This window comes from Lolium rigidum, chromosome 2, assembly GCF_022539505.1.
Source record: "Lolium rigidum isolate FL_2022 chromosome 2, APGP_CSIRO_Lrig_0.1, whole genome shotgun sequence".
In the NCBI taxonomy this organism is placed as follows: Eukaryota; Viridiplantae; Streptophyta; class Magnoliopsida; order Poales; family Poaceae; genus Lolium; species Lolium rigidum.
In genome coordinates this window covers 264,869,517-264,940,998 of record NC_061509.1, presented here as the reverse complement: position 1 = coordinate 264,940,998, position 71,482 = coordinate 264,869,517, and the positions used below count along the sequence as shown (strand labels likewise).

Sequence of the window (71,482 nt, the reverse complement as noted above, 5' to 3'; positions counted from 1 at the left end):
CTTGTATATGAACTGTTAAATATCTTAATTCGAACTGTCTCGCTCTATGCAGGCAGTGACACGGGAAGAGGCACTGGAGCTGTACGAGGACATGGTTCTCGGCCGTAACTTTGAGGACATGTGCGCGCAAATGTATTACCGCGGCAAGATGTTCGGTTTCGTCCATCTCTACAACGGGCAGGAAGCTGTTTCCACCGGATTCATCAAGCTGCTCAACCAGCCTGACTGTGTTGTCAGCACGTACCGTGATCATGTCCATGCGCTGTCCAAGGGTGTCCCCGCCCGTTCCGTCATGGCCGAGCTCTTTGGCAAGGCCACTGGCTGTTGCCGTGGACAGGGCGGGTCCATGCACATGTTCTCTGAACCCCACAACGTCCTCGGAGGTTTCGCCTTCATTGGAGAGGGCATCCCAGTCGCCACTGGTGCTGCCTTCGCTGCCAAGTACCGCCATGAGGTGCTCAAGCAGTCTAGCCCTGATGGACTTGATGTCACGCTTGCGTTCTTTGGAGATGGTACTGCTAACAATGGCCAGTTCTTTGAGTGCCTGAACATGGCTCAGCTGTGGAAGCTTCCTATTGTGTTTGTTGTGGAGAACAACCTGTGGGCGATCGGGATGTCGCACATTAGGGCTACTTCGGATCCTGAGATCTGGAAGAAGGGCCCAGCTTTTGGAATGCCTGGGGTACATGTTGATGGGATGGATGTCCTCAAGGTCAGGGAGGTGGCAAAGGAGGCAATTGACAGGGCAAGGAGAGGTGAAGGACCAACTTTAGTAGAATGTGAAACTTACCGGTTCAGAGGCCATTCTCTTGCTGATCCAGATGAGCTCAGGAGGCCTGGTAAGATTACCTTCCTATTTATAGTTTTGTTTCACTTTTACTTTTGAAAGTAGTAGCACTGCTTGCTAGTTCCTCTGGGAGAACTGTAGAAATTTAAAATGCAAGAAAAATATTTTTACCATGATGCTTGTGTCATTATTTTTAAACTAGCCTGGTATCTAAGTTGACATAATGTGCACTAGATTATGAGTAATATATCACATACACTGATGCAAGTTGTCTTTAGTGTTCAGTGGCATCATAAACTAAGAGCTGCACAGGGCCTATATTATCATGAGCTGGATCTATGATCTATCTAACACGTCTCAACGAGTAACACTAAGATGTCAACAGCACCTACTAGGATAATGCCACGTATAGGATTTACTTAGCAATTTTACCTTATCGTGTGAATATAGGCTTTTTCACTTGGCTGATGAGATGGTCATTAACGATGATTTTATTTGATAAAAAATGTTGTAGTTAGATAATGCCGTAGACCAATCTGGTTTGAGAGTACAGTTTTGTCGTGCCAATTAAAATACTGAGCGAAATACTTCTTTTGTTCTATGCATCATCACAGTCATCTTATCTGACATGCCAACATCCTAAATGTTTATTAGTCCCTCCAGCCCAAATTAATTGTATATATGGCTGCGTCAATTAATTTGGGCCGGAGGGAGTAATAAGTCTGAAGGAAAATAGCAGGCATATGGAAAAGCATGTCCTGCTGTCCTGGACTTCTATCTTTCTGCACTGCGCTGCGACTTGATCACAAGTTTGCCCCTGTGATAATGTACCACTTGATGAGCTGTAACATAGTTTTTGGAGTATCTTCTTGTCATAGGATGTCATGACTTTGAAATGGACCCACCAGGTGTTTCCACAACTAGTTGATAAATCGTACGAACTTTACATAAGCCAGTCATAATCTTTTGCCTGATGTTATATTGCCTTCTTAAGGACTGTGTCATTTTTGCTCTACTAGTGACTGTATCAGAGGGATTATAGGTCATAATGGTGGAACCCAAATAGTTATCTAAGCTTGGTTGTTCTTACATGACCTAGACCCTGAACTTACTTTGATTTTCAACCAGACACCAGACTATAATATTTTTCATGATCTGCGTATCTATTATGAAAAATATCACTCTCTACAAATCTTGACATCTGACTATTGTATTCAGTGCATATCTGCCTCCATGTTTTGTTTTTTATTGCACTGTATTGTTTCCTGAATTATAAGGCATCCTCTTTCTTTGCTAATTTGCTGACTCCACCTTGTGCTGGTCTCGTCCGCAGATGAGAAATCCCATTACGCCGCAAGGGACCCCATCATGTCCTTGAAGAAGTACATCATCGAGCAGAGCCTCGCCTCCGAGGCGGAGCTGAAGAGCATTGAGAAGAGGATTGATGACGTTGTGGAGGAGGCTGTGGATTTCGCCGACGCGAGCCCTCTCCCCCCACGGAGCCAGCTGCTTGAGAACGTGTTTGCTGACCCCAAGGGCTTTGGCATCGGCCCTGATGGCAAGTACCGGTGCGAGGACCCCAAGTTCACCCAGGGCACGGCCCAGGTCTAGGCTGATCCCCCCTGTACATCCGACACTACTAGGGAAATGCCCATTGCCGGCGCACCTAAAACCCCCATTGCCGGCGCACCGCGAGCCCGCCGGTGCGAACGCGCCGGTGATAAACGGACACTGCCGGCGCACCAGGTAGTGCGCCGGCGATATCTCAGCTACTGCCGGCGCACCACCCTGCTTCGCCGGCAAAGATCTATTCCACCGGCGCACTACCAGGTGCGCCGGCAGTAGTGCTTCCAGCACTGGCGCATGCTACGTGCGCCGGCAATGTTTCATTTAGGTGCGCCGGCAATTAATTCGAAAATTCTTTTTTCCACTTTTTTCCAGCATATTACAATACAATTTTGACAGCAGTATATATTTACAACGCAGTTCATATTTATACAGTATTACATGCAATATGAGAAGCACATAGAGAGCCAAGTTTCATTTCGGTATCAGTACACAAATACGCAAGTCTCGTTTCGGAATGTGTTGATTCATACAACACATGTGCATATGCAACACCGAACGACGAAGTTTCACAAAGTTAGAAGTCTTGGTACATAGTCGTCACAAGTATCGTCATACACCTCACAATGTAGGTCCTAACCTAAACTAGAATCACATAGAACATGACCAACATGGTCATGACCATCATCACGAAGGCCATGGTCTTCATCCGGTTCCTCCTCATGTCCCTCATCTCTCCCGCTAGATAACGGGCGTATCTTCCTTCCGCCTCCACCCTAGTGGGGTATCCCTTGTAGCTGTTGCCGCTGAAACGGTGCACTTGTCTCCGACGAGTCCTCCCGGTCGTCGTAGACTCCGGGAACCCTCCCCTTGTACACGACATATGTCGTCGGCATCTCCATTCACAAGACAAGTAAAACGTTAGTACCAATGCAATGAACAAGTGCCAACTCAAATAAGAGACAAGTAGTATGAACTAAATAGCATGTGCCTCATACTTTGTTGGTCGAAATAAATAATAACATACGGGGATGGGGTCGGTGAGGCTAGGTAGGATGCACAATAGATTGATATTTGTGGCCTTCACACCAAGCCTCACCGGCCCCACCCCGGAGTGTACAAGTGACCGAACATTTTAATCATCGGCCAATGCAATTAAGAAGTGCGAACTCAAATAGAAGATAAGTAGTACGAATTAAATAGCGTGCCTCATACTTTGTCGGTCGAAACAAATATTAACATCCGGGGATGGAGTCGGTGAGGCTAGGTAGGATGCACAATAGATTGATACTTGTGGCCGTCGCACCAAGGCTCACCGGCTCCACCCCGAGTGTACGATTGACCGAACATTCTAATCATCGGCGAACTCCAAATACGAGGCAAGTAGTGGTCGAGTAAATGCAAATAATTATTAAGCTATGTACGCCATAATCTTGAAATATATAGCAAAGTAAATGAAACTACGGACACATGTTCACATGCACATTCATACAACTAAATAGAAGCAACTAGTCGATTCTATGGGAATATATAACAATTATTACGAGTACGGAAGTTCAAGGACATATCGTTCAAGCTTTAGCAAGTGTTCCCGTCGTAGGATCGGGTTGTACGCCTAGGGGGAATGGACGGCAGCCCTCAAGCGAGTTGAACGGCCTCTCATCACGCGACATCTCCAAGCGGAGGTCTATCTCGTCATTAGGTGGTAGACCATAGCCGTAGAAGAACTCGCCGGACCTATTGTTGACATCCTGCGGGATTATCGTGCAAATGAACTGCTGGATGCGACCCCGATTCTTTCTAATCTCTCTATCGGGGACATCCGCCATGTTTGCAAACCTGTTTCGAGATTATCCGGCGGCAACATGTCATCCGCGTACTTTATGTACTCCTGCATCCGAAGGATGGCGTACCACGCGTCCATCCCATTGTCGGGCGTCGGCTCGCTCCGAGGCAGGGGAAGTTGGTTGTGTGGGTTAAGACGAAGCCTCCTCGGGATTTCCTCTCTACTTTGAGGGGCCTGCCTTGTTGGCGAAGCCGGTGAGAGCATCATTGAGAAGGGCCCCGATGTGGGAGTAGTCTTTCTTGCGGTCCCTACCCGAGTCGAGATAGGCCGCATGCGAGTGTTGCGGGTGCACGACGATGAGGGTGCGAGAACTTGTCTCTGCGGAAAACACACGGATTAACCTTTGGAAATGCAAATGGAGATATAGGATAGAATGGTGATGGGGGACTAGCGAGTGATTACTTACTCGGGGAAGTAAGGGATGAGAATGGCGCCCTTCTTAATGTTCGCCGAGCATGAAATCCTCGACTCTGCTGGGTGGCAATCGCGCGATCCCCGGGGTTGCGAGATGATGCTCTCCCGCATATAGAAGGGGTCCATGATCGCGATGGTCGGCGTCCCCTCCTTAACAATGCGGGAAGACATGCTAAGAGCAACTAGGCGAACCACACTAAAGTGGAGCGCTTGCATGCGATAGATGCTGAAGATGTCGTTGAACCGGATGAAGCACAAGTCCGCGGGGTACTTCTCGACGAAGTTCATGCCGAGTTGGCACCTTCGCCACGAAGAGAGGGTAACCGAGGATCTTTTGATTTGAGAAGAAGGTTCTCCACATGCAAGACAGGTCTCATGCAAGCTCCTCATATCCGGGGTGAGTTTCTTCACGACATGCTCCGGCAGCATCGGTTGACCCAAGTGATGCGAGAGGTCGCCAATTGTTTGGCAACTTGTCAAGGAGTGGGACCTTGTCCTTGGATTTGGCCGCCGCCGCCTTGTCTTGGGCGTCCTTCTTATTTGCCCTCTTCCTCTTCTTGGGTTGTAGTGCTTGGACCATCCATCGCCGTAGTGGCCGTAGCACGGAGTGTGTTTGGGCTCAACATATTTTTGACGGCGGCGGTGGCGACCTCCTCGGGATTTTCCTCCTCATCGGCCGTTTCTTGAGAATCGAACAGCTTCTTGGAGCACACATATTTGAAGCCCGGCGCATCCTCATGGACAACTTGTGAAGACGTAGGAATATCCCATTGGAAGTTGTCACGTTCATATTCCTCGGCCTGCGGCGCGGCTCGGCTGTTGTGGTGGGGCGCCGACCTGCGGCGCGGTGGCCGATTCTGGTGGGGCGATGACCACGGGCGCCGCTGGCTGTCGTGGAGGGACGCTGACATGTGGCGCCGCAAGGTGCTTGTCTTTGCTTGCCGTCGACCCCGAGTAGGTGTTGATCCGAATTAGGGTCTTCGGCCATAGCAGTACCCAACCCTTCAGTGAGGCCAGATTCAACGGGCTATCGTCATCGGCACCATGCGGTTGATTAGGAGGAAACAAATCCTCATAGCCCGGTAACGCCCGATCCACTTCAACCCGGTAAACGTCATCCGCCATATCTCGTGTGTGCCACTTCTTATCCGAGGGCCGAATGATGGACCCCCTCGCGACGTCTTTGATTTCGTCGTTTACTCTCATCAAAAAGGTGCATGGCGTCGAGAGCGCCTGCGAGAACATGTGTATGGCGTTAGAGAGAGGGCAAGGATGACGAAACTAATATATTAACTTGATGTACACATTAGTTAATTACCGTGAGGGCGTTGAGCTCGGCTAATGTCGACGGGCCGGCACATGCGGCGGCGGGCGTGCAAGTGACGGAGGGGCTGCTACCGAGCATGGACGGTGAATCCCTAGCACCAACGACATTGCCGGCGGCCGGAGGAGTCTCCATTATAACATTGTCATTGCCGGCGGACGGCGGCACCATCGAGTTGCTTTGCCGTTGAAGCTAACCACTTGCATTTTCGGGGGGGGCCTTGTTTGCCACCCTCATACCACGCTTGCATAGCGTTGAAATCTGCTTGGACTCCGGCGGCGACTTCAGCTTTCACTTCGGGTACGAGTGTAGCTTTGAGTTGCGGTACCGGTTGCGGTACCAAACCAGCTTGGACTTGGGCTAGGATTGACTCCCTCATTTCCTCCGCCTCCCGCTGCTTCCTCTCATTACGCGCATTTTTATCGGCCGCAGACGACAAGCCATAGTGACCATGCTTGTAGCACTGTGCCGGCGCCAGCCACACGGCCTCTATGCGGCCTTCTCGTCGGTGAATGCTCATTAACGATGTTTAGCGCCCGTACGAGAGGCTTGTCCCGAGCTACCCTGCCCGTCGACGCCTGGGACGAGGAGCCTTCGTCACCTTGGGAGGCTTGAGAAAGTCTTTGTCTTTCTTCTTCTGCGGAAGAAACGCGAACCATTTAGAAATGTTGCTACTATTATATGAACGATACTTGATCTAATAAAACCGGTAAATTGCTTACCAGTTTTTCTCCAACGCCGGGACCTTCCGGTCGTTCGTGAACCAAATTATGTCGGTTACGACCTTCGGGTCCGTGACAAGTTCCCCGGTTAGTTTCTTCTTATGGTACGGGACTCGATGAATCTTCTTTCAAGCGGGTCCTTGTACTTGAGCCGGGGGTTCTCAATGCCGGCATTTACATACGCCTCGTCCTCCTTCGCCCAATAGGGCTCCTTTCCCTCGTACCCACGGCTCCCAAGGTTGTGGTTGCCGATGTTAAGCTCCCGCATTTCCTTCCCCCACAACTTGCGATTCTTGGTTGCTTGTAGCTCTTCATTGGCCACAAAAGCATCAAAGTCCGCACGGGTGACATGCGGAAAGGCGGAGTGGACCTCTTCGAAACCTTTGCCCTCGGCAATCAGCCTCCGCACCATGTACTTATAGCTGCTGAGGTGTTTGGTGAACTTCGGGAGGGCTTGTGAGTTCACAATGTTGTTGGTTTGATGACTGGAGGCGTAGTCGCCTAGGAACTTGTATCGTGCGTGCAACCTCGCAATGAGCTGGGCTCGCAAAGGCGCTTTGCTCTCAGCTCGGAGGTCCGTCTCGTTGAGATTGACGACCTCTCGGAGGATACATGCCAGTTGGTTGCCGTACCCCTTGGCAACATCCTTAGGCAACACCGGCAAACCACTCGGCGGGGTCCACCTCGTGATCGTGTCTCTGCCGGTGCCGGCCGTGTTTTGGCGCCTTGCCTTCCGCGGCCTCTTGGCTCCACTTGTCCCGGTGCCACTACTCCCGGCGGCGGCGCTAGGATCGTCGCCGCTTGTCTCGCCGCCACCCCGGCGGCGCCGGTTGCCTCATCGCCGCTAGGCTCGTAGGTACTACCCCCGGCGGCGGCGCTTGCCTCGTTGCCGCTCGGCTCGTCGGCACTACCCCCGGCGGCATCCTCCATCTCATGGTCCTCGTCGCCGCCAACACCGGCGGCCTCGGCATCCTCCTCCGTCCTAAAGAAGTGCCTATTGTAGTGCTCCTCTAACTCTTCTTGAGACGACATGGTGGCTTGCACTAATAGAAGACGAAAAAGAGTTAGAATTCACGGAAAAATTCGGCATGACCTTTGCTAAAAATTGGTCATGCCGAGTGCTAGAATTGCCGGAACGGAAATGAATCGACATTCCGGCACTCAATAGCAACTCAATCCCTGTAACGAAATGCAAACATAGAAATGCCATAACCATAACCATAACCATCTCCATAACCATGCCATCACCATAACCATCACCACATAAATTACGGTAGCTAGCTTTTTAGCATATACATTACGGTGGCATTTTACATCGGCATAAAAATAACACTTGACAACCTCCATTTAAAACCGAGAGAATGAACATAGTGAATAACACTTGACAACCTCCATCAAACTCGCTTAGTGCTCGGTGCAACATAAGATATGAATGATACGAGGAATAAGCGGCGGCATCGGCTACTATCATAAGACAGATTTCCCAAACACTAAAATAAAAATGGAAATGTTGACATACAAAATTTCATACAACATATAAATGGCAGAGTACATGCTAGTACTGGCTGGTAGTACTTGCTCTGATCCAAGGACTAACTAGTCACATCCTAGTTTGCATATCTAACTAGTGTGCATTTGCCAAATCCTATATGGACGAGTTACATGTACTAGATCAAAAAAGCTATTACATGCTAGTACGGCTATTAGTTCTTGCTACTGATCAAAGGTTTTACTAGTCACATCCTAGTTTGCGAGCTAACTAGTGTGCATTTTCAACCTACATGGACGAGTTATATGTACTAGATAAATAAAGCTATACCATGCTAATACGGCTATTAGTACTTGCTACGATAAAAGGGCTAACTAGTAACATCCTGGTTTACAGGCCTTACTAGTGACTCGAAAATTCAGATATGACAGTGCATAGTAGAATCAAAGCAAGCCTTACATGCTAGTACTAGTTTTTGATCAGCAAAAAGAATATTTTTTTAAGCCTAAAAATTAGTCATATTTGACAATGTAAATAGTAGTAGTAGTAGTAGTAGTAACATTGTCAAGTTATTCCATTCAGCAAACAAGAAGACAAGCACAGTGTAACATTCTGCAAACTATGAGACTAACAACCGAGTTTACAACTTTTACGCACCTCATCATTTGGTAGCATAGTGATAGCAGCAATGTACCGGGAAAATAAGCACAAGAAACAGCACAAACATTTGCATCAAATTGGTAGAATAGCTACGTGCTCAATTCAACTTGTCATCCATCCCACTGCAACCTACTTTTTGAGACAACGTGTAACAATGCGGACGAGAGGAGGTATCAAAATAGCGAGTATCTTAACATTGAGAGTAAAATGATTTGTTTTCCATTGTAACCCTAACCCTAACACTTGCTACTGCTAGCATTCTTGGCATTAAAGTGACATTCCTTCACCTTGTACATGCATCGGCCAATTAACTAAACAAAATCAATTTGAAGCATCCGAGCATCAATTTCACTGGGCATTTTTTAACCGAGAGAACTAACATTTAATCAAGAACTAACATACTTCCACAGAAATAGCATTTTAGGATTTTTCAACTAACAAATTCAAACCGAGAGAACACATTTTTAGCATTCCGTAACAATTTCCAACCGAGAGAACAAATTTTATCAACTAAACCAACTAGCTATTTACATTTTTTTCATTTAGTTATTTCTATATCACAATTTCCAACCGAGAGAACAATTTCCAACCGAGAGAACAATTTTTAGCATTTAACTAAATCAATTAAATGAAACCTACTGCTAGCATTCAAAATTTTATGTATAACTTATAATGAAAAATTGAAACCCTACTGCTAGAATTTGAAACCAATTTTTAGCATTCAGCTTTAGGCTATCCAATCCCTCAATATACTAATGCAAGAATCAGAGGGAAGAACCCTAGCAACCTACGAGGAAGAACCCTAACAGAAGGAGAGAGGGAAGGGGGAGGGAAGGGGGAGGGAAGGGGAGAGGGAAGCTCACCGTGGCGGCCTCCTCCTCCTCGATGTGCGGCGGCGCCCTCCTGCTCCTCGTTGTGCGGCGGCGCCCTCCTGCTCCCTCGGTGTGCGGCGGCGCCCTCCTGCTCCCTCGGTGCGGCGGCGCCCTCGGTGAGTTGCTTTGGCTTTGGCGATGGGCACGGGTGCGGGAAGGTTGTGGGGATGGGCGGCGGCGGAGCGGTTAAGGCGAGGGGACGATGTGCGGTAGAGCTCCGGCCGGCGGTGCTCGATGTGCGCGAGAGAGAGGGGATCGAGATGTGGCGGGGGAGAAGGAAGAAAAACGGTTAAGTCCAGGTTATAGCTGTGCCAGGGTTATTGCCGGCGCACCAGGTCACACGTTCGCCGGGGACAAGTATACCCCCGGCGAAGCAAGGACGTGGTGCGCCGGCAATAACCCTGGCACAGCTATAACCTGGGACATGTTTAATTAGCAGTATACAATTGCATTACAAAATCCTATACTATTTTTATTTATTTATTTCTTTTCTCTTTCTTGTATATCTTGTTTTTTCTTAACTTTTCAAGATAATAACAAAGCAATATGCATGAGTTATGTAAAAAACATGAAGAGTGTTTCACAAAATATATGCATGCATAAAATATTGACCAACACAATATTAATTAGTCATACATAAAATATTGCATTACAAAATCCTATACTATTTTTATTTATTTATTTCTTTTCTCTTTACTGTATACTGTTTTTTCTTAACTTTTCAAGATAATAACAAAGCAATATGCATGAGTTATGTAAAAAACATGAAGAGTGTTTCACAAAATATATGCATGCATAAAATATTGACCAACACAATATTAATTAGTCATACATAAAATATTGGCCATGACAATATGAGTAGTTATGAATTACACAAAATATGAGTTATACATTGCAAATAAAGTTTTACATCATCGATTGAGAAGAGTGTTTCGCTTTCTTCTTGCTTTTCTTGCTCGTCGTTGAATAATTTAGCCCCGTGTCGTGACTTCTTCTTTTGAAGGGTCGACCGACCTCGGTAGCGTGGTCCTGCTTCTTCTTGTGGTGTATGTTGTGTCTTCGTCCTCGGATTCTTCCATCATTGGGTCTCCGACTTGTCCTTCGAAGTCTTCCTCGTTGGCGACTCCATCCATTCCGACGATGGTCCTCTTGCCTCTCCTCACGATAACACGGCTAGGCCTGGATGGGTCGGTTATGAAGAAGCATTGGTGCACGTGTTCGCCGGTACCCATGGCTCATTCTGCGCGGTGGCGTTCGTGGACTTTGATTTGTTGGCTTCGGGTAGAAACATGGTGGTGAAATACCGGTCTTCTTTTCGACGCTCTTAGCCCATCCGATACGGAACATCGGCACTTTCTCCCCGACGTAGCTAAGCTCCCGATTTCCTCGATTCTTCCGTAGTATCTAGTCTTTACGTCACCCGTCCGGGAATCCATCGTTACCCACGAGTTCCGGTAAACACTGTTCTTGTCTTTTTCTTCCGTGTAGAATGTGTACCCGTTGATATCGTACGCTTGGTAAGTCATGATGTTGGGCGCGGGGCCATGTGACAAGGCCAATACTAGTTTATCCTTGTCGAGAATCCATTGGTGGGGGATTAGCAACAATGTGGTCTTTGAACCAGCGCGCGAAAGAGGAGTTGTGCTATCTGTATAATTATGCTTCCGTCATCATCGGCTTGCCACTGTTCTCTATCATGGTTTTGTGCTCTTTCAACCAAGGATCGATCAAGTCAATGTGTTGTAGCGCTACTAAGTTGGCCTGTCAAAGTCGGAACTCCGACCGGACATGTGCACGTGCGGTTCCTTCCTTCCATTTTTGTGGCCTACTCCCTCGAACCTACGGAGGTACTTGTTTTGAGGCAAACCAACGGGTCCTCGATGTCTAGATAATTCGTGCGAAAAGAGATGCACTCTTCGGTGAGCCAGCCTGTACGATGCTTCCATCTGGATGTGACCTGTTACGAACGTATCCTTTAATGACCCCATTCATTCTTTCAAACGGCATCATGTTGTGTAAGAATGCCGGCCCTAGACTCGACGATATCATCCATGATATGGACCAACGAGATGGACCATCACGTCAAAGAATGCGGGCGGGAAGTACATCTCCATCTCACATAGGATCACCACGATCTCTTCCCGGAGCCTTGCGAGTTTCTTCACGCTTATCGACTTCCGAGTTATGACGTCGAAGAAGTTACAGAGCCCGATCAGCGTTGCACGGACATGGTCATCCATTATACCTCGGATTGCAACCGGAAGAATCTGCGTCATCATCACGTGACGGTCATGAGACTTCATGCCGCTGAAGTTTCGTTTCTTGGGGTCCATGTATCGCTTATTACCCGGAGTAACCGAAGGGCACTCGACTCCTAGAAGGCAATTGAAAAATTGATCGACCTCGGCCGGACTAAAAGTGAAGCGAGGAGGGGGACGAGTAATAGTCCGGCTGCTTAATCCTTTTGCGCTTCGACCGCCGTCCGCCTCCTCCTCCGACTCGTCCCTCTTGGGCCGCCGGGATCCGAAGCTCTTCCACGATGCCCAAAACTTTCAGGTCCTGTCTTGCTTTCGGCCCATCTTTGGTCCGGTCCGGCATGTTGAGAAGAGTGCCAAGCAAGCTCTCGCACACGTTCTTTGTAATATGCATGACATCAAGGCGGTGAGGTGTATCGAGAATTTTCCGGTACGGCAAGTCCCAAAACACGGACCTCCTTTTCCATACACCAATGAGCGGCGTCGTTTCCTTTTTCTTCTTCTTCTCTCCGGGCTTTTGACGAATCTTTCCCGGCGCAGGGCACTCCTTCCAACCTTTCGGTAATGTATCGATCTCTTCGCCGCTCTTCTTACGTGGAGGTCCTCGGGGTTCATTTGTACCATCGAACGGATCTCCACGCTTTCTCCACGGGTCGGTCTTCGTAGCCACCTTCGATGCCCCATGTAAGCTGTTTTCGAAGAGCCATCCTTACCAAGCTGCAAAAACATCGTCTCTTCCATGCACCCGACACATGCCTTGTGTCCATGGCACACCGGCACGAAATGTAACCGTATCCGAGGTAGTCCTGCACCGTCGTGATCAACGCGGCTCTCAAAGGGAAATATTCTTCCGCGACGGCGTCCCATGTATCTACCCCTTCCTCCGCCCACAACGTTTCAAGCTCCTCCTTTAATAGTTCGAGATACATGTTGATATCGTTTCCTGGCTGTGTCGGCCCTTGAATTAGCATACTCATCCGTATGTACTTCCTCTTCATGCACAGCCAGGGCGGGAGGTTGTAGATCCATACAAACACGGGCCATGTGCTATGTGTGCTGCTCGGTTTCCGAACGGATTGAATCCGTCCGTGCTCGCACCCAACCCGATGTTTCGGGATCTGCCCCAAAACTTCCGAATTCATTGTCTAATGCTTTCCACCGGCTTGCATCCGAAGGGTGCGTCGGCACTGGGTGCTCAATCCGCTCTTTATCATTCAACACCGCCTCCTTTCTTTCGCGTGCCGGCGCATGAGCTTTGCTTCCTTGCGGTCCGCGTAGAACCGTTGAAGCCGGGGGCGAGCGGGAAGTACCACACAACTTTCCGAGGAGCTTTCTTCTTCCCTTTCTTGTACCGTTCAGCTTCACACACGGGACATTTGGTCTTGTCCATGTGCTCCTTGCGATACATGATACGGTCGTTGATGCGGGCGTGATACTTTTCGTGGGGTAAGTCGAGAGGGCACGTGATTCTCTTGGCCTCGGCTAGACTACCGGGACATGTGTTCCCGGCGGGAAGGAGATCTTTCACGTATTCCGGGATGTCGTCGACGCTTGTGTCCGTCCATCCGTGTTTCGCCTTCATCCGCAGCACATCGAGAGCTACTCTCAAGCGAGACTCCCCCAACCCGCGACCTGAGTCGTACAACGGAGTATTCGAGTCTATCTCGAGTTGCTCAAGCTTTGATTTCCGCTTGGCGCCTTTCGTCTTTTCGAGAAGCAGATCTTGAAGATGAGGGTCCCGCACGGCCGAAGCTAGCGGCACCTCTTCGTCGTCGTCAAGGTTATTGTCGTCGTCAAGGTTATCGTCATGTGCGACAAACTCTTCATCGTCATCGGTATCATGATGCCCTCCTTCTTGCGGGCCATTTTTACCACCTGCCGCCGTCGTCCCATTGACCTCCGCGCCATCATCACTCATCCATTGAGTGTGTCCATGCATGAAACCATTAGTGAGCAGGTGCCCCCGCAACTTGCACGAATACGGGTCAAACCATTTCCCTCGTTTGCATCTCCGGCACGGACACAATACCTCCGTGCGGTTATTTTCATACATGTCGATGATCGCGTGTTTCAGATATCTCATCACGATGCTTTCACTCATCTCGATAACCATTATCGCCTGCATGGTAAGATTACATAATTCATTAGAACCATGCATCCGTCGGTAGTTTTCACGGAAAATTTCGGCATGACCTTCCTACACGGTAGGACATAGGAGCGCCGAAATGTGCCGAAACGGAAACTTGAAGAATCAACATTTCGGCGCAACGTTGGCAACTCATTTTCAACGCCAACACACACACAAGCACAAGCACAACATATATATATGCCACACACGAGAGCTTTTCTTCAAATGTCCAACATACATCGATTTCATTCCTTAATTTGTTCATTAATCACCTATTTGTTTGATATATTCGTCGATAAGATCGAGACGACGCGCCGCGACAATGGCGTATGGAAGCCGACTTTCTAGATCTAGATCTAGATTGAGCGGTCAATGCGGGATAGTAGATCTAGATCTACATAGGGGGATGTGGGAGATGCATGTACGAAGGGAAGATTTGCTCAAAAATTTTGATTTTGTTTGGTCAAATTGGTGAAATTGGGGATAGAAATGGGCAAAAATGAGCTGGGTTGGGAGAAGGCTCGGGTTTGTGTGGAGAAGTGGAGTGTAGTGAGTGTGTGAGTGAGTGGCCGGGCTGGTTTGGTGGCTGAAATAACTGCCGGGTTATTGCCGGCGCACACTGGACCATGGTGCGCCGGCAACATATACCCCTTTCGGCTATATCACAACCGGGCCAGGGCCAAGAATCATTGCCGGCGCACCGGCCCAGGGGTGCGCCGGCAATAGCAAACTTTCCACCGGCGCACCACTGGGCCGGTGCGCCGGCAATGATTCTTGGGCCTGGCCCAAATCTGCCCGGGCCATGCCAGGAAATAGCGCCGGCGAGCCTTTCCCCGAGGTGCGCCGGCAGTATACCTTCATCGCCGGCGCGGCTGAAATGCGGTGCGCCGGCAATCCTTTCCACCGGCGCATGCACAAGGTGGTGCGCCGGCACAACTTGCCTCCACCTATAGGCTTTTCCCTAGTAGTGCGAGTTTTCACTGCATCTCTTTTGTTGGTAACGAGCAGTGAAAGATGCTCTTCATTTACTTCACCGAAGTGGGTGCATCGCCTGTCATGATCCTTAAATATGTTCAGCGTATGAAGTAATTTATTTGTGCACATGTATTCTTCTCTTATCGTTTTGATTGTTTTGAGCCACACATTACAACTTGATTCTCAAGATACTGTTCAGTGCATCTCTAAAGATAATTTAACTTAGTCACTGCCTGAACGCAATCATTGGTGGAATGTCATCGTTGTCAATTTTCTTCATGAATTTCAGTAAACGCTCTATAATTAAGTTATCTTGTTTGTAAAGCGCTTAAAACAGCATATCCTCTCTCTGGGTTCTCACATTATCTTTCAGTTTGTTGACCAACTTTGCATTTGTACCATCTAAGGACAACTTTGCATTTGTACCATTTCTAGTATCCTGAAAACTTTGATATTTTCAACTTAGAATATGATCAGGCCCCCCTTGGACCAATAATTTTGATTCCTCTTTACTTCTATCCAACAAGGGAACGACAGTTCCCAGACAAGTTTGATATAACCAAGCTAAGGCTAGAGTTTAGATAGAAGCTCGATCATGACCCCAAAAGGAGAAACATATATTAGGAAAGCTATTACACATAAGAAAAGAAAATGTAACAAAAGATTACATGATTAAACATCATTTCTTATGAACAAACAGTAAGGAGAAGAGAAAGAAGCAGCAGCTAACGATCCCACCCCTAGAAGACAACCTTCTGAATACTGAATCCTTTGAGAAGTGCCCGGAAAGAATGGACGTCCGATTTCACTGTCTACCACCATTCTTGATGGTCAGGGAGTCATCAGCAGCCGTACCGTTCACCAGATGAGGTGATGCAGGACTACCACCTTCAGGTAGGGGTCTGATAGGGTGGATGCTCGAGCGGAGCGACGATGAGGTCGTGGAGGAGATGACCGAGGCAAGGGAGATTGGCACCAGACAGAGCCCCTTGCCCTGCAGGTACTGCATCGCAATTCCCATGTCCTCCTCCATCAACCTTGCTACTTGCTGCTCCGTCGCTTGCAAGGTGCTGCCACCATTGTCGTCGGTGGCATTGTCGTCTCCACTGCTGCTGGTCCCGTTTCCATTTCCGTTGCCCTGCAAGTTGGACTAATTTTAGTATAGTGGCAATTTAGCAGACGACTCAAGAAAGAAAAGCTGGTGGGTGTTTGTCAAATATGGGTTGACCTGTAGTAGCTGGGGTGTGTTCAAGAGTTGGAATTGTCCTTTGTGATCAAACTACTAGTAGGAGCTACAGCTTAAATGCTTGATTAGTAGTTTGGTACATTGTGTTCACTTTTCAGGCGTGTTTTCCTCCCTCATGTTCTTGAAGTAGCAAGATTCCTTTCAACCTTTTTCTTGTCGTGTTGGAACCCACTAATACTTGATAAGTTCCTTGAGCAATTTCATGGCATCCTTTCGATTTGAAGCATGCAATTTTTATAGGCATACTATTCGTTGTACTAGCGCTTTTCCGTGACTTGCAGTCCTCCAAATGCCAATGTTGGCATTTTTAATAGGATTCTACTACGTGGACTTCAAGAGGGATCGACCTTTAGACAATAATAATCATTTTTTCATATAGTACTAAAAGTTAAATGAGCCAGAATCAACACACCAACTTTGAAGATGACATACTTATGAGTATTTGCGCCGAACCGATGGTCAAAAGGTTAGCACTTTCCGTATACACTTTGTGATCTAATGAAACGTCATTAGCGGAATTCAAGGTTAAAAAAACTTGGCCCACGCACAGGGGCGAAACCAGAAAAAAATCCTATGGATTCACCTCAAGAGAGCTCATTTTCTACAAATGAACAGCTTTTTTAAATCTCCAATTAGTGAAGGAATGCTGATTTTGTTTGGGGTCAGCTGATCCCAGTGCTAACAAGCCAGCTCCGCCCCCCACGCAGGCAAGTGATGGTGTGTGGCTTTAGGTTGTTGGTATCAATGATGTAGTTGTCCCCAGTTTTCTTTTCACAAATAAGTTTGCCAAAATCAGTTTAAAGAAGTGTGCCAAAATCAGTTTAAAGAAATTCGCCAAAATGGAAGATCATGTAATACCTCTGATGACATGCTAGCAACCAGAGGGGCAACTGCAGCAGCTCCGCCTAATCGGCTCATGCTGAGAACCTGCACAGTTGTTAATATCGGATCAGGGATCATGATTTCCATATTTCAAGGAGCCAACTGACTAGTAGCAACATTCAGAAACACATTTACTGTTAGTAACCTAGGCTAGGTGTAGAGAAGCGAAATTACCTTGACTTGGAGCTGGAGGAACTTCACATAATCAATGATCTCGTCGAGCATCGTTGCCTTGTCGGTCTGCAACAAAATTCCATATTGTTATTCCAGTGGAACCGATCATTGTTCGATCTGGTATACATGATGGCATCTGTGTCAGCTAAGAAATGACAACTCATATAAGCTTTTATTCCGAAAGCCAGCACAAGACATTCGCTATCACTCAAGATACTCTAAACAGTGACTAAAAGTTGTGCAAAAAATGATATCACATGTGCCATTGGAAGCTTCAGAAGTATTATCGACGGCACGAGGTGGCAGAAAGAGTACTGCCCATCCGGTTCATGGAGAATCCAAGAAGCTGGACTTGTGCAGTAGACAATGTCCGTGTATGTCCGGCTATAGTGTTTTGCAGCCGTCATGGATTCCAAGCAAGTGGCATGTCTCGAAATTGAAACATGTTTGTGATATATGGAACCCCCATTTATCTCACTCTCCTCATGATGTTCAATATTCTAGGTCCAGGTAATGATCATCAAGTCCCTAATTTCACCCCACCCTTCAATTTGGTGTAGGTGTTTATCTGTAATTGCACTAATCGATACCACCTCTAGCCTTATGGCCCAACTGGTCATGGGCACAACATTTCTCATTCCCGTTAGCACCATGGCAGCTTCTTTTACTATTTGCTTCCTGCTTTGCAGTTACCACCAACCAGTTAGAAGCTACTAAACAACTAAGCCAGATCCATCCTCCAATCTAGGTCCGACAGGTCGCCTTATCCCGGCAATTAGTTAAGATGAATGAACCAACTACCATGCTTTCCCATTCCATCATGCACCGGCTATTTTACAAATTACACAAACGAGATAGCATCCACACGCTATACTATGATAAACCAGCTTTCCTCGAGAGCAATAATGCAGGAAACATGGATGCATTTTCACCACAATTCCAGGGAAGCTTTCTTCTGCTTTGCTCAAAGAGAGTGGAAAGGCGAAAGAAAAAGGCAAAAGTGCGAGGGGGAAAGGCAGGAGGTTTTGTGTCACCTTGTTGGCGTTCGGGACCAGCTCCTGCAACGCCTTCATCCTCTCCGCTATCCTCTCCCTCCGGAGCTGCGAAAGGGCACATGAAATTTGCAGTGAGATCGCGAGAATGTGACAGGTGAAACTGAAGAATTATCGGGCAATGGTGGGAATCAAGAACTGTAGAACATGTAAGAAATAATAATTGGGGGAGAAGGGAAAGGTGGTGGCGGGAGTGGCGTCGTACACGTTCGGCGATGCTGTGAGGGTCCGTGGCCTGCCCCCTCCTCGCCCGCTGGCGTTGCCGCGGTGGCGCGGCCGCTCCGCCCTGCGCCGCCGGCGGTGGTGGCGCCGGCATTGATCCGGCCTTGGAATTCAGGGGAAAAGAAAGCAGAGTTCTATTAGCGCGACTGATCAAACACGAACCTGAACCGAAACTGGACACTGACTGGTACTTTTTTTTTTTTTTTTTTGCGAAGGTCACTGACTGGTACTTGGCGCACCTGCCCGAATGGCTGGTGCGCGGCGGTGGCGCCATGCATTCCGGCGGCTCCGAACCCGTCATACAGCGCATGGCTACCTCCCTGCAAGTCCTCTCGCGACCGGTCCGTGAACAGCGGCAGAGGTAGGAACCCCCCGGCGGCGGCGGCGCCGCCGCTGATCTGGTGGTGGCGGAGGCGGGAGGCGAGGAGCGCGGACTCGTCGAACGCTGGGTCGCCTTCGCTTCCCCCGCCGGCGGCCGGGAGATCCCAGGGGGACTTGCCGGAGCCGAGCTCGGCCCACGCCGTCGGCAGCGCAGACAGCATCTGGTCGAAGAAGTCGTCCTGTCCACCGGCGGCGCCGCCGTGCATTTCGCGACCTGTCGGCTGCATCGGCGAGGTGATTCTTGGCTCGGGTGGAGAAGAGAGAGGAGGAGGAGGAGGGCGTGACGCTAGCTTACTGATGGCCGGCGAAGAAAGGTGGTGGTGGCTGAGAGCATGTCCGGTGGCAGCTCAAAGAACAGAGCTCTTAAACAGGTTATAAGGGCCGGCCCAACTATTAGAGTCATATAAAAAATGCCATCAGCTCCGGTAGCAGCCGATATTTTGCATTTTGCTTTACTGTACATTGACATATGGGACCATTATTTCCTTTTCCTTTTTTTCTTCATTATTTCACTTATTTTCCGTCATATTTGTTTCCCCTCCCCACACAAACTCGTTGAGAACCATGGCTTTCGACATCGGCGGCGTGACACGATCTCCGCCACGGATTTTGCCACACGCAGCTCCTCTACGACACAGGCAACACACGATCACATTGTCGCATAGAGACATGAAGAGATTAGGAGGGGCTCCACCGCTCGGTGAGAATTCGACAGTCACAACAGAGGGGAGGGAGACAGAGATGCAATGACAAGTAGCTCAGTTAACCTGTATCTCACCTAGACTACATCCTCGACCTCAACACCAACACGCTCTCCTTCATCCACCTCTGCCAAGGCAACCACTCGATAGATGTCCTTCTCGGACAAGCCCAAGCAGTGGCGCAAACTTTTTAGCTTCATGATCTTTTTGCTAGCAACACACAAGACCTTGTGCAATGTTCGCTTGCCGAAGACACATAAGACCACATCGATAAAGGATGAGGTGAGGCGTCCAATGCGTATAGGGGGTGGGGACTTTGGGCGGAGGGTTGCGAAAGGGCGATGACAACGTCGAGAGGAGAGGCCGGCACAAGTGAAACATCGGCGCGTTAAAATACATATCTAGGGGCCTACCTAAATCCCCCGAGGAAGCAAGTGTTGAGTGTTACCATTGACGTCATGTTTCATTCTTAGGATAGGAAATCTGTAGGAATAGAAAAAATCTAGGGTTTGCGTTGTCATGCCCACCTCAATTATACAGAAATTCATATTAAGCAAAGTTTGTTTGATTCCACTACAAGAAAAGCAAAAGATTATGAAAAAGGGGTGTGAGCGGATGATTGATTTCCTATGAAATCTAGTGTAAAGAACTCCTTAGGAAAAGTTCATATGGGATTCAATCCTCAAACAACCTTGTAGAAAAAAAATCCCTATAAGATTTAATCCTACAAACTTCTTATGCAATTCCTTTAAATCAAACAAGCTTTGACCTTTTATCGCTTGATAATACTAGTCATCTAACACATTCCGGGCGCAAAACCGGCAAACATAAGGGTATGAGGGCCCGCCTGCGAGATGCTATTCTCTTAGAGCAACCCCCTCAAACCAATTGTGCTACATTGAGTGCAACTATATATCCTTCTATAACTATTTGTAAGAAGAAAAAAGTTATCGTTTCTACAAAAATTAAATGTGTTGCGGGTCCTTTGATATGGTGGTTTGTTGCAACTAGCATACATATACTCTCTCTTTTTTCATAAGAATACACTGCTTCTTAACTTTCTTAATTTGAACTACTTGTACCAAATATTTAGCCCTGCAAAACTCTACTTTTATCTAAGCTTCCCCTCAAAATATGAATTGGGTCGTTACATCCAAAATGCAAATTTTGCAAAAAGCATGTTCCAGCAACCTCACTTGTTTTTAACTGTGCAATTACATGTCTTTTCAACAGATCTATTACATGTTTAGGCAAAGAGCCGAGGTTTTCGTGCGCGCAAGGATGGATTGGGGTCCTTGGGGTGGTAAACCGACTGCTGCACATATTATCTTTGGTCTCCACTTTTTCAGTCCTTCCTGTGAAATGAGAATAGGTTGCTCTTGCAAGTTGCAAAACATGGACAGGGCAAAACAAACATGCAAAATTACTAACATTCAGCTACATATACGGGTGGGTCCATCATCAGTTTTGCAGTCAAATCACACTCTTTTTTCGAGCGTAGCTTGTTTCACCTAGTCAGCTACATACATTTGCTGCCCGAGCTAGAAGCACTGCTCGTTCTGATGGCAAAAATACTTCATGGCCCTTCATCTAGAACCTGGACCCGTTGTTTCGGTTCGGCCTATTCACTGCAGTTGGTTTGGCAATGGTGCTGGTCGAGTTGGGTCTACGGATCGCCGTCGTCCTCATTGGCTGTCCATGACTCGTTGTAGACCTCCTGCAAAAAGGAGCTTCCATCTTTGCCCGAATGTCAACCTCCATCCTCGCCTTCTTCAACATTGGGTTCTTGTAGCCGGAACCGGAGAACATGCCGCTCGGTCCTCCTCCGAAATAGCTTCGTTTGCAACTGCTTGGCTGAACCTTCGTGAATCGCTTGATGGCCCTGCTCTGCCTCTCGGCGTTCCGCGCCCGGCACTTGTTCGTCAGCGCCTCCACCATCTTGTCTTCCACCTCCTTCTGCTGCACCGTCTTCGCCCTGAAGAGATCCTTCCATCGGTACCGCGCCCCGGCGCGCTGCATCCTGTCCACGACGCGGCTCGTGTGCTCCTCGCCGAACTGCCGCCGGTAGAACCCCTTCCAGAGGACGTCCGTGACCGGGGTCAGGTCCGTCGCCGTGCGGCTCTCTATGCGGGTCAGCTGCTCCAGGTCACAGTGGGGCAGGATCCTGCGCAGCAGCGGCGTGTCCACGCCGTCCACGCTCTGGATATGCCGCAGGTTGTCGATCGCCTTTCGGACGCACAGCTCCAGCAGACTGGGAGCTTTCCCTTCTGCTTCCATCCCGAGTAGTTTCTTTGCTGATTGACGGTGATGCCCCGAGATTAGATCGCCGGCGAGATGAAACCAAAGATAGAAGTCGCCAGGTTTCTGTTTTTGCCTTTGTTGTTTTCGTTTCTGTTTTCCCCGGAGTTATTTATCTCCAGTAGAATCGGACCTGAAACTGTGAAGCAGCAGCCGATGCGGAACTGGAGTCAAACTCGAACTCTTTTCCTGTCTCATATCCGATTCGGACGTGAGTCTCCAACACAAAAACACGGCCAATGAGGAGGCCATTGTGTGACCTATCCATCGATCAGTGATCAGCACGGGCTGCAGGTACGGCTGAGCTATTATTGTGTCGAGTGTTAATAAACTTGTACAATCAGCTAACCAAGATAATACTCACTAAGCATTATATATATATTTAGTTTAAAAGATGATGATGCTCGGTAAGCATTTTTCATTTAATTGTCATGCTCCTCAGGTGACAATATCCTCGAATTAGGCTTTCGCCCCGCTTTATAAATAAAGCCACACACGGCCAAACCGATACAAGGTAGAGGGGGAGACCTCTTTACAAAGCAGATCAAAGATAAAAACAGAGAATACAAAGGAGATGTCACACCCTCCAAGGTACAACCGACACTCCTAACTAAAGATGCACCCCGCCTCCTTGTGAAACCACCGGACAACGTCATCTCGTACCCACCAAGTTATTTGCCGGGAAGGGCCGCCTGCCCTCCCGCTCCGGGCCGTGGAGCGCCGATCCTGCCCGCAGACAACAAGTACCAGGAACTAAGACCCCAATGTCACGTGTAAAAGATAGGAAGCCGCCAAGTCCACCCTTCGCCGGGATCGAAGCACCGAGAGAGGATCTAAGCATGCCCGCCGATGACAACGAGAACCGCCCACGGTAATCCAAGCTCCACGACGACGCCCCCAAGAGGGTGACGACACAAGGTGCCGCCGTCGCCGAGACCAAGAACGGTCAAAGGTTTTCACCCGGAGCTCAAGCACAGGGGAGCAACCACAACGGTGCCCCCAAGAGGGACACGACACCCGCGGGCGCCGTCACCGTTGGCGCCAAAGCGCTGGGCTTTCGCCCGAAATCGACTCCCGCCGCACGACGGACCGATGTGCAGCCCGCCGTCATCAAACAGAGCCTCCGAGACCAGATCTGGGAGCCGCCACTGCCGAAGCACCACCGACGCCAGGAATCCCCGCTGCCCACTCCACGCCATCCCCATGTCCCAGGAGAAGCCACCACCACTGCAACGTCGCTCGCCGTAGAGCCAAACGTGCAGCTTCCAGGGCCGCCGCCCCGGCATCCACGCCCAACCCATCAGCCGGCAGCCACCACCATAGGGACCAACGGCAGGGTCAAGGGGCGTGAGAGGTCGAGCTGAAGAATGAGCGGACACCGATCTAGCTCGCTGTGGCTGCCAACCGAAGGCCCGCCTGGCCCCGGACTGGTCGCGGCCAACGTACGCAGAGAGGCCCGCCAGGCCCAGATCGGGCCCAGATCTCGCCCGCCAGGCCCAGATCTCGCCGGCGCCGCCCACCGTGCCGCCAATGGTTGCCGCCGTCGTCCCCCAGCCAGATCCTCGCGCCTCAGCCGCCGCCGTTGTACTGCAGGCCCCCGCTGCCGGAGATGGAGTCGAGCCCGCGCCGCCCGAGACCAGCCTCCGCCGCCGCCACAGCAGCAGCAGCAGCACGCCGCCCCGAGCACGCCGACACCACCACGAGGTCACCACGCCGCCGGAGGACCGACCGCGCCGCCGCACCCCTCGCCAAGTACGAGCCCTCGACGGCCGCCGCGGCCCGCGCCGTTTCTCCGTGCGAGGGGGAAGGAGGGCCCCGCCGCCGCCAGCTCCCAGGCTTTGCCCGGCGACGCCGTCCGGCGGCAGCGAGGAGGGGGAGGAGGAGAGGTAGGGGGCGGAAAGGAGGCGGCTAGGGTTCCCTCCCCGTCGCCCACGGGAGCGACGAGAGAGGGCACGAGAGAGGTCTTTGATCCTCGTCCCCCTCAGGTGACAATATGACAGAAGGATATAGTTGCAGGCTACACGGAAGTGTATTATGAAGTATGCAACTCGACTTCGGTGGCCACTAAACTGCACTAGTTCAAAACAGACCTTTTAAGCCCCCCATCACAACATGGAAAGTCAAAACCTCTCAAGATGTTAGAAATCGCATCCGATATGTGTGGTGTGAATGTGTGATCTATCACACCCAGTTTCCTTTATGTGCGTATGTATCACATGTGGTTTATGTTTATGAAATGGTTTGTGATGTATCCCACATGGCTTTCCTTATAAAACTGCGTGGTATATAGGAGGCAATCGCACACGGCCGGTATTGAAATGGAAATTCTATACGATGCACAAAAAAAGATTTTCATAATAATAGGTCTTCTTTTGCATAGAATATATTTTGCCATGGAAAACAACATTGCCAAAGTGAGTTTTAGAGTCTTACAAAAATTATTTTCTATTTTCTAAGTGCTAAAAAAGATTTTTTTGTGAAGCGAACATAAAAAAATATGGTGAAAAATGGCCCCACAACAACTTTTTTAAAATACTAGACCATATTTGATGGATAGTACCCACACATTATGAATTTTCAAGCTTTCTATCTATCGCTCACCAATTTTAATAACGCTTATGCCGATTTGATTCACACAAATTTTCGCTTAAAAAGGGTATGTGCTGCAGGAGGCAATCACACACGGCTCTATTATTAAAAAGTTTTGTCATGTACCAAAAATAATTTTAATGATAGGTGTATATTGCCATGGCAAACAACATTGCCGAAGTAAGTTTGCAACATTCTAAAAAAAATTATTTTCCATTATCTAAGTGTGAAAAATAGGGGTTTTTTGTGTGTGTGTGAAGCAAGCATAAAGAATATGGTGCAAAGGCAGAGGCAGGAACCCCCCGTCAGCGGCGCCGCCGCTGTTGATCTGGAGGTGGCGGAGGTGGGAGGTGATGTGGGCATTACCCTTCGGGTACTCGACATTTCCGTACCTCCTCTGGCCCAACAAGGGGCCCATCTGAAATGCCGCAGCCCAAGATGGACCATGGCGTCGGGCGCGGGGAGGAAAGATGGAACATGATGGTTTCTTGAAGAACAAGGCAAGGAGACATTCGAATAAGGAAAGAATAGATAGAATGTCTCTGTATTGTAACCGAATCCGGGCAGGACTGTTGGGACCTGACCTCCTATATAAAGGCCATGAGAGGGCCTGCCGGAATCTCATCATACAATCGCACAAGCCCTCACACATACAACAAACCCTAGAAACCTTGCCTGTCGGCGAGAACACCACCACGCAGTCCTTCGGCTGCCCCATTGTAATCAATTTTACTCATAATCAAGATCAGAAAGGCAGAACGTAAGGGTATTACCTCATCGAGGACCCCGAACCTGGGTAAATCTCACTCTCTGGTTGTCTGGTATCCGATGTCTCGTGCTAACCTGCAGGATTCCGCTAACTCTAAACCCTCATGGTGGGCATTGCCGAGGAACAACCTCGTCAGGAGGTGAGGAGCGCAGACTCGTCGAATGCGGGGTCGCCTTCCCCGCCTCCTCCAACGCTCGGGAGATCCCAGGGGGACTTGCCGAAGCCAAGCTCGGTCCACGCTGTCGGCAGCGCGGACAACATCTTTTCGAAGAAGTCGTTCTGTCGCCGCCGGCGCCCGCGTGCATTTCACGGCATGTCGGCTGCATGAGCGAGGTGATTCTTGGCTCGACTGGAGAAGAGAGAGGATGAGGATGAGGAGGAGGAGGAGGGTGTGACACTAGCTTACTGATGGCCGGCGAAGAAAGGTGGTGGTTCCTTTTTTTTAGGGGGAAAAAACTGGTGGTGGATGAGAGCATGTCCAGTGGCTGCCCAAAGGACAAAGCTCTTAAACAGGTTATAAGGCCGGCCCAACTATTAGAGCCAAAAGAAGAAATGAAATGGTATCAGATCGCGCAACATCAAATATTTTACATTTTATTTTACTTTACACCGACACATATGGGACCATATCAGAGTGAGACATTATTTCCTTTTTTTTCTTCATTATTTCACTTATTTTTCATATATTTGTTCCCCCTCTCCACATGAGCTCGCTTAGAACCATGGCTTCTAGCATTGGTTCGCTAGACAGGATCTCCGCCACGGATTTTGCCACAAGCGTCTCCTCTAGCACATGCAACACATGGTCGCAATATCGCATAGAGGCATGAAGAGAGCGATAAGGGCGAATTCAACAACCACAACATAGGGTAGGGAGACGAAGCTGCCATGACAAGTAGCTCTTTTAACATGTATCTCACCCTGAGTGCAGCCTCGATCTCAACACCGACACGCTCTACCTCGTCCACCTCTGTCACGGCGACCACTCCATCAGTGTCCTTCTCGGAAAAGAACCTCGCAGTGATGTAACCTTTTTTTTAGCTCCATGAGCTTTTTGCTAGAAACACATAAGACCTTGTGCACCGTTCCCTTGCCAACAACACATAGGACCCTACCAACAAAGGGCGAACCACCCAATGTGCGTATGGAGGCGGCGGGCGGTGGCAATGTCGGGAGAGTAGGCCGGTGCAGGTGAAACATTGATGCGTCAAAGAATTCACCCAAGGCCTCCCTAAATCCCCCATGAGAGAAGTGTTGAGCCCTTCACTCGCTTGTCAGTGGTAATAGTAGTCATCTCAGATCGATACGTTTTGATCACAAAACTAGCCAACACAGGAGTTTGAGGATCCGTTTGTGAGATCCTATTCTCTACCTACTGGTAACCCTCCCCCCAGCACGCCACACACACACACCCTTCTTCTTCTTCTTTTCGAGAATGAACGCGCCGGGGGGGGCTGTAACCCTCCCCCCTCTAACCAATCGTGCTAGTCCGCTAGATTGAGAGCAATTATAGGTCCTTCTAGAACTATTTGCAAGAAGAAAAAGGGTGGGAATTCTAGAAAAATACAGATGTGGCAATATGTTGCACATCCTTTGATATCGTTGTTTGTTAACTTACAAACATGTCTGATGACCCACAAGTATAGGGGGTGTATCGTAGTACTTTCGATAAATAAGAGTGTCGAACCCAACGAGGAGCAGAAGGTGTTGACAAGCAGTTTCGATGAAGGATTCACTGTAAATGCTCACGAGACAAGTATTCAGGGGGTTTTGATGTAGCAGATAAATAAAGTACAAGTAAATAAAATGCGAGAGAAATAATTGCAGCGAGTGGCCCAATCCTTTTCAGCACAAAGGACAAGCCGGTTTGTTTACTTATAATGACCAAACGTTCTTGAGGACACACGGGGATTTTAGTCTAGTGCTTTCGCTTCATACGGCTGATTAATCTTCATTGTTTTGATTAGTGTTGTGTGGGTGAACCTATGCTAATGCACCGCCCTTCCTAGGACTAATACATACTTGTGATTATACCCCTTGCAAGCATCCGCAAATACAAGGAAGTAATTAAGATAAATCTAACCACAACCTTAAACTCTGAGATCCTGCTATCCCTCCTGCATCGATATACTAACGGGGTTTAGGTTGCTCGTCACTCCGGCAACCCCACAATTAGCAAACGAATACAAGATGCACTCCCCTAGGCCCATAAAGGTGAAGTATCATGTAGTCGACGTTCACATGACACCACTAGAAGAGTAACACCACAACTTAAATATCATAACATTGAATACTACTCAACAATAATTCACTACTAACATCCGGACTTCACCCATGTCCTCAAGAACTAAACGAACTACTCACGAGACATCATATCGAACATAATCAGAGGTGATATAATGATGAATAACAATCTGAACATAAACCTTGGTTCAATGGTTTCACTCAATAGCATCAATAACAAGTAGTAATCAACACCGGGAGAGTTTCCCCTATCAAACAATCAAGATCCAACCCAAATCGTTACAGCGGCGACGAGATGCAGCAGTGGAGATGGCGGTGTAGATGATGGAGATGATGGTGATGATGATGGAGATGATGTCCAGCTCGATGACGATGGCGATGGCGTCGATTTCCCCCTCCGGGAGGGAATTTCCCCGGCGGATTCCTGCCCGCCGGAGAGCTCTTTTCTCTCCGGTGTTTTTCCGCCCCGCGAGGCGGCTCGTCAATTCTCCGTAACTCCCCGGGTCTTAGGTTTTCGGGACGAAGAAGTACGCGAAGGAGAGGCGGCCAGAGGGGGCTGTGGGCCCCCTCCCCACAAGGCGGCGCGGCCAGGCCTGGGCCCGCGCCGGCCTATGGGGGGGCCCATGGTGGCCCCTCTCGGCCCCTCCTTTTGGCTCCCTTCATCTTCTGGAAAAATAGGAATTTTCATATAACTTTCGTCAATTGGTGATCTTCAGAAATATGGTGTCCTGACGGTGCTTTTTCCAGCAGAATCCTGACTCCGGTGAATAATTCTCCAATGATCATGAAACATGCAAAATAGATGAAATAACATAAGTATCATCTCTAAATATGAAATATATCAATGAATAACAGACAAATTATGATATAAAATAGTGATGCAAAATGACGTATCAACTCCCCCCAAGCTTAGACCTCGCTTGTCCCCAAGCGAACCGAGCTCAATAAACAAGACCACATGTTTATGGAGTGAGGAGTCGATAAATAAAATACGGACAAGAAGCATCATATTGATTCACACAAGATATTCTAGTAAACATTCTCTTCATATAACTCGACTCGAAATAAGTAAAGAGAAATCACAAGTAAAGGTGCATAGGAAATCATAAATGGTTATGGCAAACTTCGTTCTTGGTCAGAGAACTACTAACAGATTGCACTTATCTTCTAAGCAAAGCTTTCACATTAGAATTTATATAGCAGGGCTTTCATTCTCAATCATAACAATCTCCTCATAATCATTGATAGCTTTCAAAGTCATATTCATTCAGATAAAATTTGTACTAAACAAGAAAGCATAAAAGACATGATTAACTGAATCATAGCATAAATGGTTGGTTCACAACAACTCAATTGCTTGCTTAAGATAGAGGGAAATAGGTTTAATGACTCAACATAAAAGTAAAAGATAGGCCCTTCGCAGAGGGAAGCAGGGATTAAATCATGTGCTAGAGCTTTTCAAGTTTTGAAATCATATAAAGAGCATAAAAGTAAGATTTTGAACGGTGTTTGTTGTTGTCAACGAATGGTAGTGGGTACTCTAACCCCCTTGCCAAACAGACCTTCCAAGAGCGGCTCCCATGGAGGACGGCATCTCTACCAGCAAGGTAGATCATCCCCCTTCTCTTTTGTTTACACATGTATTTTAGTTTTATTATGGATGACACTCCCCCCAACCTTTGCTTTCACAAGCCATGGCTAACCGAATCCTCGGGTGCCTTCCAACATTCACACACCATGGAGGAGTGTCTATTGCAAAATTAAGTTGCTTACTGATAAATCAGGGCAAAACATGTGAAGAGAATTATTAATGAAGGTTATTAATTGGGGCTGGGAACCCCGTTGCCAGCTCTTATTGCAAAATTATTGGATAAGCGGATGTGCCACTAGTCCATTGGTGAAAGTCCGCCCAACAAGATTGAAAGATAAAACACCACATACTTCCTCATGAGCTATAAAACATTGACACAAATAAGGAGTAATATAGTTTGAATTATTTAAAGGTAGCACATGAAGTATTTACTTGGAGTGGCGCAAAATACCACATAGTAGGTAGTTATGGTGGACACAAATGGCATAGGTTTGGTCTAAGGTTTTGGATGTATGAGAAGAATTCCCTCTCAATACAGGTTTTTGGCTAGCAAGGTTTGATAGCAAGCATAAAGGTTGAGGGAAACAAACAAATATACATGTGATAGAAACAATCATGCATCTTTATCATAAGCACAAGCAATTTTAACTTCAGAATACTAACTCATTAGCATAAAGATAATAGAGTAATATATCTACATGTATTTCCCTTTTCTATTCAAACATCAAGGTGTTGTTGCTATTGACCAATGCTAAGTTTGCCAAAACCAAATAGATTTACTTGATGCTCCCAAAGTGATATCAATACCAATGTCAAGAGTGATCATATAATAGAGATTGCAAACTAAAATAAGGTGTGCAAAAAGTAAATGATAAGACTTCTCATTAATATTCCATAACGATAACTCACACCAACGGATACATAGATAACCAACTAAGAGAGATACTTCCATACTGCAAACTATTCTATATGATAACTTCCCTACTCATGATATGACTCTACTTGATAGTAAAAGATAAAGATAGTGATGATGTGATACCGCAGCACTCCCCCAAGCTTGGAACAAACCAAGGGGATGCCAATACCGATGATGAATTACTCCTTCGGCGGTGATGGTGGATTCTTCTCAACAAGCTTCTTAACAAGTTCCTTTAAATCCTCAATCTCATAGGTGAGGTTGCGAATCAGCTCTGAGTTGTGCTCAACGCGGCTCATAATCATGTCAGGTGGCGAGTCCCAACTCCTAGAGTTGTTTCCCCATCCTTCAGCTTCAGCTTTCATCTCTCCTGCAATGTTAGAACGATCTATATCCCAACCACTTGGCAACACTACCTTGGGGGTCCTTTCAGTTTGACGATTGTAGATTAGATTGCGGAAAGGGTGGTAATTGCCTGGAGAAGATGTTCTTGGAGCTAAGCAGCGGCGTGGAATTGCTCCCCCGGTAGCGATCCGTGCACTTCTCTTGGTGTTGGACGGATTTGATATCACGCCAATGCTTGCAATGGTGGCGTGCGGGTGTACTCGCGGAATTTCCTCCACTTCTTCCTCATCTTCGCTTTCGACTTCTTCCTTCAATTCAGGGTCTTGAATATCTTCCTCCAAAGGTCCCTTGTCTTTGTTGTTGGAGACCATGGTACTTCTAAATCAAAACAGATCCTGGCAGAAAACAGCTCGAAACAAAACACGACGAGAAAACGATATATGGACCTCCAGGGGTCCAGGGGATTATATAGCAAATATTTTTACGACAAAAGGAAGGTTCCAGGCCGAAAACGAGTGGAAACGGGACGTCGAGGGGCTGTCACAATAGGGCGGCGCGGCCAAGGTGGGGCCCGCGCCGGCCTATGGTGACGGGCCCTCGCGCGTCTCCTCCACTCCTTTTCGATCCCGTAATTTTTCATATTTTCCAAAAATAGCAGAAGTATTGTTCGGAAAGTTAAACGCGGACTTTTTATTACTAAAACTGTTACCTATTCAAAGTCGGACTCGCGTAACTCGTCAATTTGATCTTTGATGAAAGCTTCCGGAGTTATCACTTGAATAATATCAATATCTTCATTGTAAGAATCTCCAGAAATATAATGCTTGAGTCTTTGTCCATTCACTACTTGTGTGGCGTTACCTTCCAAAGAGCTAATTTTTATTGCTCCTGAACGATATACCTCCTCAATAACATATGGTCCTTCCCATTTTGAGAGTAATTTCCCTGCAAAAAATCTGAGACGAGACCGATACAATAGGACTTTATCTCCAACATTAAATTCTCTTTTAATAATTCTTCTATCATGCCACTTGTTAACTTTCTCCTTAAAAAGTTTAGCATTTTCATAAGCTTCACTTCTCCATTCATCTAAAGAACTCAATTGTAGCAACCTCTTCTTACCGGCAAGTTTAAAATCTTTATTAAGTTCTCTTACAGCCCAATAAGCTTTGTGCTCTAGTTCTAAAGGTAAATGACAAGTTTTTCCATAAACCATTTTATAAGGAGACATTCCCATAGGGTTTTTATAAGCAGTTCTATAAGCCCATAATGCTTCCTTTAACTTACTAGCCCAATTCTTTCTAGATTTATTAACAGTCTTTCCCAAAATAGCTTTAATTTCTCTATTTGATAATTCTACTTGCCCACTAGTTTGAGGATGGTAAGCTGAAGCAATTCTATGATTAATACCATATTTGGCAAGAGTTTTTCTAAAACCACCATGAATAAAATGAGAACCTCCATCAGTCATAATATATCTAGGTACTCCAAATCTAGGAAATATAACATCTAAAAGCATTTTTAAAGAGGTCTCACCATCAACACTTTTTGTAGGTATAGCTTCTACCCATTTAGTAACATAATCAACAGCGACAAGTATATGAGTATTACCTTCTGAAGAAGGGAAAGGACCCATGAAGTCGAATCCCCAACAATCAAATGGTTCAATAACAAGAGTATAATTCATAGGTATTTCATTGCGTCTAGAAATATTACCAACTCTTTGACATTCATCACAAGATAAGATAAACTTCCTTGCATCCTTGAAAAGTGTTGGCCAATAAAAACCTGATTGTAAAACCTTTTGTGCGGTTCTATCTCCGGCGTGATGTCCTCCATAAACACTACCATGGCATTTACTCAATATCTCTTGTTGTTCATATTCTGGGACACATCTTCGCATAATACCATCCACTCCTTCTTTATATAAGTGTGGGTCATCCCAAAAATAATGCCTCAAATCATAAAAGAATTTCCTCCTTTGCTGAGCCGAAAAGGTTGGAGGCAAATACTTCGAAACAATAAAGTTAGCATAATCAGCATACCAAGGGCTCTCTCGCGAGCTCACCTTTATTACAGCCAATTGTTCATTTGGAAAACTATCATTAACGAGGAACAGGATCATAAGTAATATTTTCCAATCTAGACAAATTATCAAGCAACAGGATTATCAGCACCTTTCCTGTCTACAATATGTAAATCAAATTCTTGCAAAAGAAGAACCCATCTAATAAGCCTTGGCTTAGCATCTTTCTTTTCCATAAGGTACCTAATTGCAGCATGATCAGTATGAATTGTGACTTTTGAATCAACAATATAGGGTCTAAACTTATCACATGCAAAAACTACTGCTAATAACTCTTTCTCAGTTGTAGCATAATTTCTTTGAGCAGCATCTAAGGTTTTACTAGCATAATGAATAACATTCAATTTTTTATCTACTCGCTGTCCAAGAACAGCACCTACAGCAAAATCACTAGCATCACACATAATTTCAAAAGGTAAATTCCAATCAGGCGGTTCGACTATAGGAGCAGTTGTTAAGGCTTTCTTTAGAGTTTCAAAAGCTTCCTTACAATCATCATCAAAAACGAAAGGTACATATTTTTGAAGAAGATTAGTAAGAGGCTTTGAAATTTTAGAGAAATCTTTAATAAACCTCCTATAAAAACTAGCATGACCAAGAATACTACGAATACCTTTAACATCCCTAGGATAGGGCATCTTCTTAATTGCTTCAACTTTAGCTCTATCAACTTCAATACCTCTTTCAGAAATTTTATGTCCCAATACAATTCCTTCATTAACCATAAAGTGGCATTTCTCCCAATTAAGAACAAGGTTAGTTTCTTCACATCTCGGCAAAACTTTATCAAGGTTTCGCAAGCAATTATCAAAAGAATTCCCATAGACAGAAAAATCATCCATGAATACCTCAACAATCTTTTCACAAAAGCCATGAAAAATAGCAGACATGCATCTTTGAAAAGTAGCAGGAGCATTACATAAACCAAAAGGCATACGCCTATAAGCATAAGTTCCATAGGGACAAGTGAAAGTGGTTTTCTCTTGATCTTTAGCTCTAACAGACAATTTGTGAAAACCCAGAATATCCATCAAGAAAACAGAAATGAGTATTTTTAGACAACCTTTCTAACATTTGATCAATAAAAGGTAAATGGTAATGATCTTTCTTAGTAACTTTATTAACTTTTCGAAAATCAATACACATTCTATACCCTACAACCACTCTTTGAGGAATAAGCTCATCATTATCATTAGGCACAACAGTTATACCTCCTTTCTTAGGAACACAATGCACAGGACTAACCCATCTACTATCAGCAATAGGATATATAATACCTGCTTCAAGAAGTTTTAATACCTCATTTCTTACCACATCCTTCATCTTGGGAATTAGACGACGCTGATGTTCAACAACAGGTTTTGCACCATCTTCTATATTAATAGCATGTTGGCAAATAGCGGGAGAAATCCCCTTCAAATCATCAAGAGTATAGCCAATAGCTCCTCTGTGCTTCTTCAATATTTCCAATAATCTTTCTTCCTCAATATCTGAAAGATTAGCACTAATAATAACAGGATATGTTTTTTTCTCATCAATATAAGCATACTTAAGATTATCAGGTAATGGTTTCAAATCAAATACAGGATCTTCCTTTGGTGGTGGTGTCACACCTAAATCTTCAATCGGTAAGTCATGTTTAAGAATAGGTTGACGAAGGAAAATTTCATCAAGCTCATCCCTTTCTTCCCTAAAAACTTCACTCTCACTATTCTCCAAATGTTGCTGCAAAGGATTACTAGGAGCAAGAGCAATAGATGCACACTGTTTAACTCTAAAATCTTCATTAGGCAAATCAGCTGTATAAGGAGTTTTGGCAAATTTAGAGAAGTTAAACTCATAAGATTCACCAGAAAATTTAGTAACAATTTTCTCTTTCTTGCAATCTATAATAGCTCCACATGTATTTAGAAAAGGTCTACCAAAAATAATAGGACAAAACTTATTAGCAGCAGAACCAAGTACCAAAAACTCAGCAGGATATTTAATCTTACCACATAGAACTTCAACATCTCGAACAATACCAATGGGAGAGATAGTTTCTCTATTAGCTAGCCGAATAACCACATCAATATCTTCAAGTTCACAAGAACCAATTTCATGCATAATTTCCATGTAGAGCTCATAAGGAATGGCACTAATACTTGCACCAATGTCGCATAAACCATAATAGCAATGATCACCAATTCGAACAGAGAGCACATGAACACTGGCTTTCATAGACTTATTAGGATGCGAAACAATATTAAAAGCATCTTCACAAAAAATAATATGACCATCTTCCACATTTTCAGTAACAAGATCTTTAACTATTGCAACAGCAGGTTCAACTTTTATTTGTTCTTCAGGTTCTATGGGTTTCTTTGCACTTTTATTAACTACACTAGTTATAACAGAATACTCCTTCATTTTAGCAGGGAAAGGAGTTTTTTCAATATAAGCTTCAGGAAGAACATGATCAACAGTTTTAATTTCAATACATTTACTTTTAGGCGAATCAACTTTATCTTTATATGGTTCATGATACTTATCAAAATTCTTCCTAGGCAATTCAAAATGAGAAGCAAAGGCTTTATAAATATTTGCAACAACTTGAGAGTCAAGAACATAAGTAGCACTCATATTACGATATTCATCAGTATCCATAAAAGTTTCAATGCATTCATAATTATAATTTATACCTGACACTCTACCTTTGTCGTTCTCCCATCCTTCAGTATTTTCTTGGATTCGATCAAGAAGGTCCCATTTAAACTCTTCTTTATTGCGCGTGAATGATCCAGAACAAGAAGTATCCAGCAAGGTTTTATCTTGAAAAGACAGTCTTGCATAGAAATTATCAATAATAATATTACCAGGAAGCTCATGAATGGGGCATTTGAGCATTAAAGACTTCAATCTCCCCCACGCTTGGGAAATACTCTCTCCATCGTGAGGCCAGAAATTATATATACGGTTGCGGTCTTTGTGAATTTCACTTGGAGGATAGAATTTAGAGTAAAATATAGGCACAATATCCTTCCAATCAAGAGAACGCCCATCCTTCAACAGTTTGTACCAATGCGCCGCTTTACCAGATAGCGACATAACAAATAATTTCTTCCTAACTTCATCCATTGAAATACCTGCACATTTGAATAACCCGCATAATTCATGTAAAAACAGTAAATGATCTCCAGGATGAACAGTTCCATCCCCTTCATAGCGGTTATCCACAACACGTTCAATAATTTTCATAGGTATTTTATATGGTATTACTTCCTCACTTGGCGCCTCATCCACTACCGTTGCAGTAGTAGTAGATTTTCCAAATAGAAATTCAAGGGAGGATCTCTCCATAATGACTTATAGCAGCAAGCAGAAACAAAATCAGCACCTACAGTAAAAGTTTCCTTACCAATTCCACTTACCAATAGCGCTTCACTCCCCGGCAACGGCGCCAGAAAATAGTCTTGATGACCCACAAGTATAGGGGATGTATCGTAGTACTTTCGATAAATAAGAGTGTCGAACCCAACGAGGAGCAGAAGGTGTTGACAAGCAGTTTCGATGAAGGATTCACTGTAAATGCTCACAGACAAGTATTCAGGGGGTTTTGATGTAGCAGATAAATAAAGTACAAGTAAATAAAATGCGAGAAAAATAATTGCAGCGAGTGGCCCAATCCTTTTTAGCACAAAGGACAAGCCGGTTTGTTTACTTATAATGACCAAACGTTCTTGAGGACACACGGGGATTTTAGTCTAGTGCTTTCGCTTCATACGGCTGATTAATCTTCATTGTTTTGATAAGTGTTGTGTGGGTGAACCTATGCTAATGCACCCCCCTTCCTAGGACTAATACATACTTGTGATTATACCCCTTGCAAGCATCCGCAAATACAAGAAAGTAATTAAGATAAATCTAACCACAGGCTTAAACTCTGAGATCCTGCTATCCCTCCTGCACCGATATACTAACGGGGGTTTAGGTTGCTGTCACTCCGGCAACCCGACAATTAGAAAACGAATACAAGATGCACTCCCCTAGGCCCATAAAGGTGAAGTATCATGTAGTCGACGTTCACATGACACCACTAGAAGAGTAACACCACAACTTAAATATCATAACATTGAATACTACTCAACAATAATTCACTACTAACATCCAGACTTCACCCATGTCCTCAAGAACTAAACGAACTACTCACGAGACATCATATGGAACATAATCAGAGGTGATATAATGATGAATAACAATCTGAACATAAACCTTGGTTCAATGGTTTCACTCAATAGCATCAATAACAAGTAGTAATCAACACCGGGAGAGTTTCCCCTATCAAACAATCAAGATCCAACCCAAATCGTTACAGCGGTGACGAGATGCAGCGGTGGAGATGGCGGTGTAGATGATGGAGATGATGGTGATGATGATGGAGATGATGTCCAGCTCGATGACGATGGCGATGGCGTCGATTTCCCCCTCCGGGAGGGAATTTCCCCGGCGGATTCCTGCCCGCCGGAGAGCTCTTTTCTCTCTGGTGTTTTTCCGCCCCGCAGAGGCGGCTCTGTCAATTCTCCGTAACTCCCCAGGTCTTAGGTTTTCGGGACGAAGAAGTACGCGAAGGAGAGGCGGCCAGAGGGGGCTGTGGGCCCCCTCCCCACAAGGCGGCGCGGCCAGGCCTGGGCCCGCGCCGGCCTATGGGGGGGGCCCATGGTGGCCCCTCTCGGCCCCTCCTTTTGGCTCCCTTCGTCTTCTGGAAAAATAGGAATTTTCGTATAACTTTCGTCAATTGTTGATCTTCAGAAATATGGTGTCCTGACGGTGCTTTTTCCAGCAGAATCCTGACTCCGGTGAATAATTCTCCAATGATCATGAAACATGCAAAATAGATGAAATAACATAAGTATCATCTCTAAATATGAAATATATCAATGAATAACAGCAAATTATGATATAAAATAGTGATGCAAAATGGACGTATCAATGTCCTATTAGTAAGAATACCCTACTTTCTTAACATTGTAATTGAACTACTTGTAGCAAATATGTAGCTCCCGGAAGCTCTACTTTGTTCTGAAGCTTCCCATAAAAATATGAATTGTCATCATTAGATCCTAAGTAAAAAAGTCGCCAAAAGCATATTTTAGCTACCTTATTGGATGACACTGGGGACTTTGGTTATAAACCGACTGCTGCAAATATTAAGCCTCTACTTATTCAGGCACCCCTGTGAAATGAGAATATGTTACTCTTTAAGTTGTAAAACTAGAAACTGAACAAAACATGCAAAATTGCTAAAATAGAGTAATAGACTGATCACTTACAGTACTAACACTGTTAGCTGTCTATCAACATTGGTATCCCGCCTTGCCCTCGAGTCTAAGTAAGCTTCGAGCTAACCACTGACAAGTGCGGCCAATCATCAGTTTTGCTGTCAAATTACTTTTTTGTAACGAAGCTTGTTACAACTGTCCAGCTACATACATTTGTTGCGCTTACTGCCTTAAGATACAAGCGCTCAGCTGAGCCAGCTACACGCATTACTCGTTCTTGACGTACAATGACTTCATGAGTGGCAAGCAGAACCAACTTGTGCAAAGAAAGAAAAAAATGTTTGCACCATCAAGATGAGCCCCGGCCAGAGTTGAGAGCATGGCTCTTTATCTAGAACCTAAACCTGTTGTTTTGGTTCGGCCTATTCAAAGCAGGTTGTTTGACAATGCTGGTGGTCGAATTGGGTCTACAGACGATCGCCGTCGTCCTCATCGGCTGTCCATGACTCGTCGTTGGCTGAGCTGACCTCCTGCAAAAAGGAGCTTCCATCTTCGCCCGAATGTCAACCTCCATCCTCGCCTTCTTCAACATCGGGTTCTTGTAGCCGGAACCGGAAGACATGCCGCTTCCTCCTCCGAAATAGCGTCGTTTGCAACTGCTTGGCTGCACCTTCGTGAAGCGCTTGATAGCCCTGCTCTCCCTCTCGGCGTTCCGCGCCCGGCACTTGCTCGTGAGCGCCTCCACCATCCTGTTTTCCACCTCCTTCTGCTGCTTTGTCTTCGCCTTGAAGAGATCCTTCCACTTGTACCGCGCCCCGGCCCGCTGCATCCTGTCGACGACGCGGCCCGTGTGCTCCTCGCCGAACTGCCGCCGGTAGAACCCCTGCCAGAGGACGTCGGTGACCGGGGTCAGGTCCGTCGCCGTGCGGCTCTCGATGCGGGTCAGCTGCTCCAGGTCGCAGTGGGGCAGGATCCTGCGCAGCAGCGGCGTGTCCACGCCGTCCACGCTCTGGATATGCCGCAGGTTGTCGATGGCCTTTCGGACGCACAGCTCCAGCAGACTCGGAGCTTTCCCTTCTGCTTCCATCCCTAGTAGTTTCTTTGCTGATTGACGGTGATGCCCCGAGATTAGATCGCCGGCGAGATGAAACCAAATATAGAAGTCGCCGGGTTTCTGTTTTTGCCTTTGCGGTTTTCGTTTCTGTTTTCCCCGGAGCTATTTATCTCCAGTATAATCGGACCTGAAACCGTGAAGCAGCAGCCGATGCAGAACTGGAGTCAAACTGGAACTCTTTGCCTGTCGCATGTACTCCGAGTCGGACGCGAGCTTACAACACAAAACCACGGCCAATGAGGAGGCCATAGTCTGGCTTACCATCGATCAGCACGGGATGCACGTACGGCTCAGCTATTGTGTCGGGTGTTAATAAACTTGTACAATCAGCTAACCAAGATGATATGCACTTAGTTTAAAAAGATGACGCTCGATTTGTAAGTATTTTGCATTTAACTGTCATGTTACTCAGGTGACAATGACAGAACGATATAGTTGCAGGATACACCTATGTGTATCATGAAGTATGCCACTCGAATTCTGTGGTCACTGAACTGCACTAGTACAGAACGAACCTTTTAAGCCCACCATCACACACGGGAAATCAAAACATCCCGATACGTTAGAAATCGCATCCTATATATGTGGTGTGATCTATCACGCACAATATTCTTTATGTGTCCGTGTATCACATATTGTTTTTGTTTATGAAAGGGTACGGGACGTATCACACATGGCTTCCTTATAGTTATAAAACTGCGTGTGGTTGGAGGCTACGGCGAGAGATAATTTTTCCTACATGGGTGGGAGCATAGTCTACGGATTGCAGCACCACCTTCGCCTTAGGCGTAATATGATTCATCCTTCCGATATGTATTACGCCTACTTTTATATACTTTGACTACAGACACTTGAACGGCTGTGTGCATCCTGATTATGCAGAGGCTGGATGTAATTGCTTCCAAAAGTAATAAAGCATCCTTTATCGAAAAAAATAAAACTGCGTGTTATGTAGGAGGCAATCGCACACGGTATTGAAATGAAAATTGTCAGCGATGCACAAAAAACTGATTTTCATTTGCATAGAATCTATATTGCCATGGCAAACAACATTGTCAAAGTGAGTTTTAAAGTTCCTCTTACAAAAAAAACATTTTCCATTTTCTAAGTGCTAAAGACAGATTTTTTGAGAAGCAAACATCAAAATAATATGGTGAAAAATGGCTCCGCTCCAACTTTCAAAAAACAAAACTAGACCATATTTAATGGATAGCACCCACACATTTATGAATTTTGAAGCTTTCTATTTACGCTCACCAATTTTAATAAATTTATGCCGATTTAATTGGCACACCATTTTATTTTAAAAGGGTGTGTGATGCATGAGGTAATCACACATGGTTCTAATATTAAAAAGTTGTGTAATGTACTAAAAATAATTTTCATGATACTGAGTCAATTTTTTTAACATAGTTGTATATTGCCATGGCAAACTACATTGCGGAAGTAAGTTTCCAACATTTTGGAAAGAAATCATTTTTTCATTTTCTAAGTGTCAAAAATAGGGGTTTTATGTGAAGCAAGCATAAAGAATATGGTGCAAAAGGGCTCCACTCCAAAGAAAAATTTAAAAAGAGATCGTATTTTGCATCGGCTCGCTAGACAGGATCTCTGCCATGTATTTTGCCACACGTGTCTCCTGCACGACATGCAACAACATGCAACACATAGTCGCACTGTCGCATAGAAGCTTGAAGAGAGCGGGAAGGGAGCTACCGCTCGGCGAGAATTCAACAATGACGAAGATGCCATGACAAGTAGCTCATTTAACCTGTAGCCTCGATCTCAACACCCTCACGTTCTGCCTCGTCCACCTTTGCCAGGGCGACCACTCCGTCGATGTCCTTCTCGGATAAGCCCTCAGCAGTGGTGCGGCCTTTCTTTTTTGCTTCACGAGTTGTTAGCTAGCAACATGCAATACCTCATGCACTGCTATTAGCAAAACATGAGGAGAGATAAAAAGCAATCAAGTGGGAATTCAAGTCCAATCAATCTTCGAAAAAGTCGATAAAAAAAATACCGGTGGACTCAACATTTAATCTAGTGTTTGCTTTCTATCTTTTACGATTACTACTATTTATAGAAAGGCATCCTCTCTATACTCTAAACCCTTATCGGGGAGAAGTCACTCTTCTAAGTGCTATATACGAGCAAAGGGAGGAGGTCTCTATGGATAGAGTTCTATCAGAACCCAACCCTGAAAGCTATGACATTACGGGCCACAACGGATGGCGACTAGAGTAGAGGAGCCTAATTCCAATCCAAACATTATTTTTTCCGTTCTTGATTATTTCAATTGCACTTTCTTCATTTAAGGGTTCGCTTGCCAACAACACGTAGGACCCCACCGACAAGGGTGAGCCAAGGCACCCAATGCGTATATATGGAGGCAACTGGCGGTGACGGCATCAGGAGAGCAGGCCGGTGCAGGTGAAACATTGATGCGTCAAAGAACATACCCAGGGCCTCCCTAAATCCCCCGCAAGATAAGTGTTGAGCGTTACCACTGATCTTTACTCGCTTGTAAGTGATAACACTAGTCATCTGAGATCAACACGTTTTAGGTGCAAAACTGGCCAACCCACCTCTTCTTCTTGCCTCCAATCCAATCATGCTAGTATGCTAGATTGAGAGCAACTATAGGTACTTTTAGAACTATTTTTTAAGAAAAAATAAGGTTGGGTTTCTAGAAAAAATAGATGTGTAAATATGTCGCGCATCCTTTGATCGTTGTTTGTTACAACTTACAAAAATGTACTCCCTCTTATTCGTAAGAATACGCTACTTTCTTAACATTCTAAATTTGAACTACTTGCAGCTAATATGAGGTCCTGCAAACTCTTGCTCCGAAGCTTCCCATAAAAATATGAATTGCATCATTACATCTTACATAAAAATTCGCCGAAAGCATATTCTGGCTACCTCACTTGTTTTAACTATGCAGTTACATGTGTCTTTCAACTGATCAATTACATGTTTAGACAAAGAGCTAAAGTTTTCCTGCGGCACAGAGATGGGTTATTTGGTGACCATGGGGAATTTGGTGATAAAATGACTGCACATATTACCTTTGGGCCTCTACTTTTTCAGGCACTCTACTCTTGGAAGTTGTAAAACAAGGAACTGAACAAAACATGGAAAATTATTTGCCAACATAGACTGAGCAGTTTGACAACCTCAGTGTACAGTACTAGGACTAGTTAGCTGTCTATCAACATTGGTATCCCGCCTTGCCATCGAGTCTAAATAAGCTTCGAGCTAAGCACTGACAAGTGAGGTCAATCATCAGATTTGCTGTAAAATTACTTCTTTTTAACGAAGCTTGTTATACATTTGTTGCGCTTACATCCTTAAGATACACGCGCTCAACTGAGCCAGCTACAAACACTGCTCGTTCTTGTGGTAAAAGGACTTCAGAACCAACTTGTGCAAAGAAAAAAAATGTTTGCACGATGAAGATGAGAGCCCCGGCCGGAGTTAGGAGCATGGCGCTTCATCTAGAACCTGGACCTGTTGTTTTGGTTCGTCCTATTCAAAGCACTTGGTTTAGCAATGGTGCTGGTCGAGTTGGGTCTACAGACGATGGCCGTCGTCCTCATCGGCTGTCCATGGCTCGTCGTTGGCTGAGCCGACCTCCTGCAAAAAGGAGCTTCCATTCTGGCCCGAATGTCAACCTCCATCCTTGCCTTCTTCAACATCGGGTTCTTGTAGCCGGAACCGGAAGACATGCCGCTTCTTCCTCCGAAATAGCTTCGTTTGCAACTGCTTGGCTGCACCTTCGTGAATCGCTTGATAGCCCTGCTCTGCCTCTCGGCGTTCCGCGCCCGGCACTTGTTCGTCAGCGCCTCCACCATCCTGTCTTCCACCTCCTTCTGCTGCTTTGTCTTCGCCTTGAAGAGATCCTTCCACTTGTACCGCGCCCCGGCCCGCTGCATCCTGTCGACGACGCGGTCCGTGTGCTCCTCGCCGAACTGCCGCCGGTAGAACCCCTGCCAGAGGACGTCGGTGACCGGGGTCAGGTCCGTCGCCGTGCGGCTCTCGATGCGGGTCAGCTGCTCCAGGTCGCAGTGGGGCAGGATCCTGCGCAGCAGCGGCGTGTCCACGCCGTCCACGCTCTGGATATGCCGCAGGTTGTCGATGGCCTTTCGGACGCACAGCTCCAGCAGACTCGGAGCTTTCCCTTCTGCTTCCATCCCGAGTAGTTTCTTTGCTGATTGACGGTGATGCCCTGAGATTAGATCGCCGGCGAGATGAAACCAAAGATAGAAGTCTCACCGGGTTTCTGTTTTTACCTTTGTGGTTTTCGTTTCTGTTTTCCCCGGAGCTATTTATCTCCAGTAGAATCGGACCTGAAACCGTGAAGCAGCAGCGGATGCAGAACTGGAATCAAACTCGAACTCTTTTCCTGTCGCATATCCGAGTCGGACGTGAGTCTGCAACACAAAATCACGGCCAATGAGGAGGGCCATTGCCTGGCTTATCCATCGATCAGTGATCAGCTAGCACGGGCTACAGGTACGCCTCAGCTATTATTGTGTCGGGTGTTAATGAACTTGTACAATCAGCTAACCAAGATGATATATACTCAGTAAGCATTACAAATAATATACTTAGTTTTAAAAGATGACGCTCGATTGGTAATAAGCATTTTGCATTTAGACTACCCACAATGGGAGTATCATAGGTAGTATCATGCATTGCATGCATGCAAAAAGCTGATGTGGCGCTGCAATTAATGATGAAAGAGAGGATAGTAGTATCATAGGTAGATACTGTATCATAGCACGTAAAACAAGAAATTTCATGTCAAATAAATCTTGTACATAATTTTGCATTGAGATTCTACAAATTAATAAATACAATGAGAATATGGTACTACTATATGATACCATGCATTGTAGAGGTAGTATCATACACTAGTATCATATGCATGATACCGGTATATGATACTACCCATTGTGACTAGTCTTAACTGTCATGTTACTCAGGTGACAATGACAGAAGGATATAGTTGCATGATACACCTTTGTGTATTATTAAGTATGCCACTCGAATTCTGTGGTCACTGAACTGCACTAGTACCGAACGAACCGTTTAAGCCCACCATCACACACGGAAAATTAAAACATCCCGAGACGTTAGAAATCGCATCCGATATATGTGGTGTGATCTATCACGCACAATATTGAGTGAAATGCATTAACAACCCCAGAAGTCACCGACGATGTCTGAAACGGTCCTGAAACTCGGGAAAAGCATCAAAATAGTCCTGGAACATATTCTCAATGTCTACATACGGTCCTAGATACGTATATAAGTGACGTGGCAATGCAAATGGAACCAATGGTACGGTCTTGACTGGCCCACGACGGCCGCACGTTGTGCATGAATTCGCAATGCAATGGACTGCCGCGATGGATTTGCACTTTCTACATAAACTTAACATGAATATTCATCCATCAGCTAGCTAGCATCTTCTTCGGTTTAAGGTTTTTTCGCTCAATCTATCTACTCCTCAAGGGGAACGACAAAACTCTATCTACTTCTACGTACATTTTTTTTCTTTTTGAAACAATACACTTCTATGTACTTCAGCAGTTCAGCCTGCCAGCTCCGCAAATTGCCTGAGTTTCTTTTTTCCCTTTCTTTTCTAATTTACTAACAAATACATCATCAGTTATGCACGTACATGTACATGCTGTGTACATGTATATCAAACATAAATCCGTAGGTGGTTAACCAGATTTCATGCATGCTCGCCTCATCCACCACTGCACTTGTCGCCCAACACATTCACGATGTGTTGTAGATAGGTCTAGGTTTGGGTGTTTCGGCGGGATGCCGTGGTCTTGGGGTCGAGCTCCAAATCTTTTGGGCAAGATCTGGTGCGGATGGTGGTGGCGGCGGCGCGGCAAGGAGCTCCGGCGGTCGGAGATGGCGGCGCCTGATCATCCCCCATGGATCTCCATCAATAAGCTTAAGGTCTGCTCTCTTTCTTTGGTCTCCATTTTTGCCCTGTTCGTCCTCCTCCTACCGGCCGGCCGTGGTGGTGAGGGGTGGGGAGGACGAATCTTGGGTGGTGGCGAGCCAGGAAGGAGCAGGGGCTCTCTTTCCCGTCAAGCCCCTAAGGTGGGGGATGAGATCATCTGCTCCTCCTGCCAAGCCCCTCAACAATAAGCACTGGTTGCAAAGCTGCGCCCTCGGCATCCTCGACATCGACCTGGCCGGTCGTGGCGGCGAGGAGAAATATGAAGAGGGCAACGACGGTGTTGTCTTCGGTGGCCATATTGTGATGAGTTCTTGCTGCTCCAACCACCTCTGCTTGCCCTCTCCCACCAGTGGCAGGAGTGTCGTGACGGAGGGCGGGCTAGTTGACATTGAAGGAGCTAGCGAGAGTTCATTTCTATGGGCTTTCCGAAGCTTGGAAGCAATTTCGGTGAGTTTTATCTCGACGGCTGCGTGCCGTTTGTTAACGCCGGTGAGCTCCGGCATCCTATCAACCTACTATGAATTCAACACCATCACAAGTATGATCATGCAAGTCATCAAGAGCACTCAAGAGTTCAACATCTGATGACGTACTTGTACATCACAACTCCCACGAGCCAGATCACAAGTAGTATACTATACTTCTATACAGCAAACTCCATCTACTCATTGATTCGATTCCATCAATGAAAAATGAAACCTAGCTAGCCACGGCAAAACGCAATGGATAAGCTAGCTGCATCACCTCCTTGCCGCAAGTTTCTCTATGGCAGAACGCGCGGCCGTCGTGGGCCATCCAGCACTGCCTGAGTGGGTCCATTTACATTGCCACGTCACTTTTATACGTATATAGAACCGTATGTGAACATTGAGGACAAGTTTTGGGACCGTTTTGATGCATTTTCTGAGTTCCAGGACCTTTTCGGACATCGCCGGTAACTTTTGGGACTGTTGTTGAATTTCACTCCACAATATTCTTTATGTGAAAGGGTATGCGATGTATCACACATGGCTTCCTTATAAAACTGCGTGTTATGTAGGAGGCAATCACACACGGTATTGAAATGAAAATTGCCAGCGATGCAAAAAAAACTGATTTTCATAATAATAGGTTTTCTTTTGCATAGAATCTATATTGCCATGGCAAACAACATTGTCAAAGTGAGTTTTAAAGTTCCTTTTACAAAAAAAAACATTTTCCATTTTCTAAGTGCTAAAGACAGATATTTTGAGAAGCAAACATCAAAATAATATGGTGAAAAATGGCTCATGCATGTGCGGGTCGCACAAAGTAGCTACCCAGTTGAAAACATAAAAAAGGCTCCGCTCCAACTTTCAAAAAACAAAACTAGACCATATTTAATGGTAGCACCCACACATTTATGAATTTGAAGCTTTCTATTTACGCTCACCAATTTTAATAATTTTTTTGCCAATTTAATTCGCACACCGTTTTACTTTAAAAGGGTATGTGATGTAAGAGGCAATCACACATGGTTCTAATATTAAAAACTTGTGTAATGTACTACAAATAATTTTCATGATACTGAGTCCATTTTCACATAGTTGTATATTGCCATGGCAAACTACATTGCGGAAGTAAGTTTCCAACATTTTGGAAAGAAATCGTTTTTCAATTTCTAAGTGTCAAAAATAGGGGTTTTATGTGAAGCAAGCATAAAGAATATGGTGCAAAAGGGCTCCACTCCAAAGGAAAATTTAAAAAGAGATCGTATTTTGCATCGGCTCGCTAGACAAAATCTCTGCCATGGAGTTTGCCACACGTGTCTCCTCCACGACATGCAACGACATGCAGCACATAGTCGCACTATCGCATATAGGCTTGAAGAGAGCACGGAGGGAGCTACCGCTCGGCGAGAATTCAAAAACGACGAAGATGCCATGACAAGTAGCTCATTTAACCTGTAGCTTCGAGCCCTCTACCTCAACACCCTCATGTTCTGCCTCGTCCACCTTTGCCAGGGTGACCACTCGAGCTGCTAGCTAGCAACGCGTAATACCTCATGCACTGCTATTAGCAAAACATGAGGAGAGATAAAAAGCAATCAAGTGGGAATTCAAGTCCAATCAATCTTCGAAAAAGTCGATAAAAAGAAACACCGGCGGACTCAACATTTAACCTAGTGTTTGCTTTCTGTCTTTTACGATTACTGCTATTTATAGAAAGGAATCCTCTCTATACTCTAAACCCTATCGGATAGAAGTCGCTCTTCTAAGTGCTATATACCAGCAAAGGGATTAGGTCTCTATGGATAGAGTTTTATCAGAACCTAACCCTGAAAGCTATGACATTATGGGCCACAACGGATGGACGACTAGAGTAGAGGAGCCTAATTCCAATCCAAACATTATTTTTTCCATTCTTGATTATTTCAATTGCACTTTCTTCATTTAAGGGTTCGCTTGCCAACAACACGTAGGACCCCACCGACCCAAGGCACCCAATTCCTATATATGGAGGCGACTGACGGTGACGGCGTCGGGAGAGCAGGCCGGTGCAGGTGAAACATTGATGCGTCAAAGAACATACCCAGGGCCTCCCTATATCCCCGGCGAGAGAAGTGTTGAGCGTTACCACTGATCTTTACTCGCTTGTCAGTGATAACACTAGTCATCTAAGATCAACACGTTTCGGGCGCAAAACTGGCCAAACCACCTCTTCTTCTTGCCTCCAATCCAATCATGCTAGTATGCTAGGTTGAGAGCAACTATAGGTTCTTCTAGAACTATTTTTAAAAATAAATAAGGTTGGGTTTCTAGAAAAAATAGATGTGGAAATATGTTGAACATCCTTTGATCGGTGTTTGTTATAACTTACAAACATGTACTCCCTCTTATTCATAAGAATGCACTACTTTATTAACATTCTAATTTTGAACTACTTGCAGCTAATATGTAGGTCCTGCAAACTCTTATTCCGAAGCTTCCCATAAAAATATGAATTGCATCATTACATCTCAAATACAAATTCGCCGAAAGCATATTCTAGCTACCTCACTTGTTTTTAACTATGCAGTTACATGTATTTTCAACTGATCAATTGCATGTTCAGACAAAGAGCTGAAGTTTCCATGCAGCGTAGAGATGGGTTATTGGATGACCCTCGGGACTTTGGTGATAAACAGACTGTTGCACATATTAAGCCTCTACTTTTTCCGATAGCCGTGTGAAATGAGAATATGTTACTCTTGGAAGTTGTGAAACAAGGAACTGAACAAAACATGCAAAATTGCTAACATAGACTGATCAGTTTACAGTGCTAACACTAGTTAGCTGTCTATCAACATTGGTATCCCGCCTTGCCCTCGAGAGTCTAAGTAAGCTTCGAGCTAATCACTGGCAAGTGCGGCAAATCATCAGTTTTGCTGTCAATTTTTTTTTTTAACGAATCTTGTTACACCTGTTCAGCTACATACATTTGTACTGCCTTAAGATACAAGCGCTCAGTTGAGCTAGGTACAAGTACTTCGGTACAAGGACTTCATGAATGGTGCTTCATCTAGAACCTGGATCTGTTGTTTTGGTTCGGCCTATTCACAGCAGTTGGTTTGGTAATGATGCTGGTCGAGTTCGTTCTATGGATCGTCGTCGTCCTCATTGGCTGTCCATGACTCGTTGTAGACCTCCTGCAAAAAGGAGCTTCCATTCTCGCCCGAATGTCAACCTCCATCATCGCCTTCTTCATCAGCGGGTTCTTGTAGCCTGAACCGGAGGAGATGCCGCTTCCTCCTCCGAAATAGCTTCGCTTACAGCTGCTGCTTGGCTGCACCTTCGTGAAGCGCTTGATGGCCCTGCTCTGCCTCTCAGCGTTCCGCGCCCGGCACTTGCTCGTGAGCGCCTCCACCATCCTGTCTTCCACCTCCTTCTGCTGCTTTGTCTTCGCCTTGAAGAGATCCTTCCACTTGTACCGCGCCCCGGCCCGCTGCATCCTGTCGACGACGCGGCCCGTGTGCTCCTCGCCGAACTGCCGCCGGTAGAACCCCTGCCAGAGGACGTCGGTGACCGGGGTCAGGTCCGTCGCCGTGCGGCTCTCGATGCGGGTCAGCTGCTCCAGGTCGCAGTGGGGTAGGATCCTGCGCAGCAGCAGCGTGTCCACGCCATCCACGCTCTGGATATGCCGCAGGTTGTCGATGGCCTTTCGGACGCACAGCTCCAGCAGACTCGGAGCTTTCCCTTCTGCTTCCATCCTGAATTCCTGATGGTTCACGGCGATGCGCCGAGAATGGATCGCCGGACGTCGATGCAAAACGAAAGCACAGAAGAGGTCGAGTTTCCCTCTGTGGCTTTCTCTTCTGTTTTCCCCGGAGGTATTTATCTCCCGTAGAATAGGACGTGAAACCGTGAAGACGGATGCGGAACAGGAGTCATACTCGAACTCTTTTCCTTTCGCATATCGGATCAGTCAGACGTGAGTCGCAAACAAGCGGATCATATTCGAAGTCGAATTGGTGCATCTATTAGCTTGTACTCGCCTCATTGTGAACACGACAGTAGCACCGATGGGCCAATTCGGCTGTACGGTGATGGCACACAGGAACTCCAACGGGCACACATCGCGGCTAATAGACGTAAGCCGGATCGAAACATGAAGAAAGGCTCCACCGTACGTCCGTACCGCTAGAGGCATCGGCGCGGCGCAAATAGATATGGAGCGACCTAGATATGGAGCGACCATTCGCAACCGCGTGGTCGATAAATGCCCAGCGGCCAGACGCATAGTGACCACGCGCTTTTCCCACGAATCTGCTGGCAGCGATCTAGAGGCCCGTTTCGAGCGCATCGTTTCCACGCCTATCGCTTCGGCCGTTCGGCGGTTTTCGCTTTTGTGTCTGTGCCGCAGCCTTTGCCATCAACGGCGCCGCTTTCTCTTTTGCACGGGCACCAGACCTGGTGGGCGGCGACTGGACTTCTGCGCTGTCATTAATGGCATCGTGTCCCGCGCGCCCGGCCTTTTAAAAGGCGACCGACATCATTCCTGCCATCGTCCACACACCACCGACACCTCTGCTTCCACCTCACCACCGTGCACCGCCGCATCACCATGGGGAAGAAGAAGCACGACTCCGAGAGCGGCGTGAGCAAACTGGGTGCCGCTCCCCGTCGATATGACGCGGGTGTTGTACCCAAACTGGTTGTCGTGCCGCCGCTGGGGGACATGCACCTGCCTAGCAGCGGTTGGCGTCTCAGCTAACTTCGGGTGCATGTCACGTCCGTTCCTATGCGCGAGCCAGACAGGAGCGCCGATGTCTGGTGCAGGTTGTGGTACCTGCTCCAGACCTCTGCAACGATCCTTCCTTCGCCGTGGATTCCGATCTACAACCTGACGCGAGACTGAGGAGGAAGGCGGGCTTCCTCGGCGGCCGATACTTCCCGTTTGACCAGCCTCCGCCGCCTGCTGATGTCTACGGGTGCTTCTATTCTTGTAGACAGTGTTGGGCCTCCAAGAGCAGAGGTTTGTAGAACAGCAGCAAGTTTTCCCTTAAGTGGATCACCCAAGGTTTATCGAACTCAGGGAGGAAGAGGTCAAAGATATCCCTCTCAAGCAACCCTGCAATCACGATACAAGAAGTCTCTTGTGTCCCCAACACACCTAATACACTTGTCAGATGTATAGGTGCACTAGTTCGGCGAAGAGATAGTGAAATACAAGCAGTATGGATGTATATGAATGGTAATAGCAATCTGAATAAAATATGGCAGCGAGTAAACATGCAACAGTAACAAGAATAAACAGAGATTCGATGTTTGGAAACAAGGCCTAGGGATCATACTTTCACTAGTGGACACTCTCAACATTGATCGCATAATAAATAATAGCTTCTCTCATTTGTGCTACATACACTCTTTTGTTGGATGACAAACACCATTCGTTGTGTAGGGCTACAAGAGCACCTCAATGCCGGAGTTAACAAGCTCCACAACATTCGATGTTCATATTTAAATAACCTTAGAGCATAATAGATCTTTGCAAAATAAACCAAGAACTAACATAGCATACACACTCGTCCACATTACACTATGAAAGGAGGAATAGATCACATCAATACTATCATAATGACAATTAACTCCACAACCTACAAGAGGTCATGATCATAGCCTACGACAAGAACCACACGGTGCACACACTAGCACCTTTACACCATGCAGGAGGAATAGACTACTTTAATAACATCACATGAGTAGCACATAAACTAGTAGCGATACAAAGCTCATCATATGGATCTCAATCATGTAAAGCAGCTCATGAGATCATTGTATTGGAGTACAGAGAGAGAGATTAACCACATAGCTACGGTAGAGCCCTCAGCCCCGGGGGAGAACTACTCCCTCCTCATCATGGGAGACAGCGATGGCGATGGAGATGGCGGTGGTGTCGATGGAGGTGGCTCCGGGGGCAATTCCCCGTCCCAGCAGGGTGTCGGAACAGAGATTTCTGTCCCCAGAATTGGAGTTTCGCGATGGCGGCGGCGCCCCTGGATGTTTTCTGGAGTTTCGTCAATCTCTCCGGTGTTTTTAGGTCACGAGGGGTTAAGTAGGCGAAGAGGCGGCGCGAGGGGGTGCCAGAGGTGGGCTCACCACCCCTGGGCGCCCCCCCCCTTTGGCCGCGCCGCCAAGTGGTGTGGGGCCCCCCTGGCACCTCTCCGGTCCCCCTTCGGTGTCCTGGTCCGTCTCGGTGAATTACGATGCTTGGTCTTCGTTTCGTCGAATTCCGAGAATATTGCCCGAACTGCCTTTCTGGAACCAAAAACAACAGAAAACAGGAACTGGCACTTCGGCATCTCGTTAATAGGTTAGTTCCGGAAAATGCATCAAAACATCATAAAGTGTGATCAAAACATGTAAGTATTGTCATAAAACAAGCATGGAACATCAGAAATTATGGATACGTTTGAGACGTATCACCTGCGCGCCCGCCTTCTCGTCGAACATGGAAGACGCCGGCTTCTCCTTCGCCTCCCCATGACGACGACACGTTTTGCTGCTGGCCTACCACAATGAGGAGGCCACGGATGACTCAGACGACTTTGTCGCATGCATCTTCCATGACTGGTAGACGGCCATGGCCGAAGGTTGGAAGTTCAACTTCCCACCGACGATGATCGACGAGGAGATCAAGAGGCTCGGTGTCCTCATGTCGGAGGTGGACCGACTGATGCAGCCGCCGTTGCCCCGGTACGCTATCGACATCATGCCGCCAGGCCTCACGGAGCAAGAGGGCGCTGCAGAACTCGGTCCCACACCCGTCGCCGCCTCCACCTCCATCATTCAACCTGTGGGCTGCTCCACCTCGACCTCCACCTCCACCACCGGTGTCTGTTCCGTAGGATGCTAACTGGCCGTGGCAGATTTCGGATTTCGTCGTGCTCGACGACGAGGAGGAGGAGCAGGCTAGGGTAGCAGGCGGTACATACGCCTTTTAATATTTTTTTATTATCTTTTATTCACTATGTAAATTATTTTATGTTGGAAGAACGCAAAATTTTTTTTGCATCGCAATGCAAATGGGCGTGGTCAATTTCGACCATTCCAGTTGACGCAAAGGAACGCGTGTGGCTACTGTTGGAGATGCCTGAGACAAAAGTTTACGCCGAGTCTGATGGGTCCATTAGCAGTGGCATGCCCCGTGCGCCCATAGCATAATATGAAATCACCATTTTCTTAGGTAAAAAATGACTTACTGGTGTGCCCATTGACGGACGCAGCCGGGGGGGGGGGGGGGCGTGGCCCACCCAGAAATTCGCTGGCCCAAACTTGTACCCATGGAAAAAAAGCCCGATTGAGCAAGCCCATCCGGGAGGAGTCGAGCCCCACGGCACGCGCACGCCCGGACCTTCGATTCCCCACTCCACCAGTCTCCACGCGCACGTCCCGAGCCCCGTCCTCCGACCGCAGCCGCCACCCGCCGCCCCAGCCCCGCCGCCGCTGCACCCGCGGCCCGCCCGCAAACAAATGATGATCGTTATAGAAGAGAAGTATATCTTGGCTTTGTTGACCAAGTTATTCAAGAGCTTGACAATCGGTTTGATGAAGTTAACATGGAGTTGCTTATTTGTATGGCGGCTTTGAATCTTGTGAATTCATTTGCTTCTTATGATGCACAAAAGGTAATGAGACTTGCTCAATTCTACCACAATGACATATCAAGCATGGATTTGTTAAGACTTGAACCCCAACTTGAGATCTTTATAGATGACATGAGAAAAAATGATAGATTCAAATGTGTCAATCATCTTGGTGAGCTCTCTATTAAGCTTGTTGAAACAAAGAAGCATGTTGTTTATGATTTAGTTTACATGCTTCTCAAATTGATATTGCTTCTACCGGTGGCGCACTAGTAGGAAAACTATTATAGGTAGAAACAACAACTGTGGCGCACCAAACTATCCATGCGCCACAAAATATTTTTTGTGGCGCACACAGCATCATGCACCACAAAAATTCGTCAACTTCTGTGGCGCACCATCAGCACATGCCACAGAAAGTTCACATTCTGTGGCGCACTAGGGCCAGGGCTCTTATACCAGGGTAGAGCGTTATGCAAGAGGGACATCGAACATCGCCTCAAAGCGCAGGGTGAGAGGAGAACGTGGAATACGAAAGATTTGTACAAGTTGTTCCCGGAGCCCTGCGAGCCTTGACTTAGTGTGTGTGGATCATAAACTCTAAGTACTAGCTATCTTCATCGGTTAGTTTGTATATATCGATGGACGTCGTCTTGTGTGTGGGTCGTAAACTCTAAGTATTATTTTCATCGGTTTATGTATATCGATGGACGTCGTGTTGTGTGTGCGCGTCGCAAACTTATTGTTACCGTGTTCAACTTTACTATATGCTTTGCTCTAATATTTATCAACATATATATATGCATGATGTACTAATATGATATACTAATATGCCTTGTCAATAGAGATGCCGACGTATGTTGTGTACAAGGGTCGGTTTCCAGGTGTCTACGAGGAGTGGCAGGACTGTCTCGAACATGTGCATAAGTTTAGCGGGAACAGCTACAAGGGATACGCGACTAGAGAGGAGGCGGTAGCATAGTGGAGGGCACACATGAGGAAGAAGAAGAAGAATCGGGTGAAGTTCTTGGTCCCCCTCTTACTCACCACCACCGTGGTTGTACTCTACTTTACTTTAGTCTAGGTGGTCGGTGACGATGCATGTGTATGCGACGATGAACATATTTGTACTTGTGTAATAATTTGGATCTAAATGATGTAATAATGAAGATTTGTGTGTATCATGTCATTTATGTGTCATTTGTGAGTATTTCTGTTATTTCTGGAATGTGCTATGTATTTCCTGTATATACTTGTTAATTTCCTGTCAAATACCAGTATATATTGCAGAAATGGAAAAATTTCGAAAATCCAAAAATTAAAAATCTGTGGCGCATGTACTGGTAATGCGCCATAAAAACTTGTTAACATTCTGTTGCGCACAGGCACATATGCGCCACAAAATCTGGCGCAAAATTCTGTGGCGCAGCGCCACAGAATTGTCTCAGATTCTGTGGCGCACCAGCGCACATGCGCCACAAAATTTCAAACTTCTGTGGCGCACCCAGCAGTGCGCCACAGAATTCTGATACTAGTCGCGTGGCAACTGTGGCGATGTGCATATGCGCCACATAAAGTGAAAATCGTGCGCCACAGTTAGCCATTTTTCCACTAGTGGCGACGGCGAATGTGGACCTCACACTGGAAACCTTCAACAAACGCATACCAAAGAAATATATGGTCGTTATTGCTAATGTTTAATGCAAAGAACTAAAAGTTATTTAATATGGTCATCACAAAAGTGATATTTTATTGAGAGAAATATCTACGATGATTAGAAATTAAACCATTTTAAATCCAATCCCATAATACTCCAAGTTTCTATAGACCATAGAAACATATTTTGTAGACAAGTTCAGATGTTGCCACCTTGCTAGTTCCATATACAGTACTACTGTACTTGATTTCATAACTATTTGGGCACAGATGAATGGTCAATTTCCATCGCACAGGACAAGCAGCTCTGCAAGTCAGCAACGGTGGCACCACCCGCTGGAACACGCAAGCTAGCGAACAAGCAGACAGCTGCGTGCCGCACTGCCGCCCGCCTCGTATGACGTATCCTACTTCTTTCTTGAGCAGTTGAGCTAGCAAGTGCCAAGCAAGCGACCGAGAAGATGCCCCCTCCCCCTATGGTGCGTCTCAGGAAAACATCGGCTATCGCCCTCCCGGCCGGCGGCTTGCCGCTGCCGGAACCGGGTCGGAGAGTCCCGTTATCTCCCTTCGACGCCTACTGGGTCACTCTGCCCCCTGTCCGCCGCGTCTTCCTCTACCGCTCTCCGCCCAGCCTACTGCCGTTCACGGACGTCGTCGCCGCCCTCAGGTCCTCCCTTGAGCGGGTGCTCCCGGCCTTCCACCCGTTCGCCGGCGTGCTCACCAGCTCGCCGGACTCACAGGAACTGTCCATCGTACTCCCGGATGGGGAGGGCGCCTGCAGCGTCGCGCTAATCGAGGCCGAGACGGACCTCGAGTTCGACAGGCTCGTCGAGGAGTACGACGAGGAGGCGCTTCGGCAGCTTGCTCCGGACATCCGCCGGGACGAGCTCCCGGCGCCCGTGATGGCGGCGCAGGTTCGCCACGCGAGCAATTACCCGTATTTTCTTAGTATTTCTTTTGGGTCAGCCGCGTTTCTGAAAAGCGAGGCTTCATGCGCAGGTGACGGAGTTCGTCGGAGGCGTGGCGGTGGGGGTGGCAGTGCATCACTCGGCGGCCGATGGGCGCGGCCTGTGGCGGTTCTTGGAGATGTGGTCGGCGGCCGCGGCCGGTGTCATGGAGGGTCAGGTGTGGCCCGTGTTGGTCGGGCCGGAGCCTCTGCATGACCGGAGGCTGGTGCGGTTCGACGGGGACGACGACCTTGCCAGGTTATTCTTGCGGCAACTCGCGCCGGACTTCCCTCGGGTGAGCGTTCCCAGTGTTCTACTAGCCAACTAATTTAGAAACGAAATCGCCATGACAAATTCAGATCCCATTACTACTAACGTCTCTTAGTGGTAAGGTAAGATACCAAGAGCATCTGCAGCGGAGTGCTAAAGTTCGGCGCCCTAAAATCGCCATCTGCATATAGTGCCCGAAGATAAGTTTTCCTCCGCCGGGCGCGTAAAACATAGGCGCGCTAAAGTATAAAAAATCACCCAGCAGTCGTGCTAAACATAATTTTGCAAATAAATAAAAGAGTAGAAAAGATTTATAAATTTAGCATAAAAGTCTAGTGCAGAAAATAAACTAGTGCAGAAAATAAACTAGGAAAGTTAAACATTTTTATTTTCGCGGCCATGATCTAGAAATCCCCATCTTCTTCGGAGGCTGATGACACCGACGCCATGGTCGGGAATTCATCCAGCCAACGATTGTCGTTGTCGCTGATCGTGTAGGGCCCCTCCCTCTGTGAAGCGATGAACACGCCTTCTTCCAGCGGACCTCCATCTTCACCACCTTCTTCGCCTTCATCTTCGCCGCAGGTTTGGCCCTCTTCTGCGCGAAGAAGGCCTCCTCGTCCAAGACGTCCTACAGGAATGATTGGCGCGAGGGTACGACAGTCGCGAAAGTTGCAGGTGGTGGCCGGGCGCCCAAGCCACCACGCAGCAGTGCACTCACGCCAAGCTCCGCAGTGTTGAACGTCCCGAGGACGATGTGCTCACCGATGGCGTGGATCTCCGCATAGAACCTTCCACCCGGGTGAAAGCGCACGCTGGTGAAGCCCGTCTGGTTCGCCCTCGGAGGCATGGCGCGGGCGACGTTGCGAGGCAAAGCACTGGGTGGCGCTGCGAAGCGGTGGGCGTCACGTGGCAAGGAAGGAGAAAAGGGCGCGCTGAAGCGGTGGGGTGGGGTGCAGCACACATGCTCTTCATTTATTAAAAAAAATGAAACAGTGTCTAGGAGGAACTAGACACTTTTTTTGATATAGTAGAAGCGGGACTTGGCGTGACAATTCCGAAATTCTTCCCTGACAGGAATCGAACTCCGGTCGTTAGGATGCGCCACTGCGACCCTAACCACTAGGCTAAGCCCACGTCGTCCATGCTCTTCATTTATAGAGCGCACGCTCAGCGGCGCCCCAAATTTACTGCGCGCGGCACCGTTTCTCCCGCGCGCCAAAGTTTTTGGAGCACCGTGATTTTTCCGCCTCTACTGGAGCAGCCCGCGCGGCCTTCCGTGCGCTAAACTAGCAATTATTTTAGCGTATGCATGCTCTAAGAAGATGTTACATGTGCTCCTTTCAAAAAAATAAAAGATGTTATATGTGCTGGAGCATCACCCGTCGGAGCAGAAAATTACAGCACACGGCCGATTTTAATGTTAAGCTAAAACAAACCCCATTTTGATTGAAGATTGTTCGGCAAATTTGGAAGAATCGAACGCAACGCACCTAAACTTCCCCATTTCCATTATCTTGGTCATTCGAGGGATTATTTGCGAGAGACATCGTGTTCAACTGTTCATAGTTTTGTTTGCACTTTACACCCCTCGCATCGAAACTCCAATATCTGCCCTTCCCGACACATGCACGCATGTACCATTGGGCTTTTCTGGTTTTCTTTTGCATTCATATCATGCAATTTCACCAACGTCGTAGTAGCGCTATATGTAAGCCTAAGTTTAAAATTCAATAAGTACTTAAAGAAAAACAGAGTTTTAGAGAATACTTTACTTTCTAATCGACAATATTTATCGGATCCAAACATCTTAAAATATTTAATACTTTTATATTTTTGGAAGCTGAAGTATTCCCTCGGTACTTGAAAAATAATTTGATGCCAAACGGGACCTAAGGGCAGTCCCAATGCTCCACCGTGTCCTGTATCTAAAACTGCCACCTCAGACTTTTTGCCTATGTGGAACACTAATTTTTTTTTTGAAGTGGTGGAACACTAATTAAGAAGAGAGAGATGATGATCGTATCTTCTTTTCGATACGGCTCTTGTCCGCGCTACCGAGGCCATCAATTAATTCCTCGTCTACTTCCTGCTGTTTTGCTTGTGCACTTCTCGTTCCCCCGCTCCTTGCTCAAATCATCCCCCGTCCATCCTCCCAGCATGTTGAAGCTGATATGCTGGCGCTGTTGTCAACCGCCGCGGCACTCCCCTGCTCCCAGATCCCGTCGTCATGTACGCCAGAAACGACGGACCAGGTGCGGCCCTGGAGCACTTCGTGGTAGGATTTGCCATTGCAGATCGATCTAATCCCCATTGCAAATGAGAACTCTGGTCAGCAGCTACGCCACACAAATTTTCTTGAGGCGATTGGAAGTTGCCGAACGGGACATAGGAGAGGGAGAGGGAACATGCCCTTTTGAGAAAACTAGGGACAAATTGGAACCGATATTAAGAAAATTTTCCATCGTCAACTTGTGTGATGTTTGGATCAGAAAGTTGAGGAAGAAGGGGCATACGTTGCACATGGCGTGGAGGCATTTAACGAAGGGCCCCACCGTAAGATACAACCCACTGTGAGGATCTATATCTAAATGACGTGGACGAAATTATATACGGTAGAACCGTATCTGCATTGCGGGCGCCCTAAGTTTGTTTCCAATGTGAGAGCATACGCACCCGGAAGCCGGATTGAATTTCCGCCTTATGATGGCTTTCCTACATAAAAGAACACCGTACCATTAACTTCTTCCTTGGTTCTTCGCTGGCTAGTTGAGTCTGTCGGCCACCGGCTCCTTTCATCTTGTGCCATCTCGCACGAATCTCCATCACAATTAGTTCACTAAGATGTGATACGTACACGGACATCATCACAGGTGGTGAAGACATATGTGTACTATAAATTGCAAAAGGCGGCCAGACGTCACCATAGACGCTCGTGAGGGTGGACACGAGCCAGCTCGGGCTGGGCTCGGTCCGAGCCTGCTTTTAGCTCGCTCTAAATGGGCTCGGCTCGGGCTGGCTCGTTTGTTCCACGAGCTCAAAAAATAGGCTCGGCTCGAGCTCGACGGAAACTCGGGCTGGCTCGGGCTGGCTCGCGAGCTGGACGCCTATACTCACTGCCATGTGGGCCCCACGGTGGAGGACCATGGGTAGCAGTGGAGGAGACCTTCCGCCTGCACCCGGCCGTCCATGATATCGCACCCGACCGAACGGCAGCAACTTGTAGTCTGGGTTCTTGAGGTCGATCTCGCCGCCGGCAGCCTCCTCGAATCGCTCCGGCGAGTACTCCAGCTGGTCCTCCCAGATCTCCGGGTCCCGACCCATGGCGAAGGTATTGTCGTGTTGATGAAGATGCAGGTCTTGGCTGGGATGTCGTAGCCGCCCAGCGTGCACGCCGCAACGGACTCCCGCGGCACCAGCAGCGGCACGGAGCGATCCATTCATCAAGGAGACCTTCCCCCCCGGAGACGAACGTGCATGACCCTCCTGATCGATCCATTCAACGATACAAGTTTCGTTTTGGGTCAGAAACCACTCAAACCAGGCCCAGATCACGTCCCCTGTTAATTCGAAAAAAAAATCACGAGCTAACGGGCTGCCTCGGGCCGAGCCGGGCGAGCTTTTAGCCCGCTACGGGCCAGAAAATTAGGCTCGACTCGGGCTGCATCTAACGCGGGCCGAGCCCAAAACGAGCCGAGCCAGGAAAAGCTCGGCCCGAACGTCCAGCCTTACTCGTGACGCCTGTCGGCAATGCCCACACACGGTCATACAGTGATTGACAGGATGTGGCTAGCAGCACGACACGAAGACGTGCATGTGCGATCCGTATATAATCCCGCTCATGTACATGGAGCCACTTGAATGTATCTACCAAGGAAGGTCTGATTAGTCTGAAAAGAACATGGGCATCAAAGTAGTATAACATCATCTCTTCATCGAAGCTTCAAGTGAAAGGTTGATTGCTTATGTGTAATTGATGATTAGAGATAGAGATGTTTCAATGAAAGACAAATTTCTCTCTTTAAACATAGAGTCATATATACATACATCTTGTCTGATTTAGATAGTTGTGGGAATTGGGGATTTCCAGTGTACTTGTCTGATAATGAACAGTATCAAATTCGGTAGTACAAACACGCCTCCTGCTTCAGAACACTTCAAAAATTTACCACTTTAAGCTCTGTGGGTTAAGGTTAAATGATACACTACGCGATATGCCAAAAACTGACAACCAACCCCTGCAGGTTGGTCCGAAGCAAGATGCCGCGCGGGAACGCGAGCGCCATCTCAGCCGGCGGACTTTCACGTTCGCCGCGTCTGCCGTTCAGCGCCTCAAGCAGCGTCTGGCCGCCGCCGTGAACACGTGCATGCCACCGTCAACATTCGCGGCGATGGCGGCGCATGGGTGGGTGTCCATCGCGCGGGCCAGGGGCTTCACCGACGACGCCCTGGTTTTCGCCGTCTTTCTCGCCGACTGTCGGGCCCATATGTCGCCGCCGGTGCCGGGCGCGTACGTCGGCAACTGCCTCGCGCTCTGCACGGCCTCTCTCAGCGGGTCGCAGCTCGCGGGACCGGATGGGCCGCCCATGGCGCTCCTGGCCATACAGGAGGCCGTCGCGGAGGTGAAGCGTGACCCGCTCGGCGACCGCGTCCGGTGGTGCACCAAGTTCGCTGCCATCCCGCCGGGCCGCGCGGTCATTTTGGCGGGGTCGCCGTGGTTCCCCGCGTACGGAGTGGACTTTGGGTTCGGGAGGCCGGCGAGGGTGGAGCTGGCTTCCATGAACCACGACGGTGAGATGGTGCTCGTCGCCGGGAGGGAGCGCGGCTCGGTGCAGGCGTCGGTGGCCATTGCTGCGGACAAGATGACGGTCTTTCGTGGTATGTTTGAATTGGAGTGTGACCGTGCGTCGGCCATGCCAGTGTCTTAATCGGGGTACTAGTTCGTAGTGGCGGAGCCAGAGATATAAAGCTGGGATGTCAAGTATATTAAATCTCTAAATCTTGTATTTTTTCCTAAATTTATGCATTCTTTTTGTGTGTGCTCTTTAAGGTTTTGCTCAAAACCTGTGTAGTCAATTGACTACACAGACTTAACGTGGCTCCGCATAGTTCGTATGTAAAGCTGTAGCTCGATCATGTACATTTCAGTGTTCCACATCAGCGGTGGCTTTCAATAAAAGGATTTATTGGTTTTTGCTGCTATGTTGGTTCAATTTTATGAGCTTAATACCCAGCAGCGTTAGGCTAAATGAGTTTCTTATTTGCATCTTCATTCATATAGTATTTTGCAAATATTAGCTTTAGAATTTTCAGTAAGATAATGCGTCAGTCAGCACAATGCAGAAATTTTCTATCCAATATAACATACACGTGATATGCTACAACATTCTGTAGCCTAGGAAAGAAATTTGCCAGCTGAACAAATTCACACTCGATAATGGAGTGTCGAGAACGCTTAATAATCACTTTATGTGTGTTATTTGTTCTCTCACATGAATTGGCGCTGGTCTAGCGGCCTAGCGAGTGACACTCGACTTTTCTTCCTTGCATGCTACGTCGACTTCGCTATTCACTAAGAGCATCTTCAACATAGCTCCCAAAATAGCTGCGCATCAGAACATCGGTACAGTACCCGATTTGCGATTTTTGCGCTCGGGAGGGGATTGCTTCAACGGGCGCCCAAAAGTATTGCGCGCGGAAAGGAGCGCTTCACTAGATGCGATAAAATACAGCACCAGAAGCACTATTCGTATACAACCATCGATAAACAAGATCAAACAGACCAATTAAAATATATTAAAAAGCAAATATAGTACAAATATGTGAACTAGAGGAAGAAACTAAAATACGATAAACTAATCTAATAGTTTGATGCCTGGAGCCCGACGATGTGGTGGACGAAAAGAGATCCGCCCACCGGAAATCATTAAATATAGATCAAACGGACAACTTAAAATAGATTAAAAAGCGAATATATTACAAATATGTTAACTAGAGGAAGAAACTAAAATACGATGAACTAATCTAGTAGTTCGATGTCTGGAGCCCGACAAACTGGATGTGGTGGACGAAAAGAGATCTGCACACCGGGGATCATTATCATCGATGGTGGTCGGGCCTTCCATCTGCACCAGGATGAAGGCCTTGCCCGCTCGCTTCGATACCTTCGCCGTGTTGCGCTCCGCCCACTGCTGCGCGAAGAACTCGTTTTTTTGCGGACATCTTTGGAAAATTCTCGCGCCACGCTGCCATGGCGCGCTTGTCCGCCTTGGTGATGGCGAGCCAGCGTTGGCTATGGCGCTGCCTCTACTCATCGGTGACAAGGCGCGGTGGGGGCACCAACGCCTACACTTGGGAGGCGGAGTTCACGTCATGGAAATTCAAATCGCGGCGTGGAAGACTAAGCCGACACGCCACTGTGTCGTAGGCGCACGCGGTCTTGAAGGTGTCTAGCTTGATGTGCTCGCCGGCGCAAAAATATCTGCGTAGAAGTTCCCCGCTGGCCGGATGATAAGGGGTTGCCCGATCTTCTCAGTAAGCGACGGTGGTGGTGATGAACACGGGATGAACACAGCGGAGATACACGATGATGAAGTGTATGATAACTTATATGATGCCGACGAAGTCTCTCGATCAATCCCTGTCGCCAATGCAACAGCTCTCAACCCTGCAAGATATTCGCAACTCCACACACTTGCGCATGTAGCCGCCGACCACGAAGCGGTAAGTTGCAACCGTCTAATTCCCAATGGAACAACAGATCACACAAGACTTTCAGTAGCAAACACCAAATCGATGCGGATCGGTGTATAGATTCAATAGAGTTGCAAAGCAATCAACTATGAACTAGGGTTTATCTTAAACGTGGTCTAAACCTAATTTGGGGGCGTCCTGGGCACTTATATAGGGGTTCAGAACGATCAGGTGATACGTCCAAAACGTATCTACTTTCCCGAATACTTTTGCTATTGTTTTGCCTCTAATTTGTGTATTTTGGATGCAACTAACACGGACTAACGCTGTTTTCAGCAGAACTGTTCTGGTGTCTCGTTTTTGTGCGTAAATCCAACTTTCAGGAAAACCTCGGAATTTATACGAAGGCCCTATTTTCCCAGAAGACTCACGGAGCCAGAAGGGCAAGTCAGGTGGAGGCCCGAGGGCCCCACACCATAGGGCGGCGCGGCCCAGGAGGGGGGCGCGCGGCCCTAATGTGTGGCGGCCTCAGCTGGCCCCCGACGCCCTCCTTCGGACTACTTATCGCCCTCGACCTAAAAACGCACGGGGAGAAGTCGAAGTCGCCAGAAACCCTCCAGAGAGCCGCCACATCGCAAAAATCCGTCTCGGGAGCCAGAAGTCTCCGTTCTGGCACTCCGCCGGGACGGGGAATTGGAGGAGATCTTCACCGCCATCACCACCAACGCCTCTCCATCGACCAGCCATGTTTCCCCCATCCATGTGTGAGTAATTCCCCCGCTGTAGGCTGAAGGGGATGGTAGGGATTGGATGAGATTGATCATGTAATAGTCACAAAATTGTTAGGGCATGGTGCCTAGTATCTGTAGATGTTACTTTTATGATATTGTTGCAACTTGTTATGCTTAATGCTTGTCACTAGGGCCCGAGTGCCATGATCTCAGATCTGAACATGTTATTGTTTCATCATGATATTCATTGTTTATGGTCTTACTTGCAAGTTGTATACACACGTTGCTGTCCGGAACCAATGGCCCCGAAGTGACAGAAATCGGGACAACCGGAGGGGATGGTAGTGATGTGAGGATCACATGTGTTCACGGAGTGTTAATGCTTTGCTCCGGTACTCTATTAAAAGGAGTACCTTAATTTCCAGTAGTTTCCCTAGAGGCCCTGCTGCCACCGGCTGGTAGGACAAAAGATGTTGTGCAAGTTTCTCATTGCGAGCACGTACGACTATATATGGAACACATGCCTATTGATTGATTAGTACTTGGATACCGCTTTATTATTACCTGCAAATGCCCTACCATGATTGTTACATGAATTCTCTCATCCATGCAACGCCCGTTCATCCGTCCCCGTGCCTACAGTATTTTAATCCTGCTATTTACTATAATCACTACTGCTGTCTTTATTTCACTGCTGCTGTTATTTCACTACTCCTACTGCTATAAAACTGTTGCTACTGATAAACTCTTGCGAGCAAGTCTCGTTTCCAGGTGCAGCTGAATTGACAACTCCGCTGTTAAGGCTTACAAGTATTCTTTGTCTCCCCTTGTGTCGAATTAATAAATTGGGTAATACTTCCCTCGAAGACTGTTGCGATCCCCTATACTTGTGGGTCATCAAGACTATTTTCTGGCGCCGTTGCCGGGGAGCATAGCTTTATTTGGAAGTTCACTTGGATTGTATTGTTCGCTGCAAATTTTCCATCATGGGTAAACCTCGCGATACTAAAGTCGCCATATTACCATCCACTACAAGAAAAGGTACAACTCTGAGTACCTCTGCTGCTCTTGATTCACCATCTGTGATAAGTCAACTTGTTTCACCACCACAAACTTCACGTGTTGGTACTTCTGCTGAATCTGAAAATTCCTCTGATAATTTTGATGATGCTTCTACTGTGCTTGATAATGCCGGTTCATTAGGTCCTTTTCTAGATGCTACAATTGCTAGGTCTAGACAAATTGAAATTATCGAAACTCCTAATGAAAATACTGTTACACCTGTTAATTCACCTGAGATTGATGATCTTGATGAAGATTATGTAGAACTTGATGATGATTTTATTGATAAATGCAATGCTACTACTAGTACAAGTAATCTTAAAAAGCTTATTGCACAACATGCTGTTAGATATAAACCGTCTCCTGATCCTAAATTTGCCACATCTCCTATAAACATTAAGGATAAAGATTATGATTTTTCTCTTGATTTATCTCATATATCTATTGTTGAGAAAACACCCTTTTGTGGTACTGAAAAAGAGAGTGATGTAGAACATATGAATGAGCTTTCTACTTTAAGTAGCTTGTTTTCTGATGATGTTAAGATGCGTACTTATTTTGTTGCTAAGATTTTCCCATTCTCATTAAAGGATGATGCTAAGATTTGGTATAATAATTTGCCTCCTGATTCTATTAATAGTCCAAGTTGTTTGCTTGATGTTTTCTTTCGAAAATACTTTCCCGCTAGTGCTCAACATATGGCTCTGCAGAGAATTTATAGCTTCGATCAAGAAGATGGAGAGAAATTGCCTGAAGCTTGGGCAAGATTTTGCTCTCTTATTAGAGCGCGGCCTGGACATGATTTGGAAAAGCATGATTTACTTGATATATTTTATAGTGGACTAACCATTGAGTCTAGGGCATACCTGGATAGTTGTGCTGATTGTGTTTTCAGGAAAAGAACTCCGGACGAAGCTGAAGAATTATTGGCTAAGATAAGCAAGAATCATGATGATTGGTCTACACCTGAACCAACCCCGTCACCTATATTGAAGAAGAGGGGTATGATTGAATTAAATGATGAAGATATGAGGGAAGCCAAGAAATCTCTTATGGAGAAAGGTATTAAATCTGAAGATGTGAAGAATTTACCTCCTATAGAAGACCTTGTTATCACCGGAATTTGACCAAGCCAGAGGTGGGCCGCGATCAAGATGGGCTTGAAGATATACATATAGAAGAGATATGTGAATCGGCCTTGTTAATCAAGTTTGGGCTAGTTATCCCGTGTATCTTTATAGTAGGTTATGTAGAAGTTAGAATTTATCTCGTGCACGGTTGGGTGCACGCCCACGTTAGAAAGTCCCCTGGACTATAAATATGTATCTAGGGTTTATGGAATAAACAACAACCAACGTTCACCACAAACCAATCTCGGCGCATCGCCAACCCCTTCGTCTCGAGGGTTTCTCCGGTAAGAACCATGCTGCCTAGATCGCATCTTGCGATCTAGGCAAGCACGAGCCTGCCCACGTTGTTCATGCGTTGCTCGTGCTGAAGCCTTTTTGATGGCGAGCAACGTAGTTATCATAGATGTGTTAGGGTTAGCATTGTTCTTAGTATCATATGTCTGTCGTAGTGCAACCCTTGCGCATCTAGCCGTCCTTGTACCTCATCATGGGTGCAGGGGCGGCACCCCGCTTGATCGTTATTTAGTAGATCTGATCCGTTACGGTTGCTCCTTGATTCATCAAGGATTAGTTTAACATCTGCAATAGTTAGGCCCTACAAAGGGTTGGAGGATCCAGCGGCGCGTAGGGTGTAGTTTGCTGGCCCTAGACAGGATGTTCCGAGGATCAATGATACGTCTCCAACGTATCGATAATTTCTTATGTTCCATGCCACATTATTGATGATATCTACATGTTTTATGCACACTTTATGTCATATTCGTGCATTTTCTGGAACTAACCTATTAACAAGATGCCGAAGTGCCGCTTCCGTTTTTTGCTGTTTTTGGTTTCGAAATCCTAGTAACGAAATATTCTCGGAATTGGACGAAATCAACGCCCAGGTTCCTATTTTGCCCGGAAGCATCCAGAACACCCGAGAGCCACCAGAGGAGGGGCCTGGTGGGCCCAGATGACAGGGTGGCGCGGCTAGGGCTGGGCCCGCGCCACCCTATGGTGTCACCGCCTCTTCGACCCTCTGACGCCGCCTCTTCGCCTATAAAAAGGTCCCAGACCTAAAAACCCTTACAGAGGAAGCCACGATACGCGAAACCTTCCAGAGCCGCCGCCATCGCGAAGCCAAGATCTGGGGGACAGGAGTCTCTGTTCCGGCACCCTGCCGGAGCGGGGAAGTGCCCCCGGAAGGCTTCTCCATCGACACCGCTGCCATCTCCACCGCCATCTTCATCAACGCTGCTGCTCCCATGAGGAGGGAGTAGTTCTCCATCGAGGCTCGGGGCTGTACCGGTAGCTATGTGGTTAATCTCTCTCCTATGTACCTCAATACAATGATCTCATGAGCTGCTTTACATGATTGAGATTCATATGAGTTTTGTATCACTACTATCTATGTGCTACTCTAGCAAAGTTATTAAAGTAGTTCTATTCCTCCCGCACGTGTGTAAAGGTGACGAGTGTGTGCACCGTGTTAGTACTTGGTTTATGCTATGATCATGATCTCTTGTAGATTGCGAAGTTAACTATTGCTATGATAATATTGATGTGATCTATTCCTCCTACATATGCATGAAGGTGACGAGTGTGCATGCTATGCTAGTACTTGGTTTAGTCTTTTGATCTATCTTACACTATAAGGTTACTTAAACATGAGCATTATTGTGGAGCTTGTTAACTCCGGCATTGAGGATTCGTGTAATCCTACGCAATGTGTTCATCATCCAACAAAAGTGTAGAGTATGCATTTATCTATTCTGTTATGTGATCAATGTTGAGAGTGTCCACTAGTGAAAGTCTAATCCCTAGGCCTTGTTCCTAAATATCGCTATCACTCGCTTGTTACTGTTTTACTGCGTTACTACTGCATGTTTACTTCCTACAATATTACTATCGTCAACTACGCGCCAAGCACTTTTCTGGCACCGTACTACTGCTCATATTCATTCATACCACTTGTATTTCACTATCTCTTCGCCGAACTAGTGCACCTATTAGGTGTGTTGGGGACACAAGAGACTTCTTGCTTTGTGGTTGCGGGGTTGCATGAGAGGGATATCTTTGACCTCTTCCTCCCTGAGTTCGATAAACCTTGGGTAATCCACTTAAGGGAAACTTGCTGCTGTTCTACAAACCTCTCGCTCTTGGAGGCCCAACACTGTCTACAAGAATAGAAGCACCCGTAGACATCAAGCACTTTTCTCGGCGCCGTTGCCGGGGAGGAAAGGTAAAAGGCACTAATACTTCGGTTCCAGGTAACAGTACTTTTCTAGCGCCATTGTGTGTGTGCTCGAAGCTATTTCCTTTAGACTCTGCAATTGCGACATTTGGTTTCTTGTTTACACTAGTTAGGCATAATGGACAACAATGACCTTTTTATTCTATTTCCTGATTTAAGACATGGATGGTTTGATGCGAAAATTAAAAAACCCATGGAACATATTAATATGAATGCTTTGAACACTATTGTTGCTAATGCTATGGAAAATTCTAAGCTTGGGGAAGCTGGCTTTGATGAGCATGATATTTTTAGTCCCCCAAGCATTGAGGAGAAAATTTACTTTGATGATACTTTGCCTCCCATTTATGATGATTATAATGATAGTAGTCTTTTGTTACCACCTGTTATGGAGGATAAATTTGATTATGATTACAATATACCTCCTATATTTGATAGCTACTTTGTTGAATTTGCTCCCACTACAATTAATAAGAATGACTATGCTTATGTTGGGAGTAGTAATTATTTTATGCATGAGACTCATGATAAGAATGCTTTATGTGATAGTTATATTGTTGAGTTTGCTCATGTTGCTACTGAAAGTTATTATGAGAGAGGAAAATATGGTTGTAAAAATTTTCATGTTACTAAAACACCTCTCTATGTGCTGAAATTTTTGAAGCTACACTTGTTTTATCTTCCTATGCTTGTTACTTTGCTCTTCATGAACTTGTTTATTTACAAGATTCCTTTTCATAGGAAGCATGTTAGACTTAAATGTGTTTTAAATTTGCCTCTTGATGCTCTCTTTTGCCTCAATTCTTATTTCTTGTGAGTGCATCATTAAAACTGCTGAGCCCATCTTAATGGCTATAAAGAAAGAACTTCTTGGGAGATAACCCATGTGTTTTTTTTTTACTACAGTACTTTGTTTTATATTTGTGTCTTGGAAGTTGTTTACTACTGTAGCAATCTCTCCTTATCATGTTTTTGTGCCAAGTAAAGTTTCTATGTCAAAGTTGATGTTATATTTGGGATCGCTGCGCAGAAACAGCATTGCTGTCTGTCACGAATCTGGGCACAGGCCTCTGTAGAAAATTCGAAAAAATCTGCCAATATACGAGCGTGATCCTCAGATATGTACGCAACTTTCATTAGTTTTGAGTTTTTCCATTTGAGCAAGTCTGGTGCCAGCTTTAAATTCGTCTTTACGGACTGTTCTGTTTTTGACAGATTCTGCCTTTTATTTCGCATTGCCTCTTTTGCTATGTTGGATTTATTTCTTTGATCCATTAATGTCCAGTAGCTTTATGCAATGTCCAGAAGTGTAAAGAATGTTTGTGTCACCTCTGAACATGTGAATTATTAATTGTGCACTAACCCTCTAATGAGTTTGCTTGAAGTTTGGTGTGAAGGAAGTTTTCAAGGGTCAAGAGAGGAGTATGATATACTATGATCAAGAGGAGTGAAAGCTCTAAGCTTGGGGATGCCCCCGTGGTTCATCCCTGCATATTTCAAGAAGACTCAAGCATCTAAGCTTGGGGATGCCCAAGGCATCCCCTTCTTCATCGACAAAGTATCAGGTTCCTTCTCTTGAAATTATATTTTTATTCCATCACATCTTATGTTCTTTACTTGGAGCGTCTGTGTGTGTTTTTATTTTTGTTTTGATATCTTAGTTCTCTGAATAAGTTCATCCTTGTGTGGGAGAGAGACACGCTCCGCTGGTTCGTATGAACACATGTGTTCTTAGCTCATAATATTCATGGCGAAGTTTCCTCTTCGTTAAATTGTTATATGGTTGGAATTGGAAAATGCTACATGTAGTAATTGCTATAATGTCTTGGGTAATGTGATACTTGGCAATTGTTGTGCTCATGTTTAAGCTCTTGCATCATATACTTTGCACCTATTAGTGAAGAAATACATAGAGCATGCTAAAATTTGGTTTGCATAATTGGTCTCTCTAAGGTCTAGATAATTTCTAGTATTGAGTTTGAACAACAAGGAAGACGGTGTAGAGTCTTATAATGTTTACAATATGTCTTTTATGTGAGTTTTGCTGCACCGGTTCATCCTTGTGTTTGTTTCAAATAAACCTTGCTAGCCTAAGCCTTGTATCGAGAGGGAATACTTCTCATGCATCCAAAATCCTTGAGCCAACCACTATGCCATTTGTGTCCACCATACCTACCTACTACATGGTATTTCTCCGCCATTCCAAAGTAAATTGCTTGAGTGCTACCTTTAAAATTCCATCATTCACCTTTGCAATATATAGCTCATGGGACAAAATAGCCTTAAAAACTATCGTAGTATTGAATATGTACTTATGCACTTTATCTTTTATTAAGTTGCTTGTTGTGCGATAACCATGCTTCGGGGAACGCCATCAACTATTGTTGAATATCATGTGAGTTGCTATGTATGTCCGTCTTGTACTGAAGGATCTATCATTTTAGTGGTTGGAGCATGCAAAATTGTTAGAGAAGAACATTGGGCCGCTAACTAAAGCCATGAACCATGGTGGAAGTTTCAGTTTGGACATATATCCTCAATCTCATATGAGAATAATAATCATTGCTACATGCTTATGCATTTAAGAGGAGTCCATTATCTGTTGTCCATGTTGTCCCGGTATGGATGTCTAAGTTGAGAATAATCAAAAGCGAGAAATCCAAAATGCGAGCTTTCTCCTTAGACCTTTGTACAGGCGGCATGGAGGTACCCCTTTGTGACACTTGGTTGAAACATGGCATGCAAAGATCCGGTAGTCCAAGCTAAGTAGGACGAGGTGCGGGCACTATTAGTATACTATGCATGAGGCTTGCAACTTGTAAGATATAATTTTCATAACTCATATGCTTTATTACTACCGTTGACAAAATTGTTTCATGTTTTCAAAATAAAAGCTCTAGCACAAATACAAGCAATCGATGCTTTCCTCTTTGAAGGACCATTCTTTTACTTTTATTGTTGAGTCAGTTTACCTATCTCTCTCCACCTCAAGAAGCAAACACTTGTGTGAACTGTGCATTGATTCCTACATACTTGCATATTGCACTTGTTATACTACTTTATGTTGACAATTATCCATGAGATATACATGTTACAAGTTGAAAGCAACCGCTGAAACTTAATCTTCCATTGTGTTGCTTCAATACCTCTACTTTGATTTATTGCTTTATGAGTTAACTCTTATGCAAGACTTATTGATGCTTGTCTTGAAATACTATTCATGAAAAGTCTTTGCTTTATGATTCAGTTGTTTACTCATGTCATTACCATTGTTTTGATCGCTGCATTCATTACATATGTTTACAAATAGTATGATCAAGATTATGATGGCATGTCACTTCAGAAATTATCTTTGTTATCGTTTTACCTGCTCGGGACGAGCAGAACTAAGCTTGGGGATGCTGATACGTCTCCAACGTATCGATAATTTCTTATGTTCCATGCCACATTATTGATGATATCTACATGTTTTATGCACACTTTATGTCATATTCGTGCATTTTCTCGGAACTAACCTATTAACAAGATGCCGAAGTGCCGGTTCTCGTTTTCTGCTGTTTTTGGTTTCAGAAATCCTAGTAACGAAATATTCTCGGAATTGGACGAAATCAACGCCCAGGTTCCTATTTTGCCCGGAAGCATCCAGAACACCCGAGAGCCACCAGAGGAGGGGCCTGGTGGGCCCAGATGACAGGGTGGCGCGGCCAGGGCTGGGCCTGATACGTCTCCAACGTATCGATAATTTCTTATGTTCCATGCCACTTTATTGATGATATCTACAT

General features: G+C 46.3%; 6 protein-coding genes across 6 annotated transcripts in view; 2 read left to right on the top strand and 4 right to left on the bottom strand.

Annotated features, from left to right (window-relative positions):
- Nucleotides 1-2,415, top strand: part of LOC124688706 (pyruvate dehydrogenase E1 component subunit alpha-3, chloroplastic-like) — a 3,091-nt gene extending 676 nt beyond the window's left edge. Inside the window, exons 2-3 of the mRNA XM_047222342.1 lie at nucleotides 53-839; nucleotides 2,121-2,415. Of these exons, the coding sequence (XP_047078298.1) occupies nucleotides 53-839; nucleotides 2,121-2,398 (1,065 nt within the window). The 3' untranslated portion in view covers nucleotides 2,399-2,415. The remainder of the gene's footprint in view (nucleotides 1-52; nucleotides 840-2,120) is intronic.
- Nucleotides 2,416-15,727: 13,312 nt separating this feature from the next.
- Nucleotides 15,728-19,222, bottom strand: LOC124688705 (bHLH transcription factor RHL1-like). The gene is made up of 6 exons (XM_047222341.1): nucleotides 18,854-19,222; nucleotides 18,598-18,717; nucleotides 18,375-18,440; nucleotides 17,341-17,406; nucleotides 17,143-17,211; nucleotides 15,728-16,176 (listed from the first exon to the last, which is right to left on the bottom strand). Exons 1-6 carry the CDS (start codon nucleotides 19,220-19,222, stop codon nucleotides 15,844-15,846), a joined length of 1,023 nt encoding a protein of 340 aa, XP_047078297.1. The 3' UTR covers nucleotides 15,728-15,843.
- A 2,064-nt stretch (nucleotides 19,223-21,286) lies between these two features.
- On the bottom strand, nucleotides 21,287-21,973 carry LOC124690875. The gene has a single exon (XM_047224203.1). It carries the CDS (start codon nucleotides 21,971-21,973, stop codon nucleotides 21,287-21,289), a length of 687 nt encoding a protein of 228 aa, XP_047080159.1.
- Nucleotides 21,974-38,183: 16,210 nt separating this feature from the next.
- Nucleotides 38,184-38,879, bottom strand: LOC124690874. Its single transcript, XM_047224202.1, has one exon. The coding sequence runs from the start codon at nucleotides 38,877-38,879 to the stop codon at nucleotides 38,184-38,186; it is 696 nt and encodes a 231-aa protein (XP_047080158.1).
- Nucleotides 38,880-40,672: 1,793 nt separating this feature from the next.
- On the bottom strand, nucleotides 40,673-43,099 carry LOC124690873. The gene is made up of 2 exons (XM_047224201.1): nucleotides 42,581-43,099; nucleotides 40,673-40,810 (listed from the first exon to the last, which is right to left on the bottom strand). Exons 1-2 carry the CDS (start codon nucleotides 43,097-43,099, stop codon nucleotides 40,673-40,675), a joined length of 657 nt encoding a protein of 218 aa, XP_047080157.1.
- Nucleotides 43,100-55,095: 11,996 nt separating this feature from the next.
- Nucleotides 55,096-60,779, top strand: LOC124690872 (anthocyanin 5-aromatic acyltransferase-like). Its single transcript, XM_047224200.1, has 2 exons — nucleotides 55,096-55,548; nucleotides 60,096-60,779. Exons 1-2 carry the CDS (start codon nucleotides 55,096-55,098, stop codon nucleotides 60,777-60,779), a joined length of 1,137 nt encoding a protein of 378 aa, XP_047080156.1.
- Nucleotides 60,780-71,482: the final 10,703 nt, after the last annotated feature.

Bases quoted from the DNA above. Each gene is read 5' to 3' on its own strand.
- LOC124688705 (XM_047222341.1), bottom strand. From the start codon at position 19,222: ATGCAGCCGACAGGTCGCGAAATGCACGGCGGCGCCGCCGGTGGACAG. The intron at 18,441-18,597 runs GTACGACGCCAC...GCCCTTTCGCAG, and splicing joins CTCACAGCATCGCCGAACGT to CTCCGGAGGGAGAGGATAGC. The intron at 17,212-17,340 runs GTAATTTCGCTT...ACAACTGTGCAG, and splicing joins TCCTCCAGCTCCAAGTCAAG to GTTCTCAGCATGAGCCGATT.
- LOC124690872 (XM_047224200.1), top strand. From the start codon at position 55,096: ATGCCCCCTCCCCCTATGGTGCGTCTCAGGAAAACATCGGCTATCGCC. The intron at 55,549-60,095 runs GTTCGCCACGCG...CAACCCCTGCAG, and splicing joins CGCCCGTGATGGCGGCGCAG to GTTGGTCCGAAGCAAGATGC.
- LOC124690874 (XM_047224202.1), bottom strand. From the start codon at position 38,879: ATGGAAGCAGAAGGGAAAGCTCCGAGTCTGCTGGAGCTGTGCGTCCGA.
- LOC124690875 (XM_047224203.1), bottom strand. From the start codon at position 21,973: ATGGAAGCAGAAGGGAAAGCTCCCAGTCTGCTGGAGCTGTGCGTCCGA.
- LOC124690873 (XM_047224201.1), bottom strand. From the start codon at position 43,099: ATGGAAGCAGAAGGGAAAGCTCCGAGTCTGCTGGAGCTGTGCGTCCGA. The intron at 40,811-42,580 runs GTTGACATTCGG...GCATGTTGCTAG, and splicing joins TGAAGAAGGCAAGGATGGAG to CTAACAACTCGTGAAGCAAA.